Raw genomic sequence first — 72,089 nt, forward strand, 5'->3', positions numbered from 1 at the left:
GTGCAGTGGCAGGAGAAAAAAAAAAGTGTCAGTATGCCAATAGGGGGGTAACTGAAAAACAGAAGAGTAACGAGAAGAGCGAGCTGTAGAAGCCAGTGCTATATAAGAAGCAATTTCTGAAGCATTAAAGAGGCGTACAGTGGCAGGTGTGGACACAGTATGACAGGTGTTTGTGTATAAATTGTTTAGAGCTGTGCAAATGCCTTTTAAAGGGAAAAAAGTGTGGAAGTACTTTTACTCGTAGACATTCACCTTAGAAAGGAATATTTCTCAGCATTTGCACCTAAGAATATTCTGCTTGCTTATGCAGCTTTGTTCTGCACAAAGTATAGGTGTCAAGCAGACTCAGATTCACTCTCTACTATCTCAGCTGGAATTTGAAGCAAGCACTGAGACTATTAATATTTTTTTTCCATGTTAATTATAGTTAAAATATGAGTTTGTGTGGTCTAGCTGTCAAAACAGTGTCTGACTAGGGTTTTTTGGACATGGGCTAACAGGATAATATTTCTGTTGGCTACTGGTTTCTGTGAAATAGAAAAAAAAAATCCCTTTTGTTTTAGGGGAGGAACCTGTGGTTCGAGTAGATCTTGCTGATAGACAAGGAAAACGGAAAGCCTCCGCGGGTGAGAACTTTTTACGAGCTGTTACGTAGGTGCTGCCTTCTATATATGACTGCATTAAAGAGTATTTGTGATGTATGAAAGGAAAATACATTGCAGTGGAGATCTGTGTTGACGGCAGAAATGGAAAAAAAAAAAAAAAATCATTTAGCAGCTGAAAGGCAATTCTATGAAAATATGCTTGAAAAAGAGAAGCTTATTGTTGACTGTTCTCAAACCTTCCTGCAAAGAAAAGTTCTTACAATATTCCTTGTTTTCTCTGAAGATGATGTAGGCAGCCTTCCAGTGAAGCGCAGCCTTGCTGAAAGGCTGGGGAAGAAGGTAGAGGCTCCGGGAAATGCTGACAAAGCACCCAAGAGAGAGACAGGTACTAAACGGGCATCTGGATTGGATTCCTGGGTTTCGTATTTAGTCTTTCTGTTTGTCCTTTTCCAGTGATGTTTCTTTTTGCATGTTGGCTGAGGTCGTAATCACTGGGATTCAAAGCTACCTTTCCTGTCTTGTTTTGAAATGTGAACCTGAAGTTGACATTATGCAGCCTCCCTAATTCGTTCTTTTTCTGTTTTGCAGTTCGAGTTCCCAAGTCTCTGAAGGACAGGCTGGGATTACCTCCTAAACAGACCAGTACTGAGAGAGGTAACAGCTAGATCTTAAATATGCTTTCTCCTCCGTCCTTTCCACGAACTTGGACTGCTTTCATACATCCCTACAAACTAATTTAAACGAAAACAAAGAACTGACGCCTCTTGGTTGAGTGCTGAAGCTCTTCTGACAGCCACTATCAGAACTCTGGCTCTAGGTGTGTGTTTATTTTCTACTTGTGCCTTGTCGAGGTTTTTAGCTGCTTCTGTGAACCGTTACGTACAATTAGAATAGAACCACTGCCAGGAGCAGGAATTTGAAATGCAGTCTGAAAAAGTAATAAAGTAAAGCAGCATTTCTGTGTAGCAGTTCTCTCTGGATAGGGCTGGTCTTCAAAATACAAGTGGCTCAGAGGAGGAGGAGAATGTTGTTCTAAGGATATTGTTCTAAGATGCATTATTGGGAACGCTCAAGATGAGTTTTCCTTAGTGCTCTGACAAATTTTGGAGACTTAAAATATTGCTGGACTCTCTTTAAATGTTGGTGCTTCTCCTCATTTCTTGATGATGACAGGGAAGGCTGCTAAGCCGATGGGAGAGATCCATGTGAAAACACTGGAGGAAATCCGTCGTGAGAAAGCTCTTCAGAGACGCGAACCTCAAGCCAAAGCCGAGGCTGAAGGGCACGGTAAAACTGAAGATTCCAGCGCAGGGGCAAGAGCTGCTCGTGCAGGTCGCATGCAGACTTTCTCTGAAGCCTTGTCTGAAAAAAAGAATAATCGCTTGGTAGAAGAGAAGAAAAAAGCAGGAGAATGCCATAGCAAGAGCAAAATTCAGGGTGAGTCCAAGAAGCAGCTCGCTCTGTCCGGGCCCAGCAAAGGGCAGGCGAAGGAGCCGGCAGGAAAAGTCAAGCCAGAAGGAGAAGTGCGTGTTAAAACCTTGGAAGAAATAAAGCGTGAGAAAGCTCTGCGGATGCAGCAGAGTGAAGGAGATGTGCCAGCTCCCTCAGCACAACCCGGACCTGCCCCAGCAGAGCAGAAATCTTTATGGAGCACAAAACTAACAGGTAATAAGATGCTTTAATGCCTGCCCCAGTGAGGTGCTTCCCATATTGAGCAAGTTCAGTTTGCTCAGGATCTGCTTCATGGATAAATGCTGAATGGCTTGCACATTGTAGCCTTTCTCTCTCTCTCTCATGGGACACAAGGAAATAAATGCACAAAGGAAACAAGTACCCAGCTTTCTTTATTTCTGCCGTTGACAACACTTTTTTTTGTCTTTTTTTAAAGCACCTGAAAAAGAAGAAAAGAAGGCAGTGGAATTGAACCGGCCTTTTCCTAAACTTTCCTCTGGACCTGATGTACAGGTGAGTCCTCTGTGAAGACACACATACATTCGTACAATTTCTGATAATTCTGACAAGTTTTGTTACTCACCGTGTGCCACCCTCTTGAGTGTGTTCTTACCCTTCAGCAGCTGGTAGGAGCTGCAGTGCAGTCTAAATCCTATCGCCAGCAGCATTTCCAGACAACTCTGTAATCCTCAAACTTGGAATCAGTCTGTTTATACCACAGCAAGAAAGAAACCCTGTTAGCACCAGCTGAAATCTACACAGTTAACGTGGAGGGAATTCTTTTTGTTCTTACTGACTTGATCTGTCAGACATGAAGGATTTAATACAGAAGGCCAGAGTTCTGTGTTCAAGGAAATCAATCTGTCAGTGGATACTGTATAGGGGAACTTGTATGACTTTCTGCTGCTTAAAAAGAATGTGATAAATAGATGTACAGCAGAACACCCTAGCTGTTTAAAGAAGCTTGCCATAGTGGATATTGCAGATATGTGAGACTGCGTCCATAGTAAAGCATGGCTCTTGTTACAGGCAGAATTTTATGGGAAAAACAAACAAACAAACAAACAAACAAAAAAACCAACAGTAACCTGAACGAGATTAATATGCTGTTCCACATCAAGACCATTTTGGAGGGATTGCTGATCAGATTTTCTTAACGAAATCTCCACGGATTTTATTTATTTTTTTTGTCCTACTCATGCACTACTTTTCTTTCCTTCTAGCCCACTCAGCAGAGTGGAACTCGTAAATGTCCAGAGAAGAGCTTTGAAGAGAGACGGTGGGAGAAGTGGCAACAGAGAGAACAACAAGAGAAGCTTCGGCAGGAGGAAGCTGCTGTCAAATCTACTGCTGGCTTCTTTAATACTGAACCAGCAGGGAAAGTGGCAGCTCAATTTCAGGGCCAGGAAGCTAAAAGTAAGTGTTGAAGGTTAAGAGTTACTTAGGTTGTCTTCTGAAATACAGACAGAAGATGACAATTCTCATGCTGTAACTCTGGCTGGGTGCATTTTGCCACGCAGTGCTACGAAGCGAAGGGTGTACTTTCTTTTTCTTAGTTTGTTTCTTTTCCTGCCAGCCAGATGTTAGGTAAGGAACGGGAGACTAGAAAATGCCACTACAAATGTGGACTTTGTAGAACAACTTAACTGTGGGACATCACTGCAAGGGAGAGGAAGCTGGTACAAGAGTTGCATACACTCTTGTCCTACTATAACTGCTGCTTTTTCCTTTCCTAGCGGGAGCGGGACTTTAAATATAAAAGCTGTCTATATTTGTGAACCTAGCTTGCACTTAGGATTGCTATGTGTCTGAGGTTTCCCTTGTCCTGGATTATTATTTACTGTAGCTCTTCGGTTTCTTTGTTCCTTTGTATGGCTTGTTGGTAGACAGAGTTTACTATGTGGAAAAGATTCCTGAGAATCCAGGCAATGGCGGTGTAATTGTGCTGGCCAAATGCATTTAAGTGTGTAGAAGGACTGTGGAAATGATTAAGAGAACCTGGATTTTTCCTGAGGCAGAGCAAGACTGTATCAGTTCTCTCTTCCTTTTACTCTAGCCAACTTTATGACATCTGCGAAGCCTTCGCGTGGGAAAGTCACTTTCCCCAAGAAGAAGGCACTGAAACGTAAGGCACCTGGGAGTTACCCGTCTGCCATAGCAGCTGTGGAACTACAGACTGCCTTTGATGCTGACATGATGGGACCTCCAGCCAGAAAAGCAGCCATGGTAAGGCCAGGGGCTAATGCAGCGATGGATCCCTTGTTAAATTTCTACCCTCCTCTATTTGAAAAGGTGGAAAACTCAAACGTTCTGCAGGCCTTCTGTTTCCTTAGAAATCCAGTAGCTGTCTCCAGGATGCTTGTAGAACCCTTCTGTATTTATGAGATGAATGGCACTCTTTAACCGGTACTCTGATGCTGTGATTTCTCTGGTGTGGGGGATTTTGTCCATTAATGCCATGTTCTTAAAAGACACCAGATCGTGAGTAACCTCCAGGTGAATGTGAACTTTCTTCAGGAGCACCTTGGTTTTGTATTTTGGCCACGGCTCCGCAATGCCAGAGGAGAAGCAGTGTGGAGGAAAAAGCTATTAAGGAATCTTTTACCCATGTGTCATAAATACTGTTTTGCTGCTTTCTAGGGTGTTTCAGACGTGCCGGAGCACGTCCCAGCCATCAGACTTGAAGAAAATCCCCAAAACAGGTGACAACCCCAACTTGTTCTTTTTCTTAATCAGTGTATATCCCCAGGGAAACATAAGTTCTGTCACATGTGGGAAAAAATGAGGGTTCTGAGATAATTGAAGCCAAAATCCATCAAAGGAATAAGTCACCTGAAACCACTTTCTAGCAGCTAGCAGGATTGCTTAATTAGGCTTTCTTGAAATGCTGCAAGTCAGCACAGCTTTCCGGTGACTTCTTGGGTTGTCTGAATACCTGAACGAGGATGAGGTGAAGTTCTACTTCCTCGTGAGGTGATAGATGATGAGTAGTGTCCTCTGCCTTTTGGTCCTCAAGAATGCCACCTCAACTCCAGGTGCCCTGGCTTCACAGATAAATCCCCAGACTGAAAAATGTACCTGGTAACACATCGGGCTCTAAATGTAGCCCTGGGTTGATTGATAACAATCCCTGTGTAAGATTGAAGCATAGGAGGGCTTGCCTACAGTTTTAAGAGCCGGTTTGCAGGAAAAGGATTTCCCGTTAAGAAATGGCATATCCTGATTGTTCTTTCTTGCTCTCCCAAGACCTGAAGTGCGTCTTGGAAGCCCGGAAAGATTTGAGGAGCAGATGGAGATGGATCTCGAGACCTCGACCTCAGCTTCTTCCCAGCCAGAAGAGGCACGGACACGCTGGCTGAGTTCCACAGGGAACGTGCCCTTATCTGCGGATGAAGATTTTGAGAAGCTACTTTGGGAAATCTCAGGAGGCAGACTGGAAGCCGAAATCGACTTAGACCCAGGGAAGGACGAGGATGACCTCCTCCTTGAACTCTCCGAGATGATTGACAGTTGAACTGCGTAGTCCTAGGGTATAATTAAAAAAAAAAAAAAAAATTAAAACTGTTCTTCTTGTTGGATACCCCGAGGTGATCCTTTTTCTAACTGAGGCTTTGCAATGAGACTTAAAGCACAGTCCGAAGTGGTAGAAATTGGCAGGATCTGCCCTCAGTTGTCCTAAATTTCCCTGCTGGTCAGAGTTAAGGTCTTGTGCATCCATTCTGTAACTATAGGTGGTTACCTTCGATATCGAGAGGACAAAGCACTTCTTTTGGCACAGAAAGATCTCCATTGGCACGCCATGGTGGCTGCAAATCGATCTTCTGATGGAGCGATGCTCTGAAGGCTTAAATGTAGAGCTTCTTCCTTCCTCCGCCCTTGGCACAACTCGATGTTGGGCACATTGTGAAGCTTCGGTGTTCTGATTTCTCGGACAGTTGATAGCCAAATCCTGGAGTTACTATGTCAACTCTTGACTTTTACTCGTGTATGCCATTGTTTTGACTGTACCCGTGTCAGATGATGAAGCTGTAGGGGTGGGAGGGAGCAGAATCGTTGTTCCAGTGTGTTGTGGACCAAACTTGCTGCCAGGAATGGGGGTGGGGGTCAGCCCACCCAGCCTTCCTTTCAATTATCAGGGAGGATCAAATGGTGAAAAGCAGCAGCTCTGCCATGCGGCTCCACTACCCCCACTCCCTTCTCTTGTGCTATACCAAAGTTCCCCCAGGCTTTGGTTGGTGCTTTTTGCCTGTGTGAGGACTCCGGGGCGAGCAGTCGGGACTCTGCCGCAGTCACAGGGTCGATGAAGGGTTGTTTAAGTGCCTCTTGGTTTTAAAAGTTGCTCCCCTGAGCTGCTGGCTCTGCTGCCTGCTACAGCAAATGTTCGGGTGCCATCAGCATCGCACTTGGGCGTGGGCACTGACCCTGCGGAGGACAGAGCTGAGATTCGGGTGTATTGTGTACCCTGCCACCAGCCATCGTTTTTTTTCCCCTAGCAGATCAATTTTGAATTATTTTCCGAACTTTTCGCGGCACGGTAGGCACTTCCCGCTATGATTTGTGAAGCTGTGGGGGCCCTCAGGCATTTGCTGCTGGCAGAGGAAAAGCGCTTGTCGAATTTGTTGTAAATACTTAATGTTTGGACAAAACCACGCGTCTCTGTGTGTGTGTGTGTGTGTGTGTGCTGTGACGCCCCGGCCCCACCAGGGAAAACCTCCGCCGACGAAACTGCTGCTGGAGCTCACGCAGGCCTTCATCGTGCCGAAGGACTTCACGGGGACTTCTGGCGGCTCAGAAATGGGGGAGAAAAAGCAAACTCAGGAGGAGGAGAGCTCAGAGACTGCGCCCACCTGCCCTCGCTTTCCCTTCACCCCAAGAAGCCCTGTTCTACCATCAGCCTTCGCCTCTTCTGCCTGCGGTGCTGGGAGCGGGAGCGGCGAGGCGGCAGCAGCCATGGCGTACCGCGGGCAGGGCCAGAAGGTGCAGAAGGTGATGGTGCAGCCCATCGTATCCTTCCTGCGGCTGGGGGGTGCCGGGGAGGTGGGTGGGGGGCGGCTCGGACCTCAGGGGGCTCGGCCCGGGCCTTGAGGCCTTGTCGCGGGGCCCTGAGGCCTCGCTGTGGGGTTTGGGGCCTTGTCCCGAGCCCGGAACTGTCGTCCCCGTGCTGAGCCCTTAACGCAGCGCCCCAGAACCTCATCTTCCGCTACCTGCAGAACGTGAGTACCGCGGGGAGGGGGCGGGGATGGGGATTTGGGGAGTGTGGGGGGAGTGGGGAGGGTCTGGGGATTCCCCTCGGTGAGTTTTCGGCTCCTGGCTGTGTCCCGGGACGGGTTTGTGGGGGATGGAGAGCTGTGCGGTGTGCTGGTGGGCACAAGGAGCCCGGCATTTGCCCCTCGTGTAGCCGGGCGTGCAGGGGTGTTCCCTTGTGACTGGAAACGTGTTCTTCACCAAACGTGTAGTATTCACCCGATGGTATAACGCTCAAATGTCAGATTGCACATTGGAACTGCCCCTGAGAGTTGCTCCTCGGAGCGTTTGGGAGCTGTCGTGGCTGTGGCTAGCAGGTATTTCTGAACACATGAGAGAACAAAAGTGCTCAGTGTTTGTGGCCCGACTTACTCTCCTCCTTCGTTCTGCAGAGGTCGAGGATCCAGGTGTGGCTCTATGAGCAGGTGAACATGCGGATAGAAGGCTGCATCATCGTGAGTATCCGCACGTCCCCATGTTACATCTTTCATTTTGCCTCATTCACAATCGTGTTTTTTGGTCAAGAAAAGTTATCACAAGGAAAAAGAGATTTGTACTTCTCTGCCTTTCCCCTCGCCCTGCCCTTCCCTCCCGCTCCTGAGCCCTTCGTCAGGCCTTGCTGGGCCCTCTGTCCGGCTGTCTGTCCGTCCATCCGAACCTCTGGCCATCTGTCCCACCACCCTGCCCCGTCCCTGCCCTCTCCCTAAGGAAGCAAAGAGTCCCCGGTCTGCCTTCATGGGGGGGGGGGGGGGGGGGGGGGAGGGAGAGGGGAGGTTCTGCTGATAAAAAAATGAAAGATTTCCCCCTTAACGGGCGCCTTGCTAGTTCTTTCGAGTTCCAACCTTCTGCCTTCCTTCCGTAGCAGTGCCTCTAAGGGGTGCGCTGTAAGGCAGCCCTCATCTGGCGCGTTGCTCCTCCGTTCCCCCAAGGAACTGCCTTCAGGATCTGACTAACTCTGGATGCACCCGGTTGTCGCCTTAATTTCTCCTTTAGCTTGCTGAAAACAAGCCGGTTGGGTGACCTTTTGCGTTTCTCGCTTAAAATTTGGATCGAGGAGGTCTGTGTTTCCTTACGCTGATGTCCACGCTGAAGGTGCAGAAGGGTTCCGTGCTGTTGCTTGGGTCAGCCTTGTTGCCAGGTTTGGAATGTTTAGCCTACCGGTGCTTCGGTGCTGTTGGGCTGCACTCAGAGTGTGAGCTCTGGGCGTTATTTCTCAAATACTGCGTTATTTGAGCGTACAGACCCGAGATATTCTGCGGAGAGGTGATTTAAGGCACGTCAGAACCACCGCTGCGGCGTGTGCCAGCGTCGGACGCCCGTTCGAGTGATCGGGCGGAGCAGGTGAATTGAATTTGGTGCTGGGTGGCGAGGTGGTGTTGGGGGAAGAGCTAGGCTAAGGAGAGCTTCCTCTTGCTCTGCCCCTTCCCATCTCAAATGGCCGCTTCCTGGGGAGATGGGTTCGTTGGGAGGTTAACTACAACGTTACAGTGAGGATGAGGAATCACCTTTAGTCCCGTAGGTATTTGCTGCCAGGCCGCAGCGTTGATTTCAGAAATTGTATTTAAAAAAGGGAAAAGAAAGGAAAGATGTATTCTTTAACATACTCTCTTTTCTCGGAGAGTAGATGGAGGAGCTTCAGCCGTGCCCTTCCTCCGGAAACGATTCCCAGTGTCTGCTCAGACACTGAGGAGGAAAATGGAGGAGAGCCACCCGATAGAAATAAAGGAAAGAAGGGGTCATGGATTAAGGGAAAAGCACTACTTAAAAAATTGGTGCTCTCTAAAAACGGGTTAAGGGTTTGGGACCTGCAGGTGCTGCCTACACCTGTGTGCGTTGCAGTCGTGCCTGTTGCCACTGAGCAAAACGGGGAGAGCTGCTTTGTCGAACGCGGCGTGTTAAAGCACGTGCCACTGCCTGGAAGAAAAGCACGGACTTCCCTCGTGTGGGCCTTCTTCCCTAGCGATCTGTGGTTTACCTGATGGTTTCCCATAAGCTGAGAATGTTTAAAAGAAAAAAAAAAAAACAAAAATCAAAAACCAACACCAACGTTGAGAGTGGTGAAGCAGATCCTCACGTGGGGACTCAGAATCAGCGGTGACCTCACCATGCGAAGCATTGTGTGTGCTTCGGGTTGGGGCTGCTGCGAGCCTCGCAGCGGGGAGGGAGAGCGGATCCGGGGTGCCTCTGTGTCAGCCCTCTGCCCTGGTGGCTTTGTGAGCACTGAGAGTTTGACTCCTGTGTTCCCAGCTTTCGCTTCCGCACCTGCGGTGTGGCAGAGCCAGCGAGCTGCTTGCTCAGCTGGAGGAGGAAGAGGAGTGACCTCAACATTGCCGAGGTAAAGCACAATTATTGAAAAGATTTGGCAAAGATGTGGGTTGTACCAGCGCGGCTGCTGCAGCTGCAGCAGATCCTGGAGCATTGGAGAAGATAGAGAGGGTTTTCTTCATGAAAAGAATGCTGTTAAAAGTGTTTTCATGCCAGAAATTAGGATAAACGCCTCTGTTGTTTGACATCCTCTATTGAGCTGGCACATTGGCATTACAGCGTACCTGGCACGCTGTTTGTATTAAAAAAAAAAAGGTATTTTATTCAGGGCAGGCCAGAAACCTGCCTTGGCACTTGCACATCGCAGCAATGCTTACAGACCCTGCATCCTGGCTGCCAGGCCAGGATCTAAATCCGATGGTGCTGTTGGTAAACTGAAGCTCAGGAAGCGCTTCTGGGTTTTTTTGTCCTTCCATGTGAATTTTTACCCTGTGAAGATGGTGTATTAAGCTATTTTCGTAACAACAAATAGGTTTAAAAGCAGTTTCAGTTTAACATCTACACGCTTGGGTGTTATTAACAGAGCTTTGTATACTGAGCTGGTGCTTGGTAGGAGAAAAAACATCAATCTTACCTGGGAAACCTGGACCCCCTCAGCTACATACTGCTATGAGGAAACTCAGATGTAAGAACACACTTAAATAACACCTCACCAGAGCTGTTGTGCTCCTGACCACCAAAGGCACCTTTTTCCAACACCGTCGTACTGGAAGTTGATGCAGCTGGTTCCATCCGTAACGTGTGACTGTACAGTGCTGTAAAAGAACTATTTTTTCACAGCTTTGGAGAAAGTGAAGCAGAGAAAACCACGCATAACCACTGATACCTGGACCCCAAACTGCCACAGGCTGACGGTGATGCCCACTGGATATCTCCTGATACCCTGCTGCCTTCTGACTGCTCCAGCAGAAGTCCCGTTTTAATTAGCCAGCAGGTCCCTCTGAGGGAGGGACTTTGCTAAAACTCCTGCCGTAGGAAGTATCCTACGGGAGCCAAGTTGCTAAACTGATGTGTGGTTTTCCCTTAACCCCCTCACCCCTGACTTTCCAGCTCCTGACAGCACTGCCCACGTGTGCAGTGTCACCGTGTGCCAACTAGGTGCCAGCTGCCATGGTTTATATATTGTAAAATTAGTGATTTGGGACTCGTGAGCACTGAGGAGAGGCTAGCAATTGCTTAAGAGCTTTCCTTGTGTCGCTCTGGGGCAGGGAGATGGGTGAAACATCTTAGGCTTGAAAGTGATTCCCTGCAGAGTGACGTGCTCAGATCTGCACAACAGATCTGTCGTTTTGGTCACCTTATTAGATCCCTGCTTGAGAGGTTGCTTGCAAGAATCGATTCCTCTTCACCTTGATGTGTCAAGCTAAAGACAAATCTGTGCCGAAGCACTGTTTGATCAGACGAGTGCCTCAGTTCAGGATTGTTCTTTGACAGCTACAGAAACAGCAGGACGATCAGCGCCTTCAGGAACAGATGAATTTGATCTTGAGGCTGTCGTAAAACAGGTCCCTGAAGTCTGAAGACTCTTCAAATAGTTTGGGCCAGCAAGGAGCAGCTGTACGTGGCGGCTGCGGTAACTCGGGGCTCCGAGTCTCAGAGAGCGTGGTGAAAGGTGACCCCCAGCTGGCTGCTGGAGGAAGCTGAGGCAGCGTTCAGCTCTAACCTTTGCCTTCTTGGCTGGCATCTTTGCACTCCTGCTGTCAGTGGGTGTTGAGTGTCCTTCCCGGCAGCCTCAGAACGTGCCCTCAGATGTAGGCAGCATTTAGCAGCTAGAATTCCCTCAAATAGAAAGAGTACAAATGATGCGTTTTCTGCTTTTGCTTTGGAACTCTTAGCTTGAGGTTTTCCTGCAGGCCATGAGGTTTCTTGCAGCAGCAGGGATGAGTTGTGTTAGCAAGAGGCTGTTCTGTGCTTCGACTGTGGGAAGATGAATGGTTACGTGTGCACCGTTAAATATAACTTGACACCTAGCACACCGCACTTGCAGCCTGTGGGGTGCTTTAACAAGCAGGTAAATCAGCAGAGGCTGTTTTGCAGCCGGGGTGATGCTGGGTGATTAAAAAGCAGGGGCAGAACAAGGAGTTTCTAGTGTTTGTTCTTGCTTGTCATCCGACTCTCCACTTCCACTGTTCTTTAAAAAAAAACAAAAACAAACAAACAAACAAATAAAAAAAAAAACAAGCAAGGGGTAAGCATCTTAATATCTTTATTATAAATGGAAGGCACAAAAGAGGCCAGCAACAGAGACTGTCCAAGAGAAATGCTTTGTGCTTTATAAACAAACAAGGAAGTACCCTTAGGTGGGTGTGATAATCCTCCTCTAATGCGTTTTTGGGGTGCAAAAATAGATTTGTTCCTTTCTTGCTCTTCTCTGCAGGACAAAGGCAGAATAGGCACTGCAAAGTTAGACCAGGGAGGTCAGTTTGTTCCGTACTGAGAAAGACAAGCCTGTAAAACAAACTAGACAGATTTTCTTTGTAGTATTCATCTTCCTTCAGCAAAGGCAAAGCTTATGACACTTGTTGGTGTGTATTTCCAGACCCCCAGCTACTGGCACTGTAGCGCATCTCTAATTCTTTGGTACAAAAGGTTCAAAATCTCTTAATGCAAAAATTTTACCAGCACCCTGGAGCAAAAAAAAAGAAATCTAAAACCCTTACCAACTTCTATTACAGACCTGCTGAGTGCACCAGAGTTACTCATTTTTATTCAGGCTTTCAGGGGCAACTTCAGTTGGTTTAGCGCTTGGATTGCTATGTTGGCAGATGTCAGTTTAAAAAAAAAAAAAAGCTTTTGAGGTCCTTTTTAAAATGAGACTGCTTTTTTGGAATTTGGAATACTGCAAGGTATCGTTGGTTTTGCTTTCTTCCCATTCCTTAGACCAGATCCATTCAGATTCTGAACAGCGTTCCCGGTGTGTTCAGGAAAATGGAAGGCAACAAGCAAAATGATGAGCTCCTTGGGCAGTCAAAAGAGCTAAATCTGGAGAGTGTTTTGAGTCAAACTTCCATGCTAAGGAGCACCAGTAATTGTTAGAAGTAGCTGCAGAGGAACCTGCATGGCACTGGGTGTGTTTCTGAAGGTGCTAAAGGTCCGAAGTGACGATTCCTATCCATACTAAAGAAGAGAAGGAAACCTTGCACTTAACTACTGTTTTTATTCCCTTTGTCCAGCAGTCAAAAGCAGTAACTAATATGAGAACCCAACTTTTCCTCTCTTTATTTTAGATTTGGGAAAATTCCCTGCCAAAACAATATTTCCTGGAAAATTCACTAGTGTTTGTGTGAGTAAAAGCTTCCAACCTTTTATTATTAATTTGTAAGAACTATTTCATCCACTTTTGTCCAGAAGAGTCAGAAATAATTTGCACAGAAATGTGCAGCGTTTTAATGAAAGGGTTCAGAATCACTCTGAATTGAACTTTATCTGGTCTGGTTGCAGGTTTTGTGACATTTAGTGTCTTTAAAAAAAAAAAAAAATCAAAATTTCTGACTTCATATCAGAAAAAAAGAAAAAAAAATGCTTGTGGCGAAATAAAATCTGTTGCAGCTCTGCTCATCGAAAACTCATTGGCTGTTAAATTGGACCTAAGTCGTCTTCTCTAACCTTTCATGATCCTGCAGCAATGGCTGATGATGGATATATGGATTAGGGAACAGCACGTGATGGCAAACCTGTGGTATTTGCTACTGTACTGGGTCTGGCTGGAATGTTTACTTTCCCTGCAGCAGCCCATACAGTGCCGTACTCTGTACTTGTAGCTGGAACAGCAGTGTTATCACACCAGTGTTGTGTCTACTGCTGAGCAGCAGTGGCACAGCATTGGGCCTTTCTCTAACCCTCCTAGGGGGTGGGCAAAAAGGTGAGGAGAGAAACATCACTAGGGCAGCTGACCTAAACCAATCAAAGGGATATTCCATACCATGTGATGTCCCACTCAGCAATAAAAGGTGGAAACAGGAAGAAGAGGGGAGGGGTGGGCTCTCGTTGGGAAAACGTCGGTCCTCCTCTCGAACACCGGCTGCGTGCGTTGAGGCCTTGCTTCAAGGACGTGGTCAATCATGGCTCATTTGTGGGAAGTAGAGAGTAATTTCTTTCCTCTGCACTTCCATATAGCCTTCATTTATTTTGTTTGTTTGTTTTCCTCCCTTCTTTTTATTTTTCCTTTTCCCCTTTCCCTTTTTATTTCCCCTTAGTTAAATTGTTTAGTTCATGGTAGTCTTTATTTAATTATTATAATTTTTTCCCTTTAATTAAATTATCCTTATCTCAACCCGTGAGTTGTTCTTTGCTTTACTTCTCCCCCTCCTCATCTAAAGGAGGGGGAGTGAGAGAGCGGTTGTGGGGTTTAGCTGCTCAGCACGGTAAAACCACCACAGCTACAGCGCAGAAAGAAAAACCAAATTGCTTCCAAAAAATCAAAGTAATTCAAAATCCTTGGTATCATGCAGCCGTGCCACTGGCAAAGTGAGCATTCCCCTGCCTCTCAAAGCTTGCTGTACCCTTGATCTGCTGTCTTGCTGCTGTTAATTGATTGCAACTCTACATGTCTGATCAGGGCTACGAGTTGTTCTCGATATGGAGATCATACAACATCTACTGTGCACGCTTGTGTGTATAGATATGTTTATCCTGTATGCATGTACATCCGTATGCATATTTGTGTGCTGGCCCCCAGATCCCTCATGTTACAAAGCATCGGCCTCGAAGGCATACTCATCAAAATCTTTTGCAGAGCCTCCATTTTTTTCTAGTTCCCTCAAAATGAGAGAATTTTTACGCGCTCTCTGTGTCGAAAAGGCAAAAATTCTGATTTTCAGTGTCGCTCTCGCTAACTTTCTCTCACTCCCTCCTCGTGTGTGTATAAACACAGATGTGTGTATGCGTATGCACATCTGTGGATTTAGATGCACTGGTATGTTTTTTGCTGTACAGGTAATAAAGACGGGGAAAGGTTTTTGTGTTTTCTTAATAGGTGAAGAAATCTTGAAGACCAGAGATTGGAACATGCTGAATTTTAAATTAAAAAAAAAAAAAGAAAAAAAAAGTTAAATTGTCCGGCTGTGGAAGATGGAGCCTCATTTTTGCAGCCACTTTGAATCACGAGTTCATCTCTAAATGCGCTGTTTTTTTTTTTTGTTTTTGTTTTGTTTTGGTTTTTGTTTTTTATTTTTTTGAAGAGCTAACTAACCGTGGCTGCATCCAGTCTGAGAGAGCATTCAAATGGACTTGCTTCCTCTCTTAGTTATAAGCTGTTTAAAAGCGCATCCTATGTTTGAATTGTGGATGAGAGGTTCCCTTGGCAAAGTGAGGAGGAAAATTCTTCCTACCCCTTTATTATTAATTCACGGATTCAGTCTTGGTTCGGCCTACAGGAGCAGTTAACTGGAAGCCTTTGAAGATCGATAACTTTGCTGAGGTTGTCCAGGTAGGTGAAATCGAAGACCCACAGGGCCTGGAACGTGCTGTTTAATGCGTCCTAACTGTGTTCTAGAGAAGTTATTTGTAGCCATAGTTGATTATTGACTTGGATGTATCATCAGGTGGTTTTTTAAGGAGTGACTCCGTTTTCAGGCTTCCAGATGTGCTCCAGGTCATATTATTGAGGATGTGGAAGAGAACGCTTGCTGACAAAGCTCCTGGCAGCTTTACAGAACTTTAATATTTAGTTAGTTCATGTAACAGCTGATTTCAAGGCTTTGCTCTCTTTGAGAGACTGATAACTTGATTTGATTAACTGAAGAAAGCTGGAAAAATGTTTGTTCCTCATTATTTTTCACTTGTTACTTTCTTTCGGGTTACTTTTAAAAAGAAGATTTCACTGATCACAAGCCAGTAGAAGACTTTCAGCCCAAGCAAGGGTGAAGACAGCTCTCTCCAAGAGCAGAGGAAGTCCCTGTGGAGAGAACCCGAGCTTGTTAGCAGAACTCGTCGGCATGTCTAAACAAGGAGACGATTGCTACTTCTATTTCTATTCTACCTGTAGCAAGGTATGGCTGGCTTTCCTTTGCTTTGCTTTTTTTTTCCCCTTTTTTCAGGAAGGAGTAGATTAGGAGGAGGAAGCACACTGGTCTTTGGTTAACTTGAGAACCAGATAGATTGTGAATTCAGTTGTAGCACCATTAGGCAGCAGCATGGCCATTTTTGAGGCTGTACTCTATTTTCCTTGTTGGTTTCCTTTTGGTTCCAGGGAGACAAATGTGCCTACCGCCACTGCGAAGCTGCTCTGGGCAATGAGACGGTCTGCAAGCTGTGGCAGGAGGGTCGTTGTTTCAGGAATGTCTGCCGATTCAGACACATGGAAATTGACGTGAGTGCCTAACAATGTGTTCTCAAAATAAATCCACAAAAGCATTTTTCAGTGCCGTAGGTGTACTGATTGCGCTTTTGCAGGATAGATTTGTTTGCTTCAAAATCATACTGGTTTCTGTTACCAAGAGAGGGGGTGGGAGGAAGCAGAGGGAAATAAAATCAATGCCTTAGGTATGTCTTAGCAAGATATTTGTTTATTTTTTTTTATTAGATGCTGACAGTTTTCTCAAGAGATGCAGAATAGCTGTTAAATAGACTGCTAAAACGTGCTGGAGCAGGGGGGTAATAAACAGGCTGTTCTATCCTCATGGGAGCAGGCTTGATAATGAACTATCAGGTGTCTTCTGACCCACAGTCCTTCAGATAACGCTGTTGTAGCTGCCTGGGGTAGGAAGTGGGGAAAGTTAAAGGTGCAGCAGAACTAAGTCTCCAAGAAGTAGTTCTAGACAGGGTTAACCTAGGCAATTTCAGATGTTCTTTTTCCCTCTGAATAATCCTAGTATAATCCTAGGTGTATTAGTTTAAGCCACCCTCAAGTGATGTCTGAGAGTGCCTGTCTTCTCAAACTGAGTGATGACCAAACTAAATGTGCATAGTGGTTACAGCTTATGCAAACTTTGTGAATATGCCCAGAAATACTACACTTAACTGAGAAACTGACCTTTGGAATGCTGTTTCAGCACTGTGTTGTGACAGCTGTCACGATCTGGAGCTGTGCATCTCTTTGCAAGCCTCAGGTGCATGTTATCACGAGCTTTTCTTTCTTTCTGTCTTCAGAAAAAGCGCAGTGAGATTCCTTGCTACTGGGAGAACCAGCCGGGAGGCTGTCAGAAAGCCAACTGTGCTTTTCATCATGCAAAGGGACGTTACATCGATGGACAATTCTTACCACCAAGCAAGAGTGAGTTTAGGTCCTTTTTCTTTAAGCGCTGAAGAATTAATTTTGAGTATTACTTAGTGGGTGCCAATCCTGTAGGGGGCGTCAGGTAACTGTTCATTTGTGAGGGCAGGAAAAGGTCTGCAGTCATAGGTGTACTGCACCGAGTGTACTGCTGGTGTTTGTTTTCTGCTTTCGTGCTCAGCTTCTCTTTGCTTTGTGTGATGTTTGCCTTGCAGTTTGCTTCCTGTTGTTTCCTCTTTTGCTGGGTGGTAGGGAGATGTGTTGTTGTTGGAAGGGAAATCATTGTTCACGGTGTAAGCAGTGATGGGATGGGCAAAAGGAGATGCTGAATTCGTTGTCTGTGCGGGTTATCTGCCTTTGCTACCATCTCTTTGCATTGTGGTCAAAGTTTTAAACTGCCATATTACCGATGATCCTCCTCTTCCTCTAGCTACACTGCCAAGTCCGCCTGAGTGCGCGGACGATGATCTGAAAGTGGCTCAGATGTCACTGCAGCAAAACAAACTTTCTGTCCAGTCAAATCCCTCTCCACAGCTAAGGGGGTGACGAAAGTGGAAAACTCTGAAAATGTCCCAAGCCCTACACACCCTCCAGTGTTAATCAATGCTGCAGATGATGATGAAGATGATGATGGTGAGCATGTTTTGGTTCTTGGAAGGAATTTGTGCTGTAAATGATTGTGTAAATCTTTGTTTCTTGAAGGAATTTGTGCTGTAAATGAATGTGTTAAATCTTTGGTTCTTGAAGGAATTTGTGCTGTAAATGAATGTGTTAAATCTTTGGTTCTTGAAGGAATTTGTGCTGTAAATGAATGTGTTAAATCTTTGGTTCTTGGAAGGAATCTGTGCTGTAAATGAGTGTATAAATCACAGATGACCTGAGGTCTGACTAGCGATAGGGCAGGCAGTCTGGCCAGGTCACTGGTGGCTTTGTCTGGCAGTCAGTGGACAGAAGCTGAAACGTTGGAGGAAAGCTTAGAACCACTCCTGGCTTTAGCTGGTCTTTTCTGTAAAATTCTATGTGAAACTAGGAAGGAAATTTCTTTTTTCTGTCTGAAGAGCAATGTGTTGTGTAGTAGTTAAAGCTGCAGAGAGAATCTAGAGTCCTAGATGTTTTGTCCTAGTGTATTCTACTTAGGAGTTCATCAGGTCAGTGTAGCTGTTTAAAAACAAACAAACAAACAAACAAACAAACAAAACAAAACAGCAACAAAGTTTTTTATATGAACCATGGGCTGAAGTGTCACTGCATGAGCTACGTAATCATGACCAACCTGGTCTATGCATAACTGAATCGATTTTTCCCCTTCAGACCAACTTTCTGAGGAAGGAGAAGAAACTAAAACTCCCGTCCAGCATCCAGCTGCGGAAGGCAAAAATGGATTACGGGTGATTTCCACTCGGAAAGGCAGTTCTATTACTACTAAACAAGGTATGCCAGCACCTTAGTAGGATAAATCAGAAGAACTTGACAGTTAAGTCAAAAGCAGCGTGGTGTAAAAACACAACAAAATGTAGGGGTGCTGAATGGAGTCGGTTATTTCCATGATCTCATTTCTGCCATTAATACCATCATGTGCCCATTGGGTCAGAAAGGTGAACTCCTTTTCTTTACTTTTGGAGAACAAAACAGGGCCACAGCATGGAGTTTAAATGGCTGCACGTGCAGCCTTGCAACCACTGCTGATAAGCCATATCTAACGATAGAGGGATCTAATATTGTGTAAATGGATTAAAATTAAAACTACATTTTGAACCCTGAAGGATGAAAGGAGGGGCAAAATGCCATTGGTTCTATGGCTCTTTCACTTGTGAGGAGTGTTGACAGGCTTTATTCGAAATACTTCAGAAAGTTCCTGAGCGCTAAGAAGCCTGAGGACCTGCGGTCCTCAGTGAGTGCCTCTAAGCCTGTCTCATGAACTGTTTCCTGTTTTCAGAGGGCAATCTGAATTTTGGAATAAAAACACTTGAGGAAATCAAATGGCAGAAGATGAAGGAAAAAAATAAGAGACACGGTGGTGAGTTAATATTGCCTACTTTCTTATCCTGTTCACGGCAGGTGATGGTGACTGGGAGCTGCTTGAGGGACAGACTTCCATTTTTAGCTGGGGGCATAAAGCAACCTGATTCTCAGCCAGCTGGTATTCTAAATGGGAGTTCAAAGGGCAACCAGAGGCAAATTAGTCACCTCTCTTCTTTACATGCTCTGCTTGCTGTATTTTTGACAGTAACAAATCATTTAAAGTTTTTTGTTCTTTGTGATAGTTTTTTATGTTGGGTAAACTTCCTTATGTTTTGGTTGCTCTGAACAGAAGGTTCTTCAAGATCTTCTCTTCGTCCCGTTGATTCTATGATTTTTCCTGCTCCAGAAGAGGAAAATGTCCGGACAGTGGTGAGAACTGTGACAGTGTCTTCCAAGAAAGGTAATAATGAATGCTTTTGTTTTGATTTCATTACTCCTAAACTGGAGGGTTAAGCAATAATTAAAACAATTCACCCATGTTAGCCTTCTGGTGCTGCCTTCTGTTCAAAACGTGCTTTTATGCTTAAAGTCCCTGGTTGTACTGGAAAGATTTGGTGCTCAGGTTAAGTGCAGTGGCAGGAGAAAAAAAAAAGTGTCAGTATGCCAATAGGGGGGTAACTGAAAAACAGAAGAGTAACGAGAAGAGCGAGCTGTAGAAGCCAGTGCTATATAAGAAGCAATTTCTGAAGCATTAAAAAGGCGTACAGTGGCAGGTGTGGACACAGTATGACAGGTGTTTGTGTATAAATTGTTTAGAGCTGTGCAAATGCCTTTTAAAGGGAAAAAAGTGTGGAAGTACTTTTACTCGTAGACATTCACCTTAGAAAGGAATATTTCTCAGCATTTGCACCTAAGAATATTCTGCTTGCTTATGCAGCTTTGTTCTGCACAAAGTATAGGTGTCAAGCAGACTCAGATTCACTCTCTACTATCTCAGCTGGAATTTGAAGCAAGCACTGAGACTATTAATATTTTTTTTCCATGTTAATTATAGTTAAAATATGAGTTTGTGTGGTCTAGCTGTCAAAACAGTGTCTGACTAGGGTTTTTTGGACATGGGCTAACAGGATAATATTTCTGTTGGCTACTGGTTTCTGTGAAATAGAAAAAAAAATTCCCTTTTGTTTTAGGGGAGGAACCTGTGGTTCGAGTAGATCTTGCTGATAGACAAGGAAAACGGAAAGCCTCCGCGGGTGAGAACTTTTTACGAGCTGTTACGTAGGTGCTGCCTTCTATATATGACTGCATTAAAGAGTATTTGTGATGTATGAAAGGAAAATACATTGCAGTGGAGATCTGTGTTGACGGCAGAAACGGAAAAAAAAAAAAATAAATCATTTAGCAGCTGAAAGGCAATTCTATGAAAATATGCTTGAAAAAGAGAAGCTTATTGTTAACTGTTCTCAAACCTTCCTGCAAAGAAAAGTTCTTACAATATTCCTTGTTTTCTCTGAAGATGATGTAGGCAGCCTTCCAGTGAAGCGCAGCCTTGCTGAAAGGCTGGGGAAGAAGGTAGAGGCTCCGGGAAATGCTGACAAAGCACCCAAGAGAGAGACAGGTACTAAACGGGCATCTGGATTGGATTCCTGGGTTTCGTATTTAGTCTTTCTGTTTGTCCTTTTCCAGTGATGTTTCTTTTTGCATGTTGGCTGAGGTCATAATCACTGGGATTCAAAGTTACCTTTCCTGTCTTGTTTTGAAATGTGAACCTGAAGTTGACATTATGCAGCCTCCCTAATTCGTTCTTTTTCTGTTTTGCAGTTCGAGTTCCCAAGTCTCTGAAGGACAGGCTGGGATTACCTCCTAAACAGACCAGTACTGAGAGAGGTAACAGCTAGATCTTAAATATGCTTTCTCCTCCGTCCTTTCCACGAACTTGGACTGCTTTCATACATCCCTACAAACTAATTTAAACGAAAACAAAGAACTGACGCCTCTTGGTTGAGTGCTGAAGCTCTTCTGACAGCCACTATCAGAACTCTGGCTCTAGGTGTGTGTTTATTTTCTACTTGTGCCTTGTCGAGGTTTTTAGCTGCTTCTGTGAACCGTTACGTACAATTAGAATAGAACCACTGCCAGGAGCAGGAATTTGAAATGCAGTCTGAAAAAGTAATAAAGTAAAGCAGCATTTCTGTGTAGCAGTTCTCTCTGGATAGGGCTGGTCTTCAAAATACAAGTGGCTCAGAGGAGGAGGAGAATGTTGTTCTAAGGATATTGTTCTAAGATGCATTATTGGGAACGCTCAAGATGAGTTTTCCTTAGTGCTCTGACAAATTTTGGAGACTTAAAATATTGCTGGACTCTCTTTAAATGTTGGTGCTTCTCCTCATTTCTTGATGATGACAGGGAAGGCTGCTAAGCCGATGGGAGAGATCCATGTGAAAACACTGGAGGAAATCCGTCGTGAGAAAGCTCTTCAGAGACGCGAACCTCAAGCCAAAGCCGAGACTGAAGGGCACGGTAAAACTGAAGATTCCAGCGCAGGGGCAAGAGCTGCTCGTGCAGGTCGCATGCAAACTTTCTCTGAAGCCTTGTCTGAAAAAAAGAATAATCGCTTGGTAGAAGAGAAGAAAAAAGCAGGAGAATGCCATAGCAAGAGCAAAATTCAGGGTGAGTCCAAGAAGCAGCTCGCTCTGTCCGGGCCCAGCAAAGGGCAGGCGAAGGAGCCGGCAGGAAAAGTCAAGCCAGAAGGAGAAGTGCGTGTTAAAACCTTGGAAGAAATAAAGCGTGAGAAAGCTCTGCGGATGCAGCAGAGTGAAGGAGATGTGCCAGCTCCCTCAGCACAACCCAGACCTGCCCCAGCAGAGCAGAAATCTTTATGGAGCACAAAACTAACAGGTAATAAGATGCTTTAATGCCTGCCCCAGTGAGGTGCTTCCCATATTGAGCAAGTTCAGTTTGCTCAGGATCTGCTTCATGGATAAATGCTGAATGGCTTGCACATTGTAGCCTTTCTCTCTCTCTCTCATGGGACACAAGGAAATAAATGCACAAAGGAAACAAGTACCCAGCTTTCTTTATTTCTGCCGTTGACAACACTTTTTTTTGTCTTTTTTTAAAGCACCTGAAAAAGAAGAAAAGAAGGCAGTGGAATTGAACCGGCCTTTTCCTAAACTTTCCTCTGGACCTGATGTACAGGTGAGTCCTCTGTGAAGACACACATCCATTCGTACAATTTCTGATAATTCTGACAAGTTTTGTTACTCACCGTGTGCCACCCTCTTGAGTGTGTTCTTACCCTTCAGCAGCTGGTAGGAGCTGCAGTGCAGTCTAAATCCTATCGCCAGCAGCATTTCCAGACAACTCTGTAATCCTCAAACTTGGAATCAGTCTGTTTATACCACAGCAAGAAAGAAACCCTGTTAGCACCAGCTGAAATCTACACAGTTAACGTGGAGGGAATTCTTTTTGTTCTTACTGACTTGATCTGTCAGACATGAAGGATTTAATACAGAAGGCCAGAGTTCTGTGTTCAAGGAAATCAATCTGTCAGTGGATACTGTATAGGGGAACTTGTATGACTTTCTGCTGCTTAAAAAGAATGTGATAAATAGATGTACAGCAGAACACCCTAGCTGTTTAAAGAAGCTTGCCATAGTGGATATTGCAGATATGTGAGACTGCGTCCATAGTAAAGCATGGCTCTTGTTACAGGCAGAATTTTATGGGAAAACAAACAAACAAACAAACAAACAAAAAAAACAACAGTAACCTGAACGAGATTAATATGCTGTTCCACATCAAGACCATTTTGGAGGGATTGCTGATCAGATTTTCTTAACGAAATCTCCACGGATTTTATTTATTTTTTTTGTCCTATTCATGCACTACTTTTCTTTCCTTCTAGCCCACTCAGCAGAGTGGAACTCGTAAATGTCCAGAGAAGAGCTTTGAAGAGAGACGGTGGGAGAAGTGGCAACAGAGAGAACAACAAGAGAAGCTTCGGCAGGAGGAAGCTGCTGTCAAATCTACTGCTGGCTTCTTTAATACTGAACCAGCAGGGAAAGTGGCAGCTCAATTTCAGGGCCAGGAAGCTAAAAGTAAGTGTTGAAGGTTAAGAGTTACTTAGGTTGTCTTCTGAAATACAGACAGAAGATGACAATTCTCATGCTGTAACTCTGGCTGGGTGCATTTTGCCACGCAGTGCTACGAAGCGAAGGGTGTACTTTCTTTTTCTTAGTTTGTTTCTTTTCCTGCCAGCCAGATGTTAGGTAAGGAACGGGAGACTAGAAAATGCCACTACAAATGTGGACTTTGTAGAACAACTTAACTGTGGGACATCACTGCAAGGGAGAGGAAGCTGGTACAAGAGTTGCATACACTCTTGTCCTACTATAACTGCTGCTTTTTCCTTTCCTAGCGGGAGCGGGACTTTAAATATAAAAGCTGTCTATATTTGTGAACCTAGCTTGCACTTAGGATTGCTATGTGTCTGAGGTTTCCCTTGTCCTGGATTATTATTTACTGTAGCTCTTCGGTTTCTTTGTTCCTTTGTATGGCTTGTTGGTAGACAGAGTTTACTATGTGGAAAAGATTCCTGAGAATCCAGGCAATGGCGGTGTAATTGTGCTGGCCAAATGCATTTAAGTGTGTAGAAGGACTGTGGAAATGATTAAGAGAACCTGGATTTTTCCTGAGGCAGAGCAAGACTGTATCAGTTCTCTCTTCCTTTTACTCTAGCCAACTTTATGACATCTGCGAAGCCTTCGCGTGGGAAAGTCACTTTCCCCAAGAAGAAGGCACTGAAACGTAAGGCACCTGGGAGTTACCCGTCTGCCATAGCAGCTGTGGAACTACAGACTGCCTTTGATGCTGACATGATGGGACCTCCAGCCAGAAAAGCAGCCATGGTAAGGCCAGGGGCTAATGCAGCGATGGATCCCTTGTTAAATTTCTACCCTCCTCTATTTGAAAAGGTGGAAAACTCAAACGTTCTGCAGGCCTTCTGTTTCCTTAGAAATCCAGTAGCTGTCTCCAGGATGCTTGTAGAACCCTTCTGTATTTATGAGATGAATGGCACTCTTTAACCGGTACTCTGATGCTGTGATTTCTCTGGTGTGGGGGATTTTGTCCATTAATGCCATGTTCTTAAAAGACACCAGATCGTGAGTAACCTCCAGGTGAATGTGAACTTTCTTCAGGAGCACCTTGGTTTTGTATTTTGGCCACGGCTCCGCAATGCCAGAGGAGAAGCAGTGTGGAGGAAAAAGCTATTAAGGAATCTTTTACCCATGTGTCATAAATACTGTTTTGCTGCTTTCTAGGGTGTTTCAGACGTGCCGGAGCACGTCCCAGCCATCAGACTTGAAGAAAATCCCCAAAACAGGTGACAACCCCAACTTGTTCTTTTTCTTAATCAGTGTATATCCCCAGGGAAACATAAGTTCTGTCACATGTGGGAAAAAATGAGGGTTCTGAGATAATTGAAGCCAAAATCCATCAAAGGAATAAGTCACCTGAAACCACTTTCTAGCAGCTAGCAGGATTGCTTAATTAGGCTTTCTTGAAATGCTGCAAGTCAGCACAGCTTTCCGGTGACTTCTTGGGTTGTCTGAATACCTGAACGAGGATGAGGTGAAGTTCTACTTCCTCGTGAGGTGATAGATGATGAGTAGTGTCCTCTGCCTTTTGGTCCTCAAGAATGCCACCTCAACTCCAGGTGCCCTGGCTTCACAGATAAACCCCCAGACTGAAAAATGTACCTGGTAACACATCGGGCTCTAAATGTAGCCCTGGGTTGATTGATAACAATCCCTGTGTAAGATTGAAGCATAGGAGGGCTTGCCTACAGTTTTAAGAGCCGGTTTGCAGGAAAAGGATTTCCCGTTAAGAAATGGCATATCCTGATTGTTCTTTCTTGCTCTCCCAAGACCTGAAGTGCGTCTTGGAAGCCCGGAAAGATTTGAGGAGCAGATGGAGATGGATCTCGAGACCTCGACCTCAGCTTCTTCCCAGCCAGAAGAGGCACGGACACGCTGGCTGAGTTCCACAGGGAACGTGCCCTTATCTGCGGATGAAGATTTTGAGAAGCTACTTTGGGAAATCTCAGGAGGCAGACTGGAAGCCGAAATCGACTTAGACCCAGGGAAGGACGAGGATGACCTCCTCCTTGAACTCTCCGAGATGATTGACAGCTGAACTGCGTAGTCCTAGGGTATAATTAAAAAAAAAATTAAAATTAAAACTGTTCTTCTTGTTGGATACCCCGAGGTGATCCTTTTTCTAACTGAGGCTTTGCAATGAGACTTAAAGCACAGTCCGAAGTGGTAGAAATTGGCAGGATCTGCCCTCAGTTGTCCTAAATTTCCCTGCTGGTCAGAGTTAAGGTCTTGTGCATCCATTCTGTAACTATAGGTGGTTACCTTCGATATCGAGAGGACAAAGCACTTCTTTTGGCACAGAAAGATCTCCATTGGCACGCCATGGTGGCTGCAAATCGATCTTCTGATGGAGCGATGCTCTGAAGGCTTAAATGTAAAGCTTCTTCCTTCCTCCGCCCTTGGCACAACTCGATGTTGGGCACATTGTGAAGCTTCGGTGTTCTGATTTCTCGGACAGTTGATAGCCAAATCCTGGAGTTACTATGTCAACTCTTGACTTTTACTCGTGTATGCCATTGTTTTGACTGTACCCGTGTCAGATGATGAAGCTGTAGGGGTGGGAGGGAGCAGAATCGTTGTTCCAGTGTGTTGTGGACCAAACTTGCTGCCAGGAATGGGGGTGGGGGTCAGCCCACCCAGCCTTCCTTTCAATTATCAGGGAGGATCAAATGGTGAAAAGCAGCAGCTCTGCCATGCGGCTCCACTACCCCCACTCCCTTCTCTTGTGCTATACCAAAGTTCCCCCAGGCTTTGGTTGGTGCTTTTTGCCTGTGTGAGGACTCCGGGGCGAGCAGTCGGGACTCTGCCGCAGTCACAGGGTCGATGAAGGGTTGTTTAAGTGCCTCTTGGTTTTAAAAGTTGCTCCCCTGAGCTGCTGGCTCTGCTGCCTGCTACAGCAAATGTTCGGGTGCCATCAGCATCGCACTTGGGCGTGGGCACTGACCCTGCGGAGGACAGAGCTGAGATTCGGGTGTATTGTGTACCCTGCCACCAGCCATCGTTTTTTTTCCCCTAGCAGATCAATTTTGAATTATTTTCCGAACTTTTCGCGGCACGGTAGGCACTTCCCGCTATGATTTGTGAAGCTGTGGGGGCCCTCAGGCATTTGCTGCTGGCAGAGGAAAAGCGCTTGTCGAATTTGTTGTAAATACTTAATGTTTGGACAAAACCACGCGTCTCTGTGTGTGTGTGTGTGTGTGTGCTGTGACGCCCCGGCCCCACCAGGGAAAACCTCCGCCGACGAAACTGCTGCTGGAGCTCACGCAGGCCTTCATCGTGCCGAAGGACTTCACGGGGACTTCTGGCGGCTCAGAAATGGGGGAGAAAAAGCAAACTCAGGAGGAAGAGAGCTCAGAGACTGCGCCCACCTGCCCTCGCTTTCCCTTCACCCCAAGAAGTCCTGTTCTACCATCAGCCTTCGCCTCTTCTGCCTGCGGTGCTGGGAGCGGGAGCGGCGAGGCGGCAGCAGCCATGGCGTACCGCGGGCAGGGCCAGAAGGTGCAGAAGGTGATGGTGCAGCCCATCGTATCCTTCCTGCGGCTGGGGGGTGCCGGGGAGGTGGGTGGGGGGCGGCTCGGACCTCAGGGGGCTCGGCCCGGGCCTTGAGGCCTTGTCGCGGGGCCCTGAGGCCTCGCTGTGGGGTTTGGGGCCTTGTCCCGAGCCCGGAACTGTCATCCCCATGCTGAGCCCTTAACGCAGCGCCCCAGAACCTCATCTTCTGCTACCTGCAGAACGTGAGTACCGCGGGGAGGGGGCGGGGATGGGGATTTGGGGAGTGTGGGGGGAGTGGGGAGGGTCTGGGGATTCCCCTCGGTGAGTTTTCGGCTCCTGGCTGTGTCCCGGGACGGGTTTGTGGGGGATGGAGAGCTGTGCGGTGTGCTGGTGGGCACAAGGAGCCCGGCATTTGCCCCTCGTGTAGCCGGGCGTGCAGGGGTGTTCCCTTGTGACTGGAAACGTGTTCTTCACCAAACGTGTAGTATTCACCCGATGGTATAACGCTCAAATGTCAGATTGCACATTGGAACTGCCCCTGAGAGTTGCTCCTCGGAGTGTTTGGGAGCTGAACAAAAGTGCTCAGTGTTTGTGGCCCGACTTACTCTCCTCCTTCGTTCTGCAGAGGTCGAGGATCCAGGTGTGGCTCTATGAGCAGGTGAACATGCGGATAGAAGGCTGCATCATCGTGAGTATCCGCACGTCCCCATGTTACATCTTTCATTTTGCCTCATTCACAGTCGTGTTTTTTGGTCAAGAAAAGTTATCACAAGGAAAAAGAGATTTGTACTTCTCTGCCTTTCCCCTCGCCCTGCCCTTCCCTCCCGCTCCTGAGCCCTTCGTCAGGCCTTGCTGGGCCCTCTGTCCAGCTGTCTGTCCGTCCATCCGAACCTCTGGCCATCTGTCCCACCACCCTGCCCCGTCCCTGCCCTCTCCCTAAGGAAGCAAAGAGTCCCCGGGCTGCCTTCATGGGGGGGGGGGGGGGGAGGGAGAGGGGAGGTTCTGCTGATAAAAAAATGAAAGATTTCCCCCTTAACGGGCGCCTTGCTAGTTCTTTCGAGTTCCAACCTTCTGCCTTCCTTCCGTAGCAGTGCCTCTAAGGGGTGCGCTGTAAGGCAGCCCTCATCTGGCACGTTGCTCCTCCGTTCCCCCAAGGAACTGCCTTCAGGATCTGACTAACTCTGGATGCACCCGGTTGTCGCCTTAATTTCTCCTTTAGCTTGCTGAAAACAAGCCGGTTGGGTGACCTTTTGCGTTTCTCGCTTAAAATTTGGATCGAGGAGGTCTGTGTTTCCTTACGCTGATGAATTTAAGAAGATCTTGCATCTAAGAAAGGGAACAAAAGCTGCTGCCCAGCAGCGTCTGGCTCAGGGAGGAGTGAGAAAGCTCTGTGCAGTCCCCAAGGTCCGTGCAGCAGGAGGCAGGAGGTGCTCCAGGCTCACAGCAGCAGTTCCCCTGCGGCCTGTGCAGGGAGAGGCCCCTGGTGGAGTAGGCTGTCCCCCTGCAGCCCATGGGTCCCCCGTGGAGCAGATCTCCACGCTGCAGCCCCCCTGCGGGTGGAGGAGCCCCCGGTGGAGCAGGTGGCTGTGGCCTGGAGGAGGCCGCGGCCTGTGGAGAGCCCCCGCAGGAGCAGGCCCCGGGCTGGACTGGAACAGGCTGTGCTGAGCCTGCTTTGCCCGTGACGCTCCTTGTGGAGTGATCTCCCTGTCCTTCTGGCAGCCCTTGAGCCCTTGCCAGCCTCTTTTCTCCCCTTGGCGTTGGAGGAGGGGCAGGGAGAGAGCGCTTGTGCTGGAGCTCAGCTGCCCAGCTGAGGAAAACCACCACGGCTCTGTCTTGCCGCTGCTGCAGCACGCTGGTAGCAGCCAGCACCGTCTGTTCTTCGAGCCTCAGCAAGCCCACAGCATCTTCCCAGAAGGGATCCCTTTCCTTCACGCCTGACAGGCGCCGCCTCCAGAGGCTGAGGGCTTGTGCCCCGTTTGCAAGCGCTTTCTCAGTGCCCCCTTCCCCAGAGACTGATCCCAGCTGCTTGGCTTCACTGCCCTCTGCTGCCAGGCTCCCGCAGCTGCTATGCCAGCAGCACAGCGAACATGCGGATAGAAGGCTGCATCATCGTGAGTATCCGCACGTCCCCATGTTACATCTTTCATTTTGCCTCATTCACAATCGTGTTTTTTGGTCAAGAAAAGTTATCACAAGGAAAAAGAGATTTGTACTTCTCTGCCTTTCCCCTCGCCCTGCCCTTCCCTCCCGCTCCTGAGCCCTTCGTCAGGCCTTGCTGGGCCCTCTGTCCGGCTGTCTGTCCGTCCATCCGAACCTCTGGCCATCTGTCCCACCACCCTGCCCCGTCCCTGCCCTCTCCCTAAGGAAGCAAAGAGTCCCCGGTCTGCCTTCATGGGGGGGGGGGGGGGGGGGGGAGGGAGAGGGGAGGTTCTGCTGATAAAAAAATGAAAGATTTCCCCCTTAACGGGCGCCTTGCGAGTTCTTTCGAGTTCCAACCTTCTGCCTTCCTTCCGTAGCAGTGCTTCTAAGGGGTGCGCTGTAAGGCAGCCCTCATCTGGCGCGTTGCTCCTCCGTTCCCCCAAGGAACTGCCTTCAGGATCTGACTAACTCTGGATGCACCCGGTTGTCGCCTTAATTTCTCCTTTAGCTTGCTGAAAACAAGCCGGTTGGGTGACCTTTTGCGTTTCTCGCTTAAAATTTGGATCGAGGAGGTCTGTGTTTCCTTACGCTGATGTCCACGCTGAAGGTGCAGAAGGGTTCCGTGCTGTTGCTTGGGTCAGCCTTGTTGCCAGGTTTGGAATGTTTAGCCTACCGGTGCTTCGGTGCTGTTGGGCTGCACTCAGAGTGTGAGCTCTGGGCGTTATTTCTCAAATACTGCGTTATTTGAGCGTACAGACCCGAGATATTCTGCGGAGAGGTGATTTAAGGCACGTCAGAACCACCGCTGCGGCGTGTGCCAGCGTCGGACGCCCGTTCGAGTGATCGGGCGGAGCAGGTGAGTTGAATTTGGTGCTGGGTGGCGAGGTGGTGTTGGGGGAAGAGCTAGGCTAAGGAGAGCTTCCTCTTGCTCTGCCCCTTCCCATCTCAAATGGCCGCTTCCTGGGGAGATGGGTTCGTTGGGAGGTTAACTACAACGTTACAGTGAGGATGAGGAATCACCTTTAGTCCCGTAGGTATTTGCTGCCAGGCCGCAGCGTTGATTTCAGAAATTGTATTTAAAAAAGGGAAAAGAAAGGAAAGATGTATTCTTTAACATACTCTCTTTTCTCGGAGAGTAGATGGAGGAGCTTCAGCCGTGCCCTTCCTCCGGAAACGATTCCCAGTGTCTGCTCAGACACTGAGGAGGAAAATGGAGGAGAGCCACCCGATAGAAATAAAGGAAAGAAGGGGTCATGGATTAAGGGAAAAGCACTACTTAAAAAATTGGTGCTCTCTAAAAACGGGTTAAGGGTTTGGGACCTGCAGGTGCTGCCTACACCTGTGTGCGTTGCAGTCGTGCCTGTTGCCACTGAGCAAAACGGGGAGAGCTGCTTTGTCGAACGCGGCGTGTTAAAGCACGTGCCACTGCCTGGAAGAAAAGCACGGACTTCCCTCGTGTGGGCCTTCTTCCCTAGCGATCTGTGGTTTACCTGATGGTTTCCCATAAGCTGAGAATGTTTAAAAGAAAAAAAAAAAACCAAAAATCAAAAACCAACACCAACGTTGAGAGTGGTGAAGCAGATCCTCACGTGGGGACTCAGAATCAGCGGTGACCTCACCATGCGAAGCATTGTGTGTGCTTCGGGTTGGGGCTGCTGCGAGCCTCGCAGCGGGGAGGGAGAGCGGATCCGGGGTGCCTCTGTGTCAGCCCTCTGCCCTGGTGGCTTTGTGAGCACTGAGAGTTTGACTCCTGTGTTCCCAGCTTTCGCTTCCGCACCTGCGGTGTGGCAGAGCCAGCGAGCTGCTTGCTCAGCTGGAGGAGGAAGAGGAGTGACCTCAACATTGCCGAGGTAAAGCACAATTATTGAAAAGATTTGGCAAAGATGTGGGTTGTACCAGCGCGGCTGCTGCAGCTGCAGCAGATCCTGGAGCATTGGAGAAGATAGAGAGGGTTTTCTTCATGAAAAGAATGCTGTTAAAAGTGTTTTCATGCCAGAAATTAGGATAAACGCCTCTGTTGTTTGACATCCTCTATTGAGCTGGCACATTGGCATTACAGCGTACCTGGCACGCTGTTTGTATTAAAAAAAAAAGGTATTTTATTCAGGGCAGGCCAGAAACCTGCCTTGGCACTTGCACATCGCAGCAATGCTTACAGACCCTGCATCCTGGCTGCCAGGCCAGGATCTAAATCCGATGGTGCTGTTGGTAAACTGAAGCTCAGGAAGCGCTTCTGGGTTTTTTTGTCCTTCCATGTGAATTTTTACCCTGTGAAGATGGTGTATTAAGCTATTTTCGTAACAACAAATAGGTTTAAAAGCAGTTTCAGTTTAACATCTACACGCTTGGGTGTTATTAACAGAGCTTTGTATACTGAGCTGGTGCTTGGTAGGAGAAAAAACATCAATCTTACCTGGGAAACCTGGACCCCCTCAGCTACATACTGCTATGAGGAAACTCAGATGTAAGAACACACTTAAATAACACCTCACCAGAGCTGTTGTGCTCCTGACCACCAAAGGCACCTTTTTCCAACACCGTCGTACTGGAAGTTGATGCAGCTGGTTCCATCCGTAACGTGTGACTGTACAGTGCTGTAAAAGAACTATTTTTTCACAGCTTTGGAGAAAGTGAAGCAGAGAAAACCACGCATAACCACTGATACCTGGACCCCAAACTGCCACAGGCTGACGGTGATGCCCACTGGATATCTCCTGATACCCTGCTGCCTTCTGACTGCTCCAGCAGAAGTCCCGTTTTAATTAGCCAGCAGGTCCCTCTGAGGGAGGGACTTTGCTAAAACTCCTGCCGTAGGAAGTATCCTACGGGAGCCAAGTTGCTAAACTGATGTGTGGTTTTCCCTTAACCCCCTCACCCCTGACTTTCCAGCTCCTGACAGCACTGCCCACGTGTGCAGTGTCACCGTGTGCCAACTAGGTGCCAGCTGCCATGGTTTATATATTGTAAAATTAGTGATTTGGGACTCGTGAGCACTGAGGAGAGGCTAGCAATTGCTTAAGAGCTTTCCTTGTGTCGCTCTGGGGCAGGGAGATGGGTGAAACATCTTAGGCTTGAAAGTGATTCCCTGCAGAGTGACGTGCTCAGATCTGCACAACAGATCTGTCGTTTTGGTCACCTTATTAGATCCCTGCTTGAGAGGTTGCTTGCAAGAATCGATTCCTCTTCACCTTGATGTGTCAAGCTAAAGAGAAATCTGTGCCGAAGCACTGTTTGATCAGACGAGTGCCTCAGTTCAGGATTGTTCTTTGACAGCTACAGAAACAGCAGGACGATCAGCGCCTTCAGGAACAGATGAATTTGATCTTGAGGCTGTCGTAAAACAGGTCCCTGAAGTCTGAAGACTCTTCAAATAGTTTGGGCCAGCAAGGAGCAGCTGTACGTGGCGGCTGCGGTAACTCGGGGCTCCGAGTCTCAGAGAGCGTGGTGAAAGGTGACCCCCAGCTGGCTGCTGGAGGAAGCTGAGGCAGCGTTCAGCTCTAACCTTTGCCTTCTTGGCTGGCGTCTTTGCACTCCTGCTGTCAGTGGGTGTTGAGTGTCCTTCCCGGCAGCCTCAGAACGTGCCCTCAGATGTAGGCAGCATTTAGCAGCTAGAATTCCCTCAAATAGAAAGAGTACAAATGATGCGTTTTCTGCTTTTGCTTTGGAACTCTTAGCTTGAGGTTTTCCTGCAGGCCATGAGGTTTCTTGCAGCAGCAGGGATGAGTTGTGTTAGCAAGAGGCTGTTCTGTGCTTCGACTGTGGGAAGATGAATGGTTACGTGTGCACCGTTAAATATAACTTGACACCTAGCACACCGCACTTGCAGCCTGTGGGGTGCTTTAACAAGCAGGTAAATCAGCAGAGGCTGTTTTGCAGCCGGGGTGATGCTGGGTGATTAAAAAGCAGGGGCAGAACAAGGAGTTTCTAGTGTTTGTTCTTGCTTGTCATCCGACTCTCCACTTCCACTGTTCTTTAAAAAAAACAAAAACAAACAAACAAACAAATAAAAAAAAAAAAAAACAAGCAAGGGGTAAGCATCTTAATATCTTTATTATAAATGGAAGGCACAAAAGAGGCCAGCAACAGAGACTGTCCAAGAGAAATGCTTTGTGCTTTATAAACAAACAAGGAAGTACCCTTAGGTGGGTGTGATAATCCTCCTCTAATGCGTTTTTGGGGTGCAAAAATAGATTTGTTCCTTTCTTGCTCTTCTCTGCAGGACAAAGGCAGAATAGGCACTGCAAAGTTAGACCAGGGAGGTCAGTTTGTTCCATACTGAGAAAGACAAGTCTGTAAAACAAACTAGACAGACTTTCTTTGTACTATTTATCTTCCGTCAGCAAAGGCAAAGCTTATGACACTTGTTGGTGTGTGTATATATATTTATCCAGTGCTCTCAGAACAAAATTTTGATTTGAAGAGGGCACACAGATCTGATTTTTTTATTCTTTTCCAGTAAATAGTATAATAAGCACTGGTATATTTGTATAAAATCAGAGAAATACAAAACAAAAGACTGAATATTATGTGGTATGCATGACATTAAAAAAAAATGGTGGTTTCAAAGCAATATGTACCCTGGTGTGTTTGCCATATACTAGAGTCCAGCTTAAAGTGCACGTGATGTGTATTGCATTTTGATATTAATCTCTATGTACAATGTTTTGCATGTAATTTATATGGTTCTTGGGAGAAAAAAAAAAAAAAAAAAAACAACAACAAAAAAAGAAAACCCCCAGAAACCATAGATCCACCCAAAAACCACCGTAAACCTACCTGATGTTCTCCAAATTCCACAATTTACCCTTTTCCATCACGATGACCACGGAAAACCCAACGAAACCCAATGGAGACCCCAAAACACGTCAAAAACAGCCCTAAGAAAAACGACATCACCCCCAAAACTGGAAGAAAATCCCCAAAAAGCACGGATCCAATCCGAAAACCACCCTAAACTTACGTGATGTTCTCCAAATCCCAAAGTCCACTCCCAACCACCATAAAATCCATTAGGATCTCAACGAAACACAACGGAAACCCCAAAACACGTCAAAAACACCCCAAAAGTAAACTGGATCAGAAGAAAAAACGTGATTTAACCCCCTAAAAACCTTAAACCTACCTGATGTTCTCCTAAATGTACAATCCACTCCCAACCACGAGAAAATCCAATGGAAACCCAACAAAACCCAACGGAGACCCCAAAACACGTCAATAACAGCACAAAAATAAACAGGATCACACCAAAAAGGAAAGAAAACCAAAAAAGCCATAGATCCACCCCAAAAGGCCCCCTAAGCTACCTGATGTTCTCCAAAACCCACAGTTTACCCTTTTTCAACATGATGACCAACAAGAACCACACTAAAACCCAACGGAGACGCCAAAACACGTCAAAAACACACCAAACAAGAACGGGATCACCACCAAAAATTAAAGAAAACCCCCAAAACCATAGATCAACCCCAAAACCACTCTAAACCTACCTGATCTTCTGCAAAACCCACAATTTACACTTTTCCACCATGATGACCATGGAAAACCCAACAAAACCCAACAGAGACCCCAAAACACGTCAAAAACACCCCAAACAAGAACAGGATCACAAGCAAAAACGAAAGAAAACCCCCAAAACCATAGATCCACCTCAAAACCACACTAAACCTACCTGATGTTCTCCAAAACCCACAATTTACCCTTTTCCACCATGATGACCACGGAAAACCCAACGAAACACAACAAAGACCCAAAAACACATCAAAAACACCCCAAAAAAGAACCGGATCAGAAGAAAAAACACCAAAAACTATGAATTTCCCCCCAAAACCACCCTAAACTCACCTGATCTTTTCTAAAACCCACAATCTACTCCCATTTAACTTAACGACAAACGAGAACCCAATGAAACCCAACGGAGACCCCAAAACACGTCAAAAACACCCTAAACAAGAACAGGATCATCCCAAAAAACGGAATAAAGGCCCAAATTCCATAGATCCACCCCAAAACCACCCCAAACCTACCTGATGTTCTCCAAAACCCGCAACTTACCCTTTTCCACCATGATGACCAAGAAAAACCCAACGAAACACAACAGAGACCACAAAACACGTCTAAAACACCCCAAAAAAGAACGAGATCAGAAGAAAAAACACCAAAAACTATGAATTGCCCCCCAAAACCACACTAAACTCACACGATCTTCTCCAAAACCCACAATCCGCTCCCATTTACATTAACGTCAAACAAGAACCCAATGAAACCCAACAAAGACCGCAAAACACGTCAAAAAAAAAACCAAAAAAGAAAGGGATCACCCCAAAAAAACAGAAGAAAACCCCAAATACCAAGAATCCACCCCCAAAGTCCCCCCAGACCTACCTGATGTTCTCCAAAACCCGCAACTTACCCTTTTCCACCATGATGACAAGGGAAAACCAAAAGAAACCCAACGGAGAACTCAAAACACGTCAAAACCACCGCAAACACGAATGGGATCACCCAAAAACTGGAAGAAAATCCCCCAAAAACATAGACCCACCCCAAAACCACCCTAAGCCTACCTGATCTTCTCCAAAACCCACAATTTACACTTTTCCACCATGATGACCACGGAAAACCCAACAAAACCCAATGGAGACCCCAAAACACGTCAAAAACACCCCAAACAAGAACGGGATCACCCCCAAAACTGGAAGAAAATCCCCCAAAAGCACGGATCCAACCCCCAAACCACCCTAAACTCACCTGATCTTCTGCAAAACCCACCATCCACTCCCATTTAACTTAACGACCAACGAGAACCCAACGAAACCCAACGGAGACCCCAAAACACGTCAAAAACAATGCAAACAAGACCAGGATCATCCCAAAAAACAGAATAAAGGCCCAAATTCCATAGATCCACCCCAAAACCACCCTAAACCTACCTGATCTTCTCCAAAACCCACAATTGACTCTTTTCCAACATGATGACCAAGGAAAACCCAACGAAACACAACAGAGACCCCAAAACACGTCAAAAACACCCCAGAAAGGAAGAGGATCACCCCCAAAAACGAAAAAAAACACCCCAAAACCATAGATCCACCCCAAAAAAGCCCTAAACCTACCTGATCTTTTCCAAAACCCACAATTTACCCTTTTCCACCATGATGACCACGGAAAACCCAACAAAACCGAACGGAGACCCCAAAACATGTCAAAATCACCGCAAACACGAACGGGATCACCCAAAAACTGGAAGAAAATCCCCCCAAACCATAGATCCACCCCAAAACCATCCTAAACCTACCTGATGTTCTGCAAAACCCACAATTTACACTTTTCCACCATGATGACCACGGAAAACCCAACGAAACAAAACAAAGACCCCAAAACACGTCAAAAACACCGCAAAGAAGAACAGGATCAACCCAAAAAATAGAATAAAGGCCCAAATTCCATAGATGCACCCCAAAACCACCCTAAACCTACCTGATCTTCTCCAAAACCCACAATTGACACTTTTCCAACATGATGACCAAGGAAAACCCAACGAAACACAACAGAGACCCCAAAACACGTCAAAAACACCCCAAACAAAAACGGGATCACCCCCAAAACTGGAAGAATATCCCCAAAAAGCACGGATCCAACCCCCAAACCACTCTAAACTCACCTGATCTTCTCCAAAACCCACAATCCACACCCATTTAAATTAACGATCAACGAGAAGCCAAGGAAACCAAACGGAGACCCCAAAACACGTCAAAAACACCGCAAACAAGAACGGGATCACCCCCAAATCTGGAAGAAAACCCCTCAAAACTATAGATGCACCTCAAAACCACCCCAAACCTACCTGACGTTCTCCAAAACCCACAATTTACACTTTTCCACCATGATGACCACTGAAAACCCAACGAAACCCAACGGAGACCCCAAAACACGTCTAAAACACCCCAAAAAAGAACCGGATCAGAAGAAAAAACACCAAAAACTATGAATTGCCCCCCAAAACCACACTAAACTCACATGATCTTCTCCAAAACCCACAATCCGCTCCCATTTACTTTAACGTCAAACAAGAACCCAATGAAACCCAACAAAGACCGCAAAACACGTCAAAAACACCCCCAAAAAGAAAGGGATCACCCCAAAACAACAGAAGTAAACCCCAAATACCAAGAATCCACCCCCAAAGTCCCCCCAAACCTACCTGATGTTCTCCAAAACCCGCAACTTACACTTTTCCACCATGATGACCAGGGAAAACCAAACGAAACCCAACGGAGACCCCAAAACATGTCAAAATAACCGCAAACACGAATGGGATCACCCAAAAACTGGAAGAAAATCTCCCAAAACCATAGATCCACCCCAAAACCATCCTAAACCTACCTGATGTTCTCCAAAACCCACCATTTATGCATTTCCACCATGATGACCACGGAAAACCCAACAAAACCCAATGGAGACCCCAAAACACGTCAAAAACACCCCAAACAAGAACGGGATCACCGCCAAAACTGGAAGAAAATCCCCAAAAAGTACGGATCCAACCCCCAAACCACTCTAAACTCACCTGATCTTCTGCAAAACCCACCATCCACTCCCATTTAACTTAACGACCAACGAGAACCCAACGAAACCAAACGGAGACCCCAAAACATGTCAAAAACACCGCAAACAAGAACAGGATCACACCCAAAAACGAAAGAAAACCCCCAAAGCCATAGATCCACCCCAAAACCACCCTAAACCTACCTGATCTTCTCCAAAACCCACAATTTACCGTTTTCCACCATGATGACCAAGGAAAACCCAACAAAACACAACAGAGACCCCAAAACACGTCAAAAACACCCCAGAAAGGAACAGGATCACCCCCCAAAACGAAATAAAACCCCCAAAACCATAGATCCAACCCAAAACCACCCTAAACCTACCTGATGTTCTCCAAAACCCACAATTTACCCTTTTCCACCATGATGACCAGGGAAAACCCAACGAAACCCAACAGAGACCCCAAAACACGTCTAAAACACCCCAAAAAAGAACGGGATCAGAAGAAAAAACACCAAAAACTATGCATTGCCCCCCAAAACCACACTAAACTCACATGATCTTCTCCAAAACCCACAATCCGCTCCCATTTACCTTAACGTCAAACGAGAACCCAATGAAACCCAACAAAGACCGCAAAACACGTCAAAAACACCCCAAAAAAGAAAGGGATCACCCCAAAACAACAGAAGTAAACCCCAAATACCAAGAATTCACCCCCAAAGTCCCCCCAAACCTACCTGATGTTCTCCAAAACCCGCAACATACACTTTTCCACCATGATGACCACGGAAAACCAAACGAAACCCAACGGAGACCCCAAAACACGTCAAAAACACCCCAAACAAGAACGGGATCACCCCCAAAACTGGAAGAAAATCCCCCAAAACCATAGATCCACCCCAAAAATCACCCTAAACCTACCTGATGTTCTCCAAAACCCACAACTTACCCTTTTCCACCATGATGACCACGGAAAACCAAACGAAACACAACGGAGACCCCAAAACACGTCAAAACCACCGCAAACACAAATGGGATCACCCAAAAACTGGAAGAAAGCCCGTCAAAACCATAGATCCACCTCAAAACCACCCTAATCCTACCTGATGTTCTTCAAAACCCACAATTTACCCTTTTCCACCATGATGACCACGGAACACCCAACGAAACGCAACGGAGACAGGAAAACACGTCTAAAACACCCCAAAAAAGAATGGGATCAGAAGAAAAAACACAAAAACTATGAATTGCCCCCCAAAACCACACTAAACTCACCTGATCTTCTCCAAAACCCACAATCCACACCCATTTAAATTAACGACCAACGAGAAGCCAACGAAACCCAACGGAGACCCCAAAACACGTCAAAAACACCCCAAACAAAAACGGGATCACCCCCAAATCTGGAAGAAAACCCCTCAAAACTATAGATGCACCTCAAAACCACCCTAAACCTACCTGATGTTCTCCAAAACCCACAATTTACCCTTTTCCACCATGATGACCATGGAAAACCAAACAAAACCCAACGGAGACCCCAAAACACGTCAAAATCACCACAAACATGAATGCGATCACCCAAAAACTGGAAGAAAATCCCCCAAATCCATAGATCCACCCCAAAACCATCCTAAACATACCAGATGTTCTCCAAAACCCACCATTTATGCATTTCCACCATGATGACCATGGAAAACCCAACAAAACCCAATGGAGACCCCAAAACACGTCAAAAACACCCCAAACAAGAACAGGATCACCCAAAAAAACAGAATAAAGGCCCGAATTCCATAGATCCACCCCAAAACCACCCTAAACCTACCTGATGTTCTCCAAAACCCACAATTTACCCTTTTCCACCATGATGACCAGGGAAAACCCAACGAAACCCAACGCAGACCCCAAAACACGTCTAAAACACCCCAAAAAAGAACGGGATCAGAAGAAAAAACACCAAAAACTATGAATTGCCCCACAAAAACCACACTAAACTCACATGATCTTCTCCAAAACCCACAATCCGCTCCCATTTACATTACCGTCAAACGAGAACCCAATGAAACCCAACAAAGACCGCAAAACACGTCAAAAAAACTCCAAAAAAGAAAGGGATCACCCCAAAAAAAGAAAAGAAAACCCCAAATACCAAGAATTCACCCCCAAAGTCCCCCCAAACCTACCTGATGTTCTCCAAAACCCGCAACGTACCCTTTTCCACCATGATGACCACGGAAAACCAAACGAAAGCCAACGGAGACCCCAAAACACATCTAAAACACCCCAAAAAAGAACGGGATCAGAAGAAAAAACACCAAAAACTATGAATTTCCCCCCCAAACCGCCGTAAACTAACCTGATCTTCTCCAAAACCCACAATCCACTCCCATTTACCTTGACGACCAACGAGAACCTAACGAAACCCAACAGAGACCGCAAAACACGCCAAAAACACCCAAAAAAGAACAGAATTAACCCAAAAAATAGAACAAAATGCCAAATACCACATATCCTCCCAAAAAGCACCCTAAACCTACCTGATGTTCTCCAAAACCCACAACTTACTCTTTTCCACTAGGATGACCACGGAAAACCAAACGAAACCCAACGGAGACCCCAAAACACGTCAAAAACACCCAAACAAGAACGGGATCAACAACAAAACTGGAAGAAAATAACCCAAAACCATAGATCCACCCCAAAACCACCCTAAACCTACCTGATCTTCTCCAAAACCCACAATTTACCATTTTCAACCATGATGACCATGGAAAACCCAACGAAACCCAACGGAGACCCCAAAAAACGACAAAAACACCCCAAAAAAGAACGGCATCACCCCCAAAACTAGAAGAAAATCCCCAAAAAGCACGGATCCAACCCCCAAACCACTCTAAACTGACATGATCTTCTCCAAAACCCGCAATCCAAACCCATTTAAATTAATGACCAACGAGAAGCCAACGAAACAAAACAAAGACCCCAAAACACGTCAAAAAAAAACCCCAAACAAGAACGGGATCATCCCCAAAACTGGAAGAAAACCCCTCAAAACCATAGATCCACCTCAAAACCACCCTAAACCTACCTGATCTTCTCCAAAACCCACAATTTACCCTTTTCCACCATGATGACCATGGAAAACCCAACGAAACGCAACGGAGACCCCAAAACACGTCAAAAACACCCCAAAAAAGAACGGGATCAGAAGAAAAAACACCAAAAACTATGAATTTCCCCCCCAAAACACACTAAACTCACCTGATCTTCTCCAAAACCCACAATCCACACCCATTTAAATTAACGACCAACGAGAAGCCAACGAAACCCAACGGAGACCCCAAAACACGTCAAAAACACCCCAAAAAAGAAAGGGATCACCCCCAAAACTGGAAGTAAACCCCTCAAAACTATAGATCCACCCCAAAACCACCCTAAAACTACCTGATGTTCTCCAAAACCAACAATTTACCCTTTTCCACCATGATGACCATGGAAAACCCAACGAAACCCAACAGAGACCCCAAAACACGTCAGAAACACCGCAAAGAAGAACAGGATCAACCCAAAAAACAGAATAAAGGCCCAAATTCCATAGATCCACCCCAAAAACACCCTAAAGCACCCTGGTCTTCTCCAAAACCCACAATTTACCCTTTTCCACCATGATGACCATGGAAAACCCAACGAAACCCAACAGAGCCCCCAAAACACGTCAAAAACACCCCAGAAAAGAAACAGGATCACCCCCAAAAACGAAAGAAAACCCCCAAAACCATAGATCCACCCCCAAACCACCCTACACCTACCTGATCTTCTCCAAAACCCACAATTTACAGTTTTCCACCATGATGACCATGGAAAACCAAACGAAACCCAACGGAGAACCCAAAACACGTCAAAAACACCCCAAACAAAAACGGGATCACCCCCAAAACTGGAAGAAAATCCCCAAAAAGCACGGATCCAACCCCCAAACCACTCTAAACTCACCTGATCTTCTGCAAAACCCACAATCCACACCCATTTAAATTAACGACCAACGAGAAGCCAACGAAACCCAACGGAGACCCCAAAACACGTCAAAAACACCGCAAACAAGAACGGGATCACCGCCAAAATTGGAAGAAAATCCCCAAAAAGTACGGATCCAACCCCCAAACCACTCTAAACTCACCTGATCTTCTGCAAAACCCACCATCCACTCCCATTTAACTTAACGACCAACAAGAACACAACGAAACCAAACGGAGACCCCAAAACACGTCAAAAACACCGCAAACAAGAACAGGATCACACCCAAAAACGAAAGAAAACCCCCAAAGCCATAGATCCACCCCAAACCACCCTAAACCTACCTGATCTTCTCCAAAACCCACAATTTACCCTTTTCCACCATGATGACCACGGAAAACCCAACGAAACCCAACGGAGACCCCAAAACACGTCTAAAACACCCCAAAAAAGAACGGGATCAGAAGAAAAAACACCAAAAACTATGAATTTCCCCCCCAAACCGCCGTAAACTAACCTGATCTTCTCCAAAACCCACAATCCACTCCCATTTACCTTGACGACAAACGAGAACCTAACGAAACCCAACAGAGACCGCAAAACACGCCAAAAACACCCAAAAAAGAACAGAATTAACCCAAAAAATAGAACAAAATTCCAAATACCACATATCCTCCCGAAAAGCACCCGAAACCTACCTGATGTTCTCCAAAACCCACAACTTACTCTTTTCCACTAGGATGACCACGGAAAACCAAACGAAACCCAACGGAGACCACAAAACACGTCAAAAACACCCAAACAAGAACGGGATCAAAAACAAAACTGGAAGAAAATCCCGCAAAACCACAGATCCACCCCAAAACCACCCTAAACCTACCTGATCTTCTCCAAAACCCACAATTTACACTTTTCCACCATGATGACCATGGAAAACCCAAAGAAACCCAACGGAGACCCCAAAAAACGACAAAAACACCCCAAACAAGAATGGGATCACAACCAAAAACGAACGAAAATCCCCAAAAAGCACGGATCCAACCCTCAAACCACCCTAAACTTACCTGATCTTCTGCAAAACCCACCATCCACTCCCATTTAACTTAACGACCAACGAGAACCCAGCGAAACCCAACGGAGACCCCAAAACACATCAAAAACACCGCAAACAAGAACAGGATCACCCAAAAAAAACAGAATAAAGGCCCGAATTCCATAGATCCACCCCAAAACCACCCTAAAGCACCCTGACCTTCTCCAAAACCCACAATTGACTCTTTTCCAACAAGTTGACCACGCAAAACCCAACAAAACCCAACGGAGACCCCAAAACACGTCAAAAACAACCCAGAAAGGAACAGGATCACCCCCAAAAACGAAAGAAAACCCCCAAAACTATAGATCCACCCCAAAACCACCCTAAACCTACCTGATGTTCTCCAAAACCCACAATTTACCGTTTTCCACCATGATGACCAGGGAAAACCCAACGAAACCCAATGGAGACCCCAAAAAACGACAAAAACACCCCAAAAATGAACGGGATCACCCCTAAAACTGGAAGAAAATCCCCCAAAAGCACGGATCCAACCCCCAAACCACCCTAAACACACCTAATCTTCTGCAAAACCCACTATCCACTCCCATTTAACTTAACGACCAACGAGAACCCAACGAAACCCAACGGAGACCCCAAAACACGTCAAAAACAACGCAAACAAGACCAGGATCATCCCCCGAAAAAACAGAATAAAGGCCCAAATTCCATAGATCCACCCCAAAACCACCCTAAACCTACCTGATCTTCTCCAAAACCCACAATTGACCCTTTTCCAACATGATGACCAAGGAAAACCAAACGAAACACAACAGAGACCCCAAAACACGTCAAAAACACCCAAGAAAGGAACAGGATCAGCCCCAAAAACGAAAGAAAACCCCCAAAACCATAGATCCACCCCAAAACCACCCTAAACCTACCTGATGTTCCTCAAAAACCCACAATTTACCCTTTTCCACCACGATGAACACGGAAAACCCAACGAAACCCAATGGAGATCCCAAAATATGTCGAAAACACCCCAAACAAGAACGGGATCACCCCCAAAACTAGAAGAAAATCTCCAAAAAGCACGCATACAACCCCCAAAACACTCTAAACTCACCTGATCTTCTCCAAAACCCACAATCCAAACCCATTTAAATAAATGATCAACGAGAACCCAACGAAACCCAACGGAGACCCCAAAACACGTCAAAAACACCCCAAACAATAACGGGAATACCTCCAAAACTGGAAGAAAACCCCTCAAAACTATAGATCCACCTCAAAACCACCCTAAACCTACCTGATGTTCTCCAAAACCCAGAATTTACACTTTTCCAACATGATGACCATGGAAAACCCAACGAAACCCAACGGAGACCCCAAAACAAGTCAAAATCACCGCAAACACGAACGGGATCACCCAAAAATTGGAAGAAAATCCCCCAAAACCATAGATCCACCCCAAAACCATCCTAAATCTACCTGATGTTCTCCAAAACCCACCAGTTATGCATTTCCACCATGATGACCATGGAAAACCCAACAAAACCCAATGGAGACCCCAAAAACTTCAAAAACACCCCAAACACGAACGGGATCACCGCCAAAACTGGAAGAAAATCCCCAAAAAGTACGGATCCAACACCCAAACCACTCTAAACTCACCTGATCTTCTGCAAAACCCACCATCCACTCCCATTTAACTTAACGACCAACGAGAACACAACGAAACCAAACGGAGACCCCAAAACACGTCAAAAACACCGCAAACAAGAACAGGATCACACCCAAAAACGAAAGAAAACCCCCAAAGCCATAGATCCACCCCAAAACCACCCTAAACCTACCTGGTCTTCTCCAAAACCAACAATTTACACTTTTCCACCATGATGACCATGGAAAACCCAACGAAACCCAACGGAGACCGCAAAACACGTCAGAAACACCGCAAAGAAGAACAGGATCAACCCAAAAAAAAACAGAATAAAGGCCCAAATTCCATAGATCCACCCCAAAACCACCCTAAAGCACCCTGATCTTCTCCAAAACCCACAATTTACCCCCTTCCACCATGATGACCATGGAAAACCCAACGAAACCCAACAGAGCCCACAAAACACGTAAAAAACACCCCAGAAAAGAAACAGGATCACCCCAAAAAACGAAAGAAAACCCCCAACACCATAGATCCACCCCCAAACCACCCTAAACCTACCTGATGTTCTCCAAAACCCACAATTTACCATTTTCCACCATGATGACCACGAAAAACCCAACGAAACCCAATGGAGACCCCAAAACACGTCAAAAACACCCCAGACAAAAACGGGATCACCCCCAAAACTGGAAGAAAATCCCCAAAAAGCACGGATCCAAACCCCAAACAACTCTAAACTCACCTGATCTTCTCCAAAACCCACAATCCACACCCATTTAAATTAACGACCAACGAGAAGCCAACGAAACCCAACGGAGACCCCAAAACACGTCAAAAACACCGCAAACAAGAACAGGATCACCCAAAAAAACAGAATAAAGGCCCGAATTCCATAGATCCACCCCAAAACCACCCTAAAGCACCCTGACCTTCTCCAAAACCCACAATTGACCCTTTTCCAACATGTTGACCACGCAAAACCCAACAAAACCCAACGGAGATCCCAAAACACGTCAAAAACACCCCAGAAAGGAACAGGATCACCCCCAAAAAAGAAAGAAAACCCCCAAAACTATAGATCCACCCCAAAACCACCCTAAACCTACCTGATGTTCTCCAAAACCCACAATTTACCCTTTTCCACCATGATGACCATGGAAAACCCAACGAAACCCAACGGAGACCCCAAAACACGTCTAAAACACCCCAAAAAAGAACGGGATCAGAAGAAAAAACACCAAAAACTATGCATTGCCCCCCAAAACCACACTAAACTCACATGATCTTCTCCAAAACCCACAATCCGCTCCCATTTACCTTAACGTCAAACGAGAACCCAATGAAACCCAACAAAGACCGCAAAACACGTCTAAAACACCCCAAAAAAGAAAGGTATCACCCCAAAAAAAGAGAAGAAAACCCCAAATACCAAGAATCCTCCCCCAAAGTCCAACCAAACCTACCTGATGTTCTCCAAAACCCGCAACTTACCCTTTTCCACCATGATGACCACGGAAAACCAAACGAAACCCAACGGAGACCCAAAAACACGTCAAAACCACCGCAAACACGAATGGGATCACCCAAAAGCTGGAAGAAAACCCCTCAAAACCATACATCCACCTCAAAACCACCCTAAACCTACCTGATGTTCTCCAAAACCCACAATTTACACTTTTCCACCATGATGACCACGGAAAACCCAACGAAACCCAACGGAGACCCCAAAACACGTCTAAAACACCCCAAAAAAGAACGGGATCAGAAGAAAAAACACCAAAAACTATGAATTTCCCCCCCAAACCGCCGTAAACTAACCTGATCTTCTCCAAAACCCACCATCCACTCCCATTTACCTTGACGACCAACGAGAACCTAACGAAACCCAACAGAGACCGCAAAACACGTCAAAAACACCCAAAAAAGAACAGAATTAACCCAAAAAATAGAACAAAATGCCAAATACCACATATCCTCCCGAAAAGCACCCTAAACCTACCTGATGTTCTCCAAAACCCACAACTTAATCTTTTCCACTAGGATGACCACGGAAAACCAAACAAAACCCAACAAAGACCACAAAACACGCCAAAAACACCCAAACAAGAACGGGATCAACAACAAAAATGGAAGAAAATCCCGCAAAACCATAGATCCACCTCAAAACCACCCTAAACCTACCTGATCTTCTCCAAAACCCACAATTTACACTTTTCCACCATGATGACCATGGAAAACGCAACGAAACCCAACAGAGACCCCAAAAAACGACAAAAACACCCCAAACAAGAACGGGATCACAACCAAAAACGAACGAAAATCCCCAAAAAGCACGGATCCAACCCCCAAACCACCCTAAACTTACCTGATCTTCTGCAAAACCCACCATCCACTCCCATTTAACTTAACGACCATCGAGAACCCAGCGAAACCCAACGGAGACCCCAAAACACGTCAAAAACACCGCAAACAAGAAAAGGATCACCCAAAAAAAACAGAATAAAGGCCCGAATTCCATAGATCCACCCCAAAACCACCCTAAACCTACCTGATGTTCTCCAAAACCCACAATTCACACTTTTCCAACATGTTGACCACGCAAAACCCAACAAAACCCAACGGAGACCCCAAAACACGTCAAAAACACGACAAACAAAAACGGGATCACCCCCAAAACTGGAAGAAAACCCCTCAAAACCATAGATCCACCTCAAAACCACCCTAAACCTACCTGATGTTCTCCAAAACCCACAATTCACACTTTTCCAACATGTTGACCACGGAAAACCCAACAAAACCCAATGGAGACCCCAAAAACTTCAAAAACACCCCAAACAAGAACGGGATCACCGCCAAAACTGGAAGAAAATCCCCAAAAAGTACGGATCCAACCCCCAAACCACTCTAAACTCACCTGATCTTCTGCAAAACCCACCATCCACTCCCATTTAACTTAACGACCAACGAGAACACAACGAAACCAAACGGAGACCCCAAAACACGTCTAAAACACCCCAAAAAAGAACGGGATCAGAAGAAAAAACACCAAAAACTATGCATTGCCCCCCAAAACCACACTAAACTCACATGATCTTCTCCAAAACCCACAATCCGCTCCCATTTACCTTAACGTCAAACGAGAACCCAATGAAACCCAACAAAGACCGCAAAACACGTCTAAAACACCCCAAAAAAGAAAGGTATCACCCCAAAAAAAGAGAAGAAAACCCCAAATACCAAGAATCCTCCCCCAAAGTCCAACCAAACCTACCTGATGTTCTCCAAAACCCGCAACTTACCCTTTTCCACCATGATGACCACGGAAAACCAAACGAAACCCAACGGAGACCCAAAAACACGTCAAAACCACCGCAAACACGAATGGGATCACCCAAAAGCTGGAAGAAAACCCCTCAAAACCATACATCCACCTCAAAACCACCCTAAACCTACCTGATGTTCTCCAAAACCCACAATTTACACTTTTCCACCATGATGACCACGGAAAACCCAACGAAACCCAACGGAGACCCCAAAACACGTCTAAAACACCCCAAAAAAGAACGGGATCAGAAGAAAAAACACCAAAAACTATGAATTTCCCCCCCAAACCGCCGTAAACTAACCTGATCTTCTCCAAAACCCACCATCCACTCCCATTTACCTTGACGACCAACGAGAACCTAACGAAACCCAACAGAGACCGCAAAACACGTCAAAAACACCCAAAAAAGAACAGAATTAACCCAAAAAATAGAACAAAATGCCAAATACCACATATCCTCCCGAAAAGCACCCTAAACCTACCTGATGTTCTCCAAAACCCACAACTTAATCTTTTCCACTAGGATGACCACGGAAAACCAAACAAAACCCAACAAAGACCACAAAACACGCCAAAAACACCCAAACAAGAACGGGATCAACAACAAAAATGGAAGAAAATCCCGCAAAACCATAGATCCACCTCAAAACCACCCTAAACCTACCTGATCTTCTCCAAAACCCACAATTTACACTTTTCCACCATGATGACCATGGAAAACGCAACGAAACCCAACAGAGACCCCAAAAAACGACAAAAACACCCCAAACAAGAACGGGATCACAACCAAAAACGAACGAAAATCCCCAAAAAGCACGGATCCAACCCCCAAACCACCCTAAACTTACCTGATCTTCTGCAAAACCCACCATCCACTCCCATTTAACTTAACGACCATCGAGAACCCAGCGAAACCCAACGGAGACCCCAAAACACGTCAAAAACACCGCAAACAAGAAAAGGATCACCCAAAAAAAACAGAATAAAGGCCCGAATTCCATAGATCCACCCCAAAACCACCCTAAACCTACCTGATGTTCTCCAAAACCCACAATTCACACTTTTCCAACATGTTGACCACGCAAAACCCAACAAAACCCAACGGAGACCCCAAAACACGTCAAAAACACGACAAACAAAAACGGGATCACCCCCAAAACTGGAAGAAAACCCCTCAAAACCATAGATCCACCTCAAAACCACCCTAAACCTACCTGATGTTCTCCAAAACCCACAATTCACACTTTTCCAACATGTTGACCACGGAAAACCCAACAAAACCCAATGGAGACCCCAAAAACTTCAAAAACACCCCAAACAAGAACGGGATCACCGCCAAAACTGGAAGAAAATCCCCAAAAAGTACGGATCCAACCCCCAAACCACTCTAAACTCACCTGATCTTCTGCAAAACCCACCATCCACTCCCATTTAACTTAACGACCAACGAGAACACAACGAAACCAAACGGAGACCCCAAAACACGTCAAAAACACCGCAAACAAGAACAGGATCACACCCAAAAACGAAAGAATACCCCCAAAGCCATAGATCCACCCCAAAACCACCCTAAACCTACCTGGTCTTCTCCAAAACCAACAATTTACACTTTTCCACCATGATGACCATGGAAAACCCAACGAAACCCAACGGAGACCGCAAAACACGTCAGAAACACCGCAAAGAAGAACAGGATCAACCCAAAAAAAACAGAATAAAGGCCCAAATTCCATAGATACACCCCAAAACCACCCTAAAGCACCCTGATCTTCTCCAAAACCCACAATTTACCCTTTTCCACCATGATGACCATGGAAAACCCAACGAAACCCAACAGAGCCCCCAAAACACGTCAAAAACACCCCAGAAAAGAAACAGGATCACCCCCAAAAACGAAAGAAAACCCCCAACACCATAGATCCACCCCCAAACCACCCTAAACCTACCTGATGTTCTCCAAAACCCACAATTTACCATTTTCCACCATGATGACCACGAAAAACCCAACGAAACCCAAAGGAGACCCCAAAACACGTCAAAAACACCCCAAACAAAAACGGGATCACCCCCAAAACTGGAAGAAAATCCCCAAAAAGCACAGATCCAAACCCCAAACAACTCTAAACTCACCTGATCTTCTCCAAAACCCACAATCCACACCCATTTAAATTAACGACCAACGAGAAGCCAACGAAACCCAACGGAGACCCCAAAACACGTCAAAAACACCGCAAACAAGAACGGGATCACCCAAAAAAAACAGAATAAAGGCCCGAATTCCATAGATCCACCCCAAAACCACCCTAAAGCACCCTGACCTTCTCCAAAACCCACAATTGACCCTTTTCCAACATGTTGACCACGCAAAACCCAACAAAACCCAACGGAGATCCCAAAACACGTCAAAAACACCCCAGAAAGGAACAGGATCACCCCCAAAAACGAAAGAAAACCCCCAAAACTATAGATCCACCCCAAAACCACCCTAAACCTACCTGATGATCTCCAAAACCCACAATTTACCCTTTTCCACCATGATGACCACGGAAAACCCAACGAAACCCAACGGAGACCCCAAAACACGTCTAAAACACCCCAAAAAAGAACGGGATCAGAAGAAAAAACACCAAAAACTATGCATTGCCCCCAAAAACCACACTAAACTCACATGATCTTCTCCAAAACCCACAATCCGCTCCCATTTACCTTAACGTCAAACGAGAACCCAATGAAACCCAAAAAAAGACCGCAAAACACGTCAAAAACACCCCAAAAAAGAAAGGGATCACCCCAAAAAAAGAGAAGAAAACCCCAAAAACCAAGAATCCACCCCCAAAGTCCCCCCAAACCTACCTGATGTTCTCCAAAACCCACAACTTACACTTTTCCAACATGATGACCACGGAAAACCAAACAAAACCCAATGGAGACCCCAAAACACGTCAAAAACACCCCAAACAAGAACGGGATCACCCCCAAATCTGGAAGAAAACCCCTCAAAACTATAGATCCTCCTCAAAACCACCATAAACCTACCTGATGTTCTCCAAAACCCACAATTTACCCTTTTCCACCATGATGACCACGGAAAACGCAACGAAACCCAACGGAGACCCCAAAACACGTCTAAAACACCCCAAAAAAGAACGGGATCAGAAGAAAAAACACCAAAAACTATAAATTTCCCCCCAAATCACACTAAACTCACATGATCTTCTGCAAAACCCACAATCCGATCCCATTTCCCTTAACGTCAAACGAGAACCCAATGAAACCCAAAAAAAGACCGCAAAACACGTCAAAAACACCCCAAAAAGAAAGGGATCACCCCAAAAAAAGAGAAGAAAACCCCAAATACCAAGAATCCACCCCCAAAGTCCCCCCAAACCTACCTGATGTTCTCCAAATCCCGCAACTTACCCTTTTCCACCATGATGACCACGGAAAACCAAAAGAAACCCAACCGAGACCGCAAAACAGGCAAAACCACCGCAAACACGAATGGGATCACCTAAAAACTGGAAGAAAATCCCCCAAAACCATATATCCAACCCAAAACCACCCTAAACCTACCTGATCTTCTCCAAAACCCACAATTTACACTTTTCCACCATGATGACCATGGAAAACCCAACGAAACCCAACGGAGACCCAAAAACACGTCAAAAACACCCCAAACAAAAACGGCATCACCCCCCAAACTGGAAGAAAATCCCCAAAAAGCACGGATCCAACCCCCAAACCACCCTAAACTCACCTGATCTTCTGCAAAACCCACCATCCACTCCCATTTAACTTAACGACCAACGAGAACCCAACGAAACCCAACGGAGACCCCAAAACACGTCAAAAACACCCCAAACAAGAACAGGATCACCCAAAAAAAACAGAATAAAGGCCCGAATACCATAGATCCACCCCAAAACCACCCTAAAGCACCCTGACCTTCTCCAAAACCCACAATTGACCCTTTTCCAACATGTTGACCACGCAAAACCCAACAAAACCCAACGGAGATCCCAAAACACGTCAAAAACACCCCAGAAAGGAACAGGATCACCCCCAAAAACGAAAGAAAACCCCCAAAACTATAGATCCACCCCAAAACCACCCTAAACCTACCTGATGTTCTCCAAAACCCACAATTTACCCTTTTCACCATGATGACCAGGAAAAACCCAACGAAACCCAACGGAGACCCCAAAACACATCAAAAACACCCCAAAAAAGAACGGGATCAGAAGAAAAAACACCAAAAACTATGAATTTCCCCCCAAACCACCGTAAACTAACCTGATCTTCTCCCAAACCCACAATCCACTCCCATTTACCTTGACGACCAACGAGAACCTAACGAAACCCAACAGAGACCGCAAAACACGCCAAAAACACCCAAAAAAGAACAGAATTAACCCAAAAAATAGAACAAAATGCCAAATACCACATATCCTCCCGAAAAGCACCCTAAACCTACCTGATGTTCTCCAAAACCCACAACTTACTCTTTTCCACTAGGATGACCACGGAAAACCCAACGAAACCCAACGGAGACCACAAAACACGTCAAAAACACCGCAAACACGAATGGGATCACCCCCAAAACTGGAAGAAAATCCCCAAAAAGTACGGATCCAACCCCCAAACCACTCTAAACTCACCTTATCTTCTGCAAAACCCACCATACACTCCCATTTAACTTAACGACCAACGAGAACACGACGAAACCAAACGGAGACCCCAAAACACGTCAAAAACACCGCAAACAAGAACAGGATCACACCCAAAAACGAAAGAAAACCCCCAAAGCCATAGATCCACCCCAAAACCACCCTAAACCTACCTGGTCTTCTCCAAAACCCACAATTTACCCTTTTCCACCACGATGAACACGGAAAACCCAACAAAACCCAACGGAGATCCCAAAATATGTAAAAAACACCCCAAACAAGAACGGGATCACCCCCAAAACTGGAAGAAAATCTCCAAAAAGCACGGATCCAACACCCAAAACACTCTAAACTCACCTGATCTTCTCCAAAACCCACTATCCAAACCCATTTAAATTAACGACCAACGAGAAGCCAACGAAACCCAACGGAGACCCCAAAACACGTCAAAAACACCCCAAACAAGAACAGGATCACCCAAAAAAACAGAATAAAGGCCCGAATTCCATAGATCCACCCCAAAACCACCCTAAAGCACCCTGACCTTCTCCAAAACCCGCAATTGACCCTTTTCCAACATGTTGACCACGCAAAACCCAACAAAACCCAACGGAGATCCCAAAACACGTCAAAAACACCCCAGAAAGGAACAGGATCACCCCCAAAAACGAAAGAAAACCCCCAAAACTATAGATCCACCCCAAAACCACCCTAAACCTACCTGATGATCTCCAAAACCCACAATTTACCCTTTTCCACCATGATGACCAGGGAAAACCCAACGAAACCCAACGGAGACCCCAAAACACGTCTAAAACACCCCAAAAAAGAACGGGATCAGAAGAAAAAACACCAAAAACTATGCATTGCCCCCCAAAACCACACTAAACTCACATGATCTTCTCCAAAACCCACAATCCGCTCCCATTTACCTTAACGTCAAACGAGAACCCAATGAAACCCAACAAAGACCGCAAAACACGTCTAAAACACCCCAAAAAAGAAAGGGATCACCCCAAAAAAAGAGAAGAAAACCCCAAATACCAAGAATCCACCCCCAAAGTCCCCCCAAACCTACCTGATGTTCTCCAAAACCCGCAACTTACCCTTTTCCACCATGATGACCACGGAAAACCAAACGAAACCCAACGGAGACCCCAAAACACGTCAAAACCACCGCAAACACGAATGGGATCACCCAAAAGCTGGAAGAAAACCCCTCAAAACCATAGATCCTCCTCAAAACCACCCTAAACCTACCTGATGTTCTCCAAAACCCACAATTTACCCTTTTCCACCATGATGACCACGGAAAACCCAACGAAACCCAACGGAGACCCCAAAACACGTCTAAAACACCCCAAAAAAGAACGGGATCAGAAGAAAAAACACCAAAAACTATGAATTTCCCCCCCAAACCGCCGTAAACTAACCTGATCTTCTCCAAAACGGACAATCCACTCCCATTTACCTTGACGACCAACGAGAACCTAACGAAACCCAACAGAGACCGCAAAACACGCCAAAAACACCCAAAAAAGAACAGAATTAACCCAAAAAATAGAACAAAATGCCAAATACCACATATCCTCCCGAAAAGCACCCTAAACCTACCTGATGTTCTCCAAAACCCACAACTTACTCTTTTCCACTAGGATGACCACGGAAAACCAAACAAAACCCAACAAAGACCACAAAACACGCCAAAAACACCCAAACAAGAACGGGATCAACAACAAAACTGGAAGAAAATCCCGCAAAACCATAGATCCACCCCAAAACCACCCTAAACCTACCTGATCTTCTCCAAAACCCACAATTTACACTTTTCCACCATGATGACCATGGAAAACCAAACGAAACCCAACGGAGACCACAAAAAAAAAGTCAAAAACACCCCAAAAAAGAACGGGATCACAACCAAAAACTAACGAAAATCCCCAAAAAGCACGGATCCAACCCCCAAACCACCCTAAACTTAGCTGATCTTCTGCAAAACCCACCATCCACTCCCATTTAACTTAACGACCATCGAGAACCCAGCGAAACCCAACGGAGACCCCAAAACACATCAAAAACACCGCAAACAAGAACAGGATCACCCAAAAAACCGGAATAAAGGCCCGAATTCCATAGATCCACCCCAAAACACGACAAACAAAAACGGGATCACCCCCAAAACTGGAAGAAAACCCCTCAAAACCATAGATCCACCCCAAAACCACCCTAAACCTACCTGATGTTCTCCAAAACCGACAATTCACACTTTTCCACCATGATGACCATGGAAAACGCAACGAAACCCAACGGAGACCACAAAAAAAAAGTCAAAAACACCCCAAAAAAGAACGGGATCACAACCAAAAACGAACGAAAATCCCCAAAAAGCACGGATCCAACCCCCAAACCACCCTAAACTTACCTGATCTTCTGCAAAACCCACCATCCACTCCCATTTAACTTAACGACCATCGAGAACCCAGCGAAACCCAACGGAGACCCCAAAACACGTCAAAAACACCGCAAACAAGAACAGGATCACACCCAAAAACGAAAGAATACCCCCAAAGCCATAGATCCACCCCAAAACCACCCTAAACCTACCTGGTCTTCTCCAAAACCAACAATTTACACTTTTCCACCATGATGACCATGGAAAACCCAACGAAACCCAACGAAGACCGCAAAACACGTCAGAAACACCGCAAAGAAGAACAGGATCAACCCAAAAAAAACAGAATAAAGGCCCAAATTCCATAGATCCACCCCAAAACCACCCTAAAGCACCCTGATCTTCTCCAAAACCCACAATTTACACTTTTCCACCATGATGACCATGGAAAACCCAACGAAACCCAACGGAGACCCCAAAACACGTCAAAAACACCCCAGAAAAGAAACAGGATCACCCCCAAAAACGAAAGAAAACCCCCAACACCATAGATCCACCCCCAAACCACCCTAAACCTACCTGATGTTCTCCAAAACCCACAATTTACCATTTTCCACCATGATGACCACGAAAAACCCAACGAAACCCAATGGAGACCCCAAAACACGTCAAAAACACCCCAAACAAAAACGGGATCACCCCCAAAACTGGAAGAAAATCCCCAAAAAGCACGGATCCAAACCCCAAACAACTCTAAACTAACCTGATCTTCTCCAAAACCCACAATTTACACTTTTCCACCATGATGACCATGGAAAACCCAACGAAACCAAACGGAGACCCCAAAACACGTCAAAAACACCCCAAACAAAAACGGGATCACCACCAAAACGGGAAGAAAATCCCCAAAAAGCACGGATCCAACCCCCAAACCACCCTAAACTCACCTGATCTTCTGCAAAACCCACCATCCACTCCCATTTAACTTAACGACCAACGAGAACCCAACGAAACCCAACGGAGACCCCAAAACACGTCAAAAACACCCCAAACAAGAACAGGATCACCCAAAAAAACAGAATAAAGGCCCGAATTCCATAGATCCACCCCAAAACCACCCTAAAGCACCCTGACCTTCTCCAAAACCCACAATTGACCCTTTTCCAACATGTTGACCACGCAAAACCCAACAAAACCCAACGGAGATCCCAAAACACGTCAAAAACACCCCAGAAAGGAACAGGATCACCCCCAAAAACGAAAGAAAACCCCCAAAACTATAGATCCACCCCAAAACCACCCTAAACCTACCTGATGTTCTCCAAAACCCACAATTTACCCTTTTCCACCATGATGACCACGGAAAACCCAACGAAACCCAACGGAGACCCCAAAACACGTCTAAAACACCCCAAAAAAGAACGGGATCAGAAGAAAAAACACCAAAAACTATGCATTGCCCCCCAAAACCACACTAAACTCACATGATCTTCTCCAAAACCCACAATCCGCACCCATTTACCTTAACGTCAAACGAGAACCCAATGAAACCCAAAAAAAGACCGCAAAACACGTCAAAAACACCCCAAAAAAGAAAGGGATCACCCCAAAAAAAGAGAATAAAACCCCAAATACCAAGAATCCACCCCCAAAGTCCCCCCAAACCTACCTGATGTTCTCCAAAACCCGCAACTTACCCTTTTCCACCATGATGACCACGGAAAACCAAACGAAACCCAACGGAGACCCCAAAACACGTCAAAACCACCGCAAACACGAATGGGATCACCCAAAAGCTGGAAGAAAACCCCTCAAAACCATAGATCCACCTCAAAACCACCCTAAACCTACCTGATGTTCTCCAAAACCCACAATTTACCCTTTTCCACAATGATGACCACGGAAAACCCAACGAAACCCAACGGAGACACCAAAACACGTCTAAAACACCCCAAAAAAGAACGGGATCAGAAGAAAAAACACCAAAAACTATGAATTTCCCCCCCAAACCGCCGTAAACTAACCTGATCTTCTCCAAAACCCACAATCCACTCCCATTTACCTTGACGACCAACGAGAACCTAACGAAACCCAACAGAGACCGCAAAACACGCCAAAAACACCCAAAAAAGAACAGAATTAACCCAAAAAATAGAACAAAATGCCAAATACCACATATCCTCCCGAAAAGCACCCTAAACCTACCTGATGTTCTCCAAAACCCACAACTTACTCTTTTCCACTAGGATGACCACGGAAAACCAAACAAAACCCAACAAAGACCACAAAACACGCCAAAAACACCCAAACAAGAACGGGATCAACAACAAAACTGGAAGAAAATCCCGCAAAACCATAGATCCACCCCAAAACCACCCTAAACCTACCTGATCTTCTCCAAAACCCACAATTTACACTTTTCCACCATGATGACCATGGAAAACGCAACGAAACCCAACGGAGACCACAAAAAAAAAGTCAAAAACACCCCAAAAAAGAATGGGATCACAACCAAAAACGAACGAAAATCCCCAAAAAGCACGGATCCAACCCCCAAACCACCCTAAACTTACCTGATCTTCTGCAAAACCCACCATCCACTCCCATTTAACTTAACGACCATCGAAAACCCAGCGAAACCCAACGGAGACCCCAAAACACGTCAAAAACACCGCAAACAAGAAAAGGATCACCCAAAAAAAACAGAATAAAGGCCCGAATTCCATAGATCCACCCCAAAACACGACAAACAAAAACGGGATCAGCCCCAAAACTGGAGGAAAACCCCTCAAAACCATAGATCCACCTCAAAACCACCCTAAACCTACCTGATGTTCTCCAAAACCCACAATTCACACTTTTCCAACATGTTGACCACGGAAAACCCAACAAAACCCAATGGAGACCCCAAAAACTTCAAAAACACCCCAAAAAAGAACGGGATCACCCCCAAAACTGGAAGAAAATCCCCAAAAAGTACGGACCCAACCCCCAAACCACTCTAAACTCACCTGATCTTCTGCAAAACCCACCATCCACTCCCATTTAACTTAACGACCAACGAGAATACAACGAAACCAAACGGAGACCCCAAAACACGTCAAAAACACCGCAAACAAGAACAGGATCACACCCAAAAACGAAAGAATACCCCCAAAGCCATAGATCCACCCCAAAACCACCCTAAACCTACCTGGTCTTCTCCAAAACCAACAATTTACACTTTTCCACCATTATGACCATGGAAAACCCAACGAAACCCAACGGAGACCGCAAAACACGTCAGAAACACCGCAAAGAAGAACAGGATCAACCCAAAAAAAACAGAATAAAGGCCCAAATTCCATAGATCCACCCCAAAACCACCCTAAAGCACCCTGATCTTCTCCAAAACCCACAATTTACACTTTTCCACCATGATGACCATGGAAAACCCAACGAAACCCAACGGAGACCCCAAAACACGTCAAAAACACCCCAGAAAAGAAACAGGATCACCCCCAAAAACGAAAGAAAACCCCCAACACCATAGATCCACCCCCAAACCACCCTAAACCTACCTGATGTTCTCCAAAACCCACAATTTACCATTTTCCACCATGATGACCACGAAAAACCCAACGAAACCCAATGGAGACCCCAAAACACGTCAAAAACACCCCAAACAAAAACGGGATCACCCCCAAAACTGGAAGAAAATCCCCAAAAAGCACGGATCCAAACCCCAAACAACTCTAAACTAACCTGATCTTCTCCAAAACCCACAATTTACACTTTTCCACCATGATGACCATGGAAAACCCAACGAAACCAAACGGAGACCCCAAAACACGTCAAAAACACCCCAAACAAAAACGGGATCACCCCCAAAACGGGAAGAAAATCCCCAAAAAGCACGGATCCAACCCCCAAACCACCCTAAACTCACCTGATCTTCTGCAAAACCCACCATCCACTCCCATTTAACTTAACGACCAACGAGAACCCAACGAAACCCAACGGAGACCCCAAAACACGTCAAAAACACCCCAAACAAGAACAGGATCACCCAAAAAAACAGAATAAAGGCCCGAATTCCATAGATCCACCCCAAAACCACCCTAAAGCACCCTGACCTTCTCCAAAACCCACAATTGACCCTTTTCCAACATGTTGACCACGCAAAACCCAACAAAACCCAACGGAGATCCCAAACCACGTCAAAAACACCCCAGAAAGGAACAGGATCACCCCCAAAAACGAAAGAAAACCCCCAAAACTATAGATCCACCCCAAAACCACCCTAAACCTACCTGATGTTCTCCAAAACCCACAATTTACCCTTTTCCACCATGATGACCACGGAAAACCCAACGAAACCCAACGGAGACCCCAAAACACGTCTAAAACACCCCAAAAAAGAACGGGATCAGAAGAAAAAACACCAAAAACTATGCATTGCCCCCCAAAACCACACTAAACTCACATGATCTTCTCCAAAACCCACAATCCGCTCCCATTTACCTTAACGTCAAATGAGAACCCAATGAAACCCAAAAAAAGACCGCAAAACACGTCAAAAACACCCCAAAAAAGAAAGGGATCACCCCAAAAAAAGAGAAGAAAACCCCAAATACCAAGAATCCACCCCCAAAGTCCCCCCAAACCTACCTGATGTTCTCCAAAACCCACAACTTACTCTTTTCCACTAGGATGACCACTGAAAACCAAACAAAACCGAACAAAGACCACAAAACACGCCAAAAACACCCAAACAAGAACGGGATCAACAACAAAACTGGAAGAAAATCCCGCAAAACCATAGATCCACCCCAAAACCACCCTAAACCTACCTGATCTTCTCCAAAACCCACAATTTACACTTTTCCACCATGATGACCATGGAAAACGCAACGAAACCCAACGGAGACGACAAAAAAAAAGTCAAAAACACCCCAAAAAAGAACGGGATCAAACCAAAAACAAACGAAAATCCCCAAAAAGCACGGATCCAACCCCCAAACCACCCTAAACTTACCTGATCTTCTGCAAAACCCACCATCTACTCCCATTTAACTTAACGACCATCGAGAACGCAGCGAAACCCAACGGAGACCCCAAAACACGTCAAAAACACCGCAAACAAGAACAGGATCACCAAAAAAACAGAATAAAGGCCCGAATTCCATAGATCCACCCCAAAACCACCCTAAACCTACCTGATGTTCTCCAAAACCCACAACTTACTCTTTTCCACTAGGATGACCACGGAAAACCAAACGAAACCCAACAGAGGTCACAAAACACGTCAAAAACACCGCAAACACGAATGGGATCACCCCCAAAACTGGAAGAAAATCCCCATAAAGTACGGATCCAACCCCCAAACCACTCTAAACTCACCTGATCTTCTGCAAAACCCACCATACACTCCCATTTAACTTAACGACCAACGAGAACACGACGAAACCAAACGGAGACCCCAAAACACGTCAAAAACACCGCAAACAAGAACAGGATCACACCCAAAAACGAAAGAAAACCCCCAAAGCCATAGATCCACCCCAAAACCACCCTAAACCTACCTGGTCTTCTCCAAAACCAACAATTTACACTTTTCCACCATGATGACCATGGAAAACCCAACGAAACCCAACGAAGACCGCAAAACACGTCAGAAACACCGCAAAGAAGAACAGGATCAACCCAAAAAAACCAGAATAAAGGCCCAAATTCCATAGATCCACCCCAAAACCACCCTAAAGCACCCTGATCTTCTCCAAAACCCACAATTTACACTTTTCCACCATGATGACCATGGAAAACCCAACGAAACCCAACGGAGACCCCAAAACACGTCAAAAACACCCCAGAAAAGAAACAGGATCACCCCCAAAAACGAAAGAAAACCCCCAACACCATAGATCCACCCCCAAACCACCCTAAACCTACCTGATGTTCTCCAAAACCCACAATTTACCATTTTCCACCATGATGACCACGAAAAACCCAACGAAACCCAATGGAGACCCCAAAACACGTCAAAAACACCCCAAACAAAAACGGGATCACCCCCAAAACTGGAAGAAAATCCCCAAAAAGCACGGATCCAAACCCCAAACAACTCTAAACTAACCTGATCTTCTCCAAAACCCACAATTTACACTTTTCCACCATGATGACCATGGAAAACCCAACGAAACCAAACGGAGACCCCAAAACACGTCAAAAACACCCCAAACAAAAACGGGATCACCACCAAAACGGGAAGAAAATCCCCAAAAAGCACGGATCCAACCCCCAAACCACCCTAAACTCACCTGATCTTCTGCAAAACCCACCATCCACTCCCATTTAACTTAACGACCAACGAGAACCCAACGAAACCCAACGGAGACCCCAAAACACGTCAAAAACACCCCAAACAAGAACAGGATCACCCAAAAAAACAGAATAAAGGCCCGAATTCCATAGATCCACCCCAAAACCACCCTAAAGCACCCTGACCTTCTCCAAAACCCACAATTGACCCTTTTCCAACATGTTGACCATGCAAAACCCAACAAAACCCAACGGAGATCCCAAAACACGTCAAAAACACCCCAGAAAGGAACAGGATCACCCCCAAAAACGAAAGAAAACCCCCAAAACTATAGATCCACCCCAAAACCACCCTAAACCTACCTGATGTTCTCCAAAACCCACAATTTACCCTTTTCCACCATGATGACCACGGAAAACCCAACGAAACCCAACGGAGACCCCAAAACACGTCTAAAACACCCCAAAAAAGAACGGGATCAGAAGAAAAAACACCAAAAACTATGCATTGCCCCCCAAAACCACACTAAACTCACATGATCTTCTCCAAAACCCACAATCCGCACCCATTTACCTTAACGTCAAACGAGAACCCAATGAAACCCAAAAAAAGACCGCAAAACACGTCAAAAACACCCCAAAAAAGAAAGGGATCACCCCAAAAAAAGAGAATAAAACCCCAAATACCAAGAATCCACCCCCAAAGTCCCCCCAAACCTACCTGATGTTCTCCAAAACCCGCAACTTACCCTTTTCCACCATGATGACCACGGAAAACCAAACGAAACCCAACGGAGACCCCAAAACACGTCAAAACCACCGCAAACACGAATGGGATCACCCAAAAGCTGGAAGAAAACCCCTCAAAACCATAGATCCACCTCAAAACCACCCTAAACCTACCTGATGTTCTCCAAAACCCACAATTTACCCTTTTCCACAATGATGACCACGGAAAACCCAACGAAACCCAACGGAGACACCAAAACACGTCTAAAACACCCCAAAAAAGAACGGGATCAGAAGAAAAAACACCAAAAACTATGAATTTCCCCCCCAAACCGCCGTAAACTAACCTGATCTTCTCCAAAACCCACAATCCACTCCCATTTACCTTGACGACCAACGAGAACCTAACGAAACCCAACAGAGACCGCAAAACACGCCAAAAACACCCAAAAAAGAACAGAATTAACCCAAAAAATAGAACAAAATGCCAAATACCACATATCCTCCCGAAAAGCACCCTAAACCTACCTGATGTTCTCCAAAACCCACAACTTACTCTTTTCCACTAGGATGACCACGGAAAACCAAACAAAACCCAACAAAGACCACAAAACACGCCAAAAACACCCAAACAAGAACGGGATCAACAACAAAACTGGAAGAAAATCCCGCAAAACCATAGATCCACCCCAAAACCACCCTAAACCTACCTGATCTTCTCCAAAACCCACAATTTACACTTTTCCACCATGATGACCATGGAAAACGCAACGAAACCCAACGGAGACCACAAAAAAAAAGTCAAAAACACCCCAAAAAAGAATGGGACCACAACCAAAAACAAACGAAAATCCCCAAAAAGCACGGATCCAACCCCCAAACCACCCTAAACTTACCTGATCTTCTGCAAAACCCACCATCCACTCCCATTTAACTTAACGACCATTGAGAACCCAGCGAAACCCAACGGAGACCCCAAAACACGTCAAAAACACCGCAAACAAGAAAAGGATCACCCAAAAAAACAGAATAAAGGCCCGAATTCCATAGATCCACCCCAAAACCACCCTAAACCTACCTGATGTTCTCCAAAAACCCACAATTTACCCTTTTCCACCATGATGACCACGGAAAACCCAACGAAACCCAACGGAGACCCCAAAACACGTCTAAAACACCCCAAAAAAGAACGGGATCAGAAGAAAAAACACCAAAAACTATGCATTTTCCCCCAAAACCACACTAAACTCACATGATCTTCTCCAAAACCAACAATCCGCTCCCATTTATATTAACGTCAAACGAGAACCCAATGAAACCCAACAAAGACCGAAAAACACGTCTAAAACACCCCAAAAAAGAAAGGGATCACCCCAAAAAAAGAGAAGAAAACCCCAAATACCAAGAATCCACCCCCAAAGTCCCCCCAAACCTACCTGATGTTCTCCAAATCCCGCAACTTACCCTTTTCCACCATGATGACCACGGAAAACCAAACGAAACCCAACGGAGACCCAAAAACACGTCAAAACCACCGCAAACACGAATGGGATCACCCAAAAGCTGGAAGAAAACCCCTCAAAACCATAGATCCACCTCAAAACCACCCTAAACCTACCTGATGTTCTCCAAAACCCACAATTTACCCTTTTCCACAATGATGACCACGGAAAACCCAACGAAACCCAACGGAGACACCAAAACACGTCTAAAACACCCCAAAAAAGAACGGGATCAGAAGAAAAAACACCAAAAACTATGAATTTCCCCCCCAAACCGCCGTAAACTAACCTGATCTTCTCCAAAACCCACAATCCACTCCCATTTACCTTGACGACCAACGAGAACCTAACGAAACCCAACAGAGACCGCAAAACACGCCAAAAACACCCAAAAAAGAACAGAATTAACCCAAAAAATAGAACAAAATGCCAAATACCACATATCCTCCCGAAAAGCACCCTAAACCTACCTGATGTTCTCCAAAACCCACAACTTACTCTTTTCCACTAGGATGACCACGGAAAACCAAACAAAACCCAACAAAGACCACAAAACACGCCAAAAACACCCAAACAAGAACGGGATCAACAACAAAACTGGAAGAAAATCCCGCAAAACCATAGATCCACCCCAAAACCACCCTAAACCTACCTGATCTTCTCCAAAACCCACAATTTACACGTTTCCACCATGATGACCATGGAAAACGCAACGAAACCCAACGGAGACCACAAAAAAAAAGTCAAAAACACCCCAAAAAAGAATGGGACCACAACCAAAAACAAACGAAAATCCCCAAAAAGCACGGATCCAACCCCCAAACCACCCTAAACTTACCTGATCTTCTGCAAAACCCACCATCCACTCCCATTTAACTTAACGACCATTGAGAACCCAGCGAAACCCAACGGAGACCCCAAAACACGTCAAAAACACCGCAAACAAGAAAAGGATCACCCAAAAAAAAAGAATAAAGGCCCGAATTCCATAGATCCACCCCAAAACCACCCTAAACCTACCTGATGTTCTCCAAAAACCCACAATTTACCCTTTTCCACCATGATGACCACGGAAAACCCAACGAAACCCAACGGAGACCCCAAAACACGTCTAAAACACCCCAAAAAAGAACGGGATCAGAAGAAAAAACACCAAAAACTATGCATTTTCCCCCAAAACCACACTAAACTCACATGATCTTCTCCAAAACCAACAATCCGCTCCCATTTATATTAACGTCAAACGAGAACCCAATGAAACCCAACAAAGACCGAAAAACACGTCTAAAACACCCCAAAAAAGAAAGGGATCACCCCAAAAAAAGAGAAGAAAACCCCAAATACCAAGAATCCACCCCCAAAGTCCCCCCAAACCTACCTGATGTTCTCCAAAACCCGCAACTTACCCTTTTCCACCATGATGACCACGGAAAACCAAACGAAACCCAACGGAGACCCAAAAACACGTCAAAACCACCGCAAACACGAATGGGATCACCCAAAAGCTGGAAGAAAACCCCTCAAAACCATAGATCCACCTCAAAACCACCCTAAACCTACCTGATGTTCTCCAAAACCCACAATTTACCCTTTTCCACAATGATGACCACGGAAAACCCAACGAAACCCAACGGAGACACCAAAACACGTCTAAAACACCCCAAAAAAGAACGGGATCAGAAGAAAAAACACCAAAAACTATGAATTTCCCCCCCAAACCGCCGTAAACTAACCTGATCTTCTCCAAAACCCACAATCCACTCCCATTTACCTTGACGACCAACGAGAACCTAACGAAACCCAACAGAGACCGCAAAACACGCCAAAAACACCCAAAAAAGAACAGAATTAACCCAAAAAATAGAACAAAATGCCAAATACCACATATCCTCCCGAAAAGCACCCTAAACCTACCTGATGTTCTCCAAAACCCACAACTTACTCTTTTCCACTAGGATGACCACGGAAAACCAAACAAAACCCAACAAAGACCACAAAACACGCCAAAAACACCCAAACAAGAACGGGATCAACAACAAAACTGGAAGAAAATCCCGCAAAACCATAGATCCACCCCAAAACCACCCTAAACCTACCTGATCTTCTCCAAAACCCACAATTTACACTTTTCCACCATGATGACCATGGAAAACGCAACGAAACCCAACGGAGACCACAAAAAAAAAGTCAAAAACACCCCAAAAAAGAATGGGATCACAACCAAAAACAAACGAAAATCCCCAAAAAGCACGGATCCAACCCCCAAACCACCCTAAACTTACCTGATCTTCTGCAAAACCCACCATCCACTCCCATTTAACTTAACGACCATTGAGAACCCAGCGAAACCCAACGGAGACCCCAAAACACGTCAAAAACACCGCAAACAAGAAAAGGATCACCCAAAAAAACAGAATAAAGGCCCGAATTACATAGATCCACCCCAAAACCACCCTAAACCTACCTGATGTTCTCCAAAACCCACAATTCACACTTTTCCAACATGTTGACCACGCAAAACCCAACAAAACCCAACGGAGACCCCAAAACACGTCAAAAACACGACAAACAAAAACGGGATCACCCCCAAAACTGGAAGAAAACCCCTCAAAACCATAGATCCACCTCAAAACCACCCTAAACCTACCTGATGTTCTCCAAAACCCGCAATTTACCCTTTTCACCATGATGACCAGGAAAAACCCAACGAAACCCAACGGAGACCCCAAAACACATCAAAAACACCCCAAAAAAGAACGGGATCAGAAGAAAAAACACCAAAAACTATGAATTTCCCCCCCAAACCGCCGTAAACTAACCTGATCTTCTCCAAAACCCACAATCCACTCCCATTTACCTTGACGACCAACGAGAGACTAACGAAACCCAACAGAGACCGCAAAACACGCCAAAAACACCCAAAAAAGAACAGAATTAACCCAAAAAATAGAAAAAATGCCAAATACCACATATCCTCCCGAAAAGCACCCTAAACCTACCTGATGTTCTCCAAAACCCACAACTTACTCTTTTCCACTAGGATGACCACGGAAAACCAAACGAAACCCATCAGAGGCCACAAAACACGTCAAAAACACCGCAAACACGAATGGGATCACCCCCAAAACTGGAAGAAAATCCCCAAAAAGTACGGATCCAACCCCCAAACCACTCTAAACTCACCTGATCTTCTGCAAAACCCACCATCCACTCCCATTTAACTTAACGACCAACGAGAACACGACGAAACCAAACGGAGACCCCAAAACACGTCAAAAACACCGCAAACAAGAACAGGATCACACCCAAAAACGAAAGAAAACCCCCAAAGCCATAGATCCACCCCAAAACCACCCTAAACCTACCTGGTCTTCTCCAAAACCCACAATTTACCCTTTTCCACCACGATGAACACGGAAAACCCAACAAAACCCAACGGAGATCCCAAAATATGTCAAAAACACCCCAGAAAGGAACGGGATCACCCCCAAAACTGGAAGAAAATCTCCAAAAAGCACGGATCCAACACCCAAAACACTCTAAACTCACCTGATCTTCTCCAAAACCCACCATCCAAACCCATTTAAATTAACGACCAACGAGAAGCCAACGAAACCCAACGGAGACCCCAAAACACGTCAAAAACACCGCAAACAAGAACAGGATCACCCAAAAAAACAGAATAAAGGCCCGAATTCCATAGATCCACCCCAAAACCACCCTAAAGCACCCTGACCTTCTCCAAAACCCACAACTGACCCTTTTCCAACATGTTGACCACACAAAACCCAACAAAACCCAACGGAGATCCCAAAACATGTCAAAAACACCCCAGAAAGGAGCAGGATCACCCCCAAAAACGAAAGAAAACCCCCAAAACTATAGATCCACCCCAAAACCACCCTAAACCTACCTGATGTTCTCCAAAAACCCACAATTTACCCTTTTCCACCATGATGACCACGGAAAACCCAACGAAACCCAACGGAGACCCCAAAACACGTCTAAAACACCCCAAAAAAGAACGGGATCAGAAGAAAAAACACCAAAAACTATGCATTTTCCCCCAAAACCACACTAAACTCACATGATCTTCTCCAAAACCAACAATCCGCTCCCATTTATATTAACGTCAAACGAGAACCCAATGAAACCCAACAAAGACCGAAAAACACGTCTAAAACACCCCAAAAAAGAAAGGGATCACCCCAAAAAAAGAGAAGAAAACCCCAAATACCAAGAATCCACCCCCAAAGTCCCCCCAAACCTACCTGATGTTCTCCAAATCCCGCAACTTACCCTTTTCCACCATGATGACCACGGAAAACCAAACGAAACCCAACGGAGACCCAAAAACACGTCAAAACCACCGCAAACACGAATGGGATCACCCAAAAGCTGGAAGAAAACCCCTCAAAACCATAGATCCACCTCAAAACCACCCTAAACCTACCTGATGTTCTCCAAAACCCACAATTTACCCTTTTCCACAATGATGACCACGGAAAACCCAACGAAACCCAACGGAGACCCCAAAACACGTCTAAAACACCCCAAAAAAGAACGGGATCAGAAGAAAAAACACCAAAAACTATGAATTTCCCCCCCAAACCGCCGTAAACTAACCTGATCTTCTCCAAAACCCACAATCCACTCCCATTTACCTTGACGACCAACGAGAACCTAACGAAACCCAACAGAGACCGCAAAACACGCCAAAAACACCCAAAAAAGAACAGAATTAACCCAAAAAATAGAACAAAATGCCAAATACCACATATCCTCCCGAAAAGCACCCTAAACCTACCTGATGTTCTCCAAAACCCACAACTTACTCTTTTCCACTAGGATGACCACGGAAAACCAAACAAAACCCAACAAAGACCACAAAACACGCCAAAAACACCCAAACAAGAACGGGATCAACAACAAAACTGGAAGAAAATCCCGCAAAACCATAGATCCACCCCAAAACCACCCTAAACCTACCTGATCTTCTCCAAAACCCACAATTTACACTTTTCCACCATGATGACCATGGAAAACGCAACGAAACCCAACGGAGACCACAAAAAAAAAGTCAAAAACACCCCAAAAAAGAATGGGATCACAACCAAAAACAAACGAAAATCCCCAAAAAGCACGGATCCAACCCCCAAACCACCCTAAACTTACCTGATCTTCTGCAAAACCCACCATCCACTCCCATTTAACTTAACGACCATTGAGAACCCAGCGAAACCCAACGGAGACCCCAAAACACGTCAAAAACACCGCAAACAAGAAAAGGATCACCCAAAAAAACAGAATAAAGGCCCGAATTCCATAGATCCACCCCAAAACCACCCTAAACCTACCTGATGTTCTCCAAAACCCACAATTCACACTTTTCCAACATGTTGACCACGCAAAACCCAACAAAACCCAACGGAGACCCCAAAACACGTCAAAAACACGACAAACAAAAACGGGATCACCCCCAAAACTGGAAGAAAACCCCTCAAAACCATAGATCCACCTCAAAACCACCCTAAACCTACCTGGTCTTCTCCAAAACCCACAATTTACCCTTTTCCACCACGATGAACACGGAAAACCCAACAAAACCCAACGGAGATCCCAAAATATGTCAAAAACACCCCAGAAAGGAACGGGATCACCCCCAAAACTGGAAGAAAATCTCCAAAAAGCACGGATCCAACACCCAAAACACTCTAAACTCACCTGATCTTCTCCAAAACCCACCATCCAAACCCATTTAAATTAACGACCAACGAGAAGCCAACGAAACCCAACGGAGACCCCAAAACACGTCAAAAACACCGCAAACAAGAACAGGATCACCCAAAAAAAACAGAATAAAGGCCCGAATTCCATAGATCCACCCCAAAACCACCCTAAAGCACCCTGACCTTCTCCAAAACCCACAACTGACCCTTTTCCAACATGTTGACCACGCAAAACCCAACAAAACCCAACGGAGATCCCAAAACACGTCAAAAACACCCCAGAAAGGAGCAGGATCACCCCCAAAAACGAAAGAAAACCGCCAAAACTATAGATCCACCCCAAAACCACCCTAAACCTACCTGATGTTCTCCAAAAACCCACAATTTACCCTTTTCCACCATGATGACCACGGAAAACCCAACGAAACACAACGGAGACCCCAAAACACGTCTAAAACACCCCAAAAAAGAACGGGATCAGAAGAAAAAACACCAAAAACTATGCATTGCCCCCCAAAACCACACTAAACTCACATGATCTTCTCCAAAACCAACAATCCGCTCCCATTTATATTAACGTCAAACGAGAACCCAATGAAACCCAACAAAGACCGAAAAACACGTCTAAAACACCCCAAAAAAGAAAGGGATCACCCCAAAAAAAGAGAAGAAAACCCCAAATACCAAGAATCCACCCCCAAAGTCCCCCCAAACCTACCTGATGTTCTCCAAAACCCGCAACTTACCCTTTTCCACCATGATGACCACGGAAAACCAAACGAAACCCAACGGAGACCCAAAAACACGTCAAAACCACCGCAAACACGAATGGGATCACTCAAAAGCTGGAAGAAAACCCCTCAAAACCATAGATCCACCTCAAAACCACCCTAAACCTACCTGATGTTCTCCAAAACCCACAATTTACCCTTTTCCACAATGATGACCACGGAAAACCCAACGAAACCCAACGGAGACACCAAAACACGTCTAAAACACCCCAAAAAAGAACGGGATCAGAAGAAAAAACACCAAAAACTATGAATTTCCCCCCCAAACCGCCGTAAACTAACCTGATCTTCTCCAAAACCCACAATCCACTCCCATTTACCTTGACGACCAACGAGAACCTAACGAAACCCAACAGAGACCGCAAAACACGCCAAAAACACCCAAAAAAGAACAGAATTAACCCAAAAAATAGAACAAAATGCCAAATACCACATATCCTCCCGAAAAGCACCCTAAACCTACCTGATGTTCTCCAAAACCCACAACTTACTCTTTTCCACTAGGATGACCACGGAAAACCAAACAAAACCCAACAAAGACCACAAAACACGCCAAAAACACCCAAACAAGAACGGGATCAACAACAAAACTGGAAGAAAATCCCGCAAAACCATAGATCCACCCCAAAACCACCCTAAACCTACCTGATCTTCTCCAAAACCCACAATTTACACTTTTCCACCATGATGACCATGGAAAACGCAACGAAACCCAACGGAGACCACAAAAAAAAAGTCAAAAACACCCCAAAAAAGAATGGGATCACAACCAAAAACAAACGAAAATCCCCAAAAAGCACGGATCCAACCCCCAAACCACCCTAAACTTACCTGATCTTCTGCAAAACCCACCATCCACTCCCATTTAACTTAACGACCATTGAGAACCCAGCGAAACCCAACGGAGACCCCAAAACACGTCAAAAACACCGCAAACAAGAAAAGGAACACCCAAAAAAACAGAATAAAGGCCCGAATTCCATAGATCCACCCCAAAACCACCCTAAACCTACCTGATGTTCTCCAAAACCCACAATTCACACTTTTCCAACATGTTGACCACGCAAAACCCAACAAAACCCAACGGAGACCCCAAAACACGTCAAAAACACGACAAACAAAAACGGGATCACCCCCAAAACTAGAAGAAAACCCCTCAAAACCATAGATCCACCTCAAAACCACCCTAAACCTACCTGATGTTCTCCAAAACCCACAATTTACCCTTTTCACCATGATGACCACGCAAAACCCAACGAAACCCAACGGAGACCCCAAAACACGTCTAAAACACCCCAAAAAAGAACGGGATCAGAAGAAAAAACACCAAAAACTATGCATTGCCCCCCAAAACCACACTAAACTCACATGATCTTCTCCAAAACCCACAATCCGCTCCCATTTATATTAACGTCAAACGAGAACCCAATGAAACCCAACAAAGACCGAAAAACACGTCTAAAACACCCCAAAAAAGAAAGGGATCACCCCAAAAAAAGAGAAGAAAACCCCAAATACCAAGAATCCACCCCCAAAGTCCCCCCAAACCTACCTGATGTTCTCCAAAACCCGCAACTTACCCTTTTCCACCATGATGACCACGGAAAACCAAACGAAACCCAACGGAGACCCAAAAACACGTCAAAACCACCGCAAACACGAATGGGATCACCCAAAAGCTGGAAGAAAACCCCTCAAAACCATAGATCCACTTCAAAACCACCCTAAACCTACCTGATGTTCTCCAAAACCCACAATTTACCCTTTTCCACAATGATGACCACGGAAAACCCAACGAAACCCAACGGAGACACCAAAACACGTCTAAAACACCCCAAAAAAGAACGGGATCAGAAGAAAAAACACCAAAAACTATGAATTTCCCCCCCAAACCACCGTAAACTAACCTGATCTTCTCCAAAACCCACAATCCACTCCCATTTACCTTGACGACCAACGAGAACCTAACGAAACCCAACAGAGACCGCAAAACACGCCAAAAACACCCAAAAAAGAACAGAATTAACCCAAAAAATAGAACAAAATGCCAAATACCACATATCCTCTCGAAAAGCACCCTAAACCTACCTGATGTTCTCCAAAACCCACAACTTACACTTTTCCACTAGGATGACCACGGAAAACCAAACAAAACCCAACAAAGACCACAAAACACGCCAAAAACACCCAAACAAGAACGGGATCAACAACAAAACTGGAGGAAAATCCCGCAAAACCATAGATCCACCCCAAAACCACCCTAAACCTACCTGATCTTCTCCAAAACCCACAATTTACACTTTTCCACCATGATGACCATGGAAAACGCAACGAAACCCAACGGAGACCACAAAAAAAAAGTCAAAAACACCCCAAAAAAGAATGGGATCACAACCAAAAACGAACGAAAATACCCAAAAAGCACGGATCCAACCCCCAAACCACCCTAAACTTACCTGATCTTCTGCAAAACCCACCATCCACTCCCATTTAACTTAACGACCATTGAGAACCCAGCGAAACCCAACGGAGACCCCAAAACACGTCAAAAACACCGCAAACAAGAAAAGGATCACCCAAAAAAAAAGAATAAAGGCCCGAATTCCATAGATCCACCCCAAAACCACCCTAAACCTACCTGATGTTCTCCAAAACCCACAATTCACACTTTTCCAAGATGTTGACCACGCAAAACCCAACAAAACCCAACGGAGACCCCAAAACACGTCAAAAACACGACAAACAAAAACGGGATCACCCCCAAAACTGGAAGAAAACCCCTCAAAACCATAGATC

General features: G+C 45.5%; 4 protein-coding genes, 1 long non-coding RNA gene and 1 pseudogene across 9 annotated transcripts; all 6 read left to right on the forward strand.

Annotated features, from left to right (window-relative positions):
- Positions 1–569: 569 nt before the first annotated feature.
- On the forward strand, positions 570–6,706 carry LOC311428530 (zinc finger CCCH domain-containing protein 11A-like). Its single transcript, XM_084539932.1, has 9 exons — positions 570–626; positions 889–990; positions 1,194–1,259; positions 1,779–2,270; positions 2,494–2,570; positions 3,281–3,473; positions 4,114–4,283; positions 4,698–4,759; positions 5,304–6,706. Exons 4-9 carry the CDS (start codon positions 1,796–1,798, stop codon positions 5,569–5,571), a joined length of 1,245 nt encoding a protein of 414 aa, XP_084396058.1. The 5' UTR covers positions 570–626; positions 889–990; positions 1,194–1,259; positions 1,779–1,795; the 3' UTR covers positions 5,572–6,706.
- On the forward strand, positions 6,690–8,027 carry LOC311428531 (uncharacterized protein; the record flags this gene model as incomplete). Its single annotated transcript, XM_084539933.1, has 3 exons — positions 6,690–7,061; positions 7,244–7,270; positions 7,694–8,027. The coding sequence occupies 3 exons, from the start codon at positions 6,690–6,692 to the stop codon at positions 8,006–8,008; spliced, it is 714 nt and encodes a 237-aa protein (XP_084396059.1). The 3' UTR covers positions 8,009–8,027.
- A 4,826-nt stretch (positions 8,028–12,853) lies between these two features.
- LOC311428532 (zinc finger CCCH domain-containing protein 11A-like) lies at positions 12,854–33,162 on the forward strand. Of its 4 annotated transcripts, XM_084539934.1 has the most exons (7): positions 15,008–15,054; positions 15,439–15,616; positions 15,817–15,936; positions 16,716–16,839; positions 17,270–17,472; positions 18,151–18,270; positions 18,776–18,809. In XM_084539934.1, the coding sequence occupies exons 2-5, from the start codon at positions 15,563–15,565 to the stop codon at positions 17,383–17,385; spliced, it is 414 nt and encodes a 137-aa protein (XP_084396060.1). In that variant the 5' UTR covers positions 15,008–15,054; positions 15,439–15,562; the 3' UTR covers positions 17,386–17,472; positions 18,151–18,270; positions 18,776–18,809. The 4 variants fall into 4 exon arrangements, with proteins under 4 accessions (XP_084396063.1, XP_084396062.1, XP_084396061.1 ...); XM_084539937.1 differs by lacking the exons at positions 17,270–17,472; positions 18,151–18,270; positions 18,776–18,809 and adding exons at positions 12,854–12,909; positions 32,812–33,162 and having other exon boundaries at positions 15,002–15,054; XM_084539936.1 differs by lacking the exons at positions 17,270–17,472; positions 18,151–18,270; positions 18,776–18,809 and adding exons at positions 13,597–13,698; positions 32,812–33,162 and having other exon boundaries at positions 15,002–15,054.
- LOC311428539 (zinc finger CCCH domain-containing protein 11A-like) lies at positions 21,099–23,448 on the forward strand (the record flags this gene model as incomplete). Its single annotated transcript, XM_084539942.1, has 4 exons — positions 21,099–21,699; positions 21,923–21,999; positions 22,709–22,901; positions 23,372–23,448. Exons 1-4 carry the CDS (start codon positions 21,198–21,200, stop codon positions 23,446–23,448), a joined length of 849 nt encoding a protein of 282 aa, XP_084396068.1. The 5' UTR covers positions 21,099–21,197.
- Positions 23,272–24,999, forward strand: LOC311428540 (zinc finger CCCH domain-containing protein 11A pseudogene; annotated as a pseudogene). Its single transcript has 3 exons — positions 23,272–23,711; positions 24,126–24,187; positions 24,732–24,999. The product of its transcript is annotated as a zinc finger CCCH domain-containing protein 11A pseudogene (transcript).
- On the forward strand, positions 26,298–27,169 carry LOC311428523. Its single transcript, XR_014687758.1, has 3 exons — positions 26,298–26,486; positions 26,669–26,695; positions 27,079–27,169. It is a non-coding gene; the product is annotated as an uncharacterized lncRNA (long non-coding RNA).
- Positions 33,163–72,089: the final 38,927 nt, after the last annotated feature.

This window comes from Aythya ferina (genome assembly GCF_964211825.1).
Source record: "Aythya ferina genome assembly, contig: HAP1_SCAFFOLD_91, whole genome shotgun sequence".
In the NCBI taxonomy this organism is placed as follows: Eukaryota; Metazoa; Chordata; class Aves; order Anseriformes; family Anatidae; genus Aythya; species Aythya ferina.

Coding starts and splice junctions, on each gene's coding strand:
- LOC311428530 (XM_084539932.1), top strand. CDS start 1,796: ATGGGAGAGATCCATGTGAAAACACTGGAGGAAATCCGTCGTGAGAAA. Junction 2,271..2,493: donor ATGGAGCACAAAACTAACAG/GTAATAAGATGC, acceptor CTTTTTTTAAAG/CACCTGAAAAAGAAGAAAAG. Junction 4,284..4,697: donor CAGCCAGAAAAGCAGCCATG/GTAAGGCCAGGG, acceptor GCTGCTTTCTAG/GGTGTTTCAGACGTGCCGGA.
- LOC311428532 (XM_084539934.1), top strand. CDS start 15,563: ATGTCTAAACAAGGAGACGATTGCTACTTCTATTTCTATTCTACCTGT. Junction 15,937..16,715: donor TCAGACACATGGAAATTGAC/GTGAGTGCCTAA, acceptor TTCTGTCTTCAG/AAAAAGCGCAGTGAGATTCC. Junction 16,840..17,269: donor ATTCTTACCACCAAGCAAGA/GTGAGTTTAGGT, acceptor CTCTTCCTCTAG/CTACACTGCCAAGTCCGCCT.